This window comes from Notamacropus eugenii, chromosome 1, assembly GCF_028372415.1.
Source record: "Notamacropus eugenii isolate mMacEug1 chromosome 1, mMacEug1.pri_v2, whole genome shotgun sequence".
NCBI classification, from domain to species: Eukaryota; Metazoa; Chordata; class Mammalia; order Diprotodontia; family Macropodidae; genus Notamacropus; species Notamacropus eugenii.
This window is the reverse complement of record NC_092872.1, coordinates 279,043,618-279,114,859: the sequence shown is the minus strand read 5'-3', so window position 1 is coordinate 279,114,859 and position 71,242 is coordinate 279,043,618. Positions and strand designations below refer to the sequence as shown.

Sequence of the window (71,242 nt, the reverse complement as noted above, 5' to 3'; positions counted from 1 at the left end):
TTTTTTTTTTTTTTAACTCTTTTTGGGTATAGACCTAGTAGTGGTGTTACTAGGTCAAAGGGTATGCGTGGTTTCATAGGTCTTTGGGAATAGTTCCAAATTGCTCTACAGAATGGTTGCATCAGTTCACAATTCCACCAACAGTGCATTAATGTCTCATTTTCACCACAACCCCTTCTACATTTGTCATTTTCCTTTTCTGTCCTACTAGCTAGTCCAATAGGTATAGGGTAGTATCTCAGAATTGTTTCGATTTGCATTTTTCCAATCAATAGTAAGTTAGAGCCTTTTTTCATATGGCTTATAGATAGCTTTGTTTACTTCATATGTAAACTTCATAACTTTTGATTATTTATCAAGTGGGGAATGGCTTTCACTTTTATAAATCTGACTCAGTTCTCTACATATTTGAGAAATGAGGCCTTTATCAGTGAAACTTGCTTCAAAAGTTTTTTCACAGTTACTATTGCTAATTGAATTTTCCTCTATCCAATCCCCCCCATTTATTCTATTCTCTCTCTCCTTTCACCCTGTCCCTCCTCAAAAGTTTTTGCTTCTAACTAGCCCCTCCCCTAAACTGCCCTCAATTCTATCACTATCCCCCTTCTCTTATCCTTTTCCCCTACTCTCCTGTAGGGTATGATAGATTTCTGTACCCAATTGAGTGTATATGTAATTTTTCAGGTAATTTTGATGAGAGTAAGGTCCATCACTCCTCCTTTTCTCTCCCCTTTTTCCCTCCACTGTAAAAGCTTTTCCTTGTCTCTTTTATGTGAGATAATTTACCCAATCTACTTCTCTATTTCCCTTTCTCCTAGTACATTCCTCTTTCATACTTTAATTTCATTTTTTTGAATATCATCCCTTCATATTCAACTTACACTTGTGCCCTCTGTCTATACATATTTCTTCAAACTGACTTAACAATAAGGAAAATTTTATGAATTACAAGTATCATCTTACCATATAGGAATGTAAACAGTTTAACCTCACTAAGTCCTTTATGATTTACCTTTCCTGTTTGCCTTTTTGTGCTTCTCTTGAGTGTTGTGTTTGAAAGTCAAATTTTCTATTCAGCTCTGGTCTTTTCATCAAGAATGCTTGAGGTCCTCTATCTCATTGAATATCCATTTTTTCCACTGAAGGATTTTACTTAGTTTTGCTGGGTAAGTGATTCTTGGTTGTAATCCTAACTCCTTTGCCCTCCAGAATATCATATCCCAAGCCCTCTGATCCTTTAAAGTAGAAACAGATAAATCTTGTGTTATCCCTACTGTGGCTCCATAATATTTGAATTGTTTCTTTCTAGTTGCATGCAATATTTTTACCTTGATCTGGGAGTTCTGGAATTTGGCTATAATATTTCTGGGAGTTTTTATTTTGGGATCTCTTTCAGGAAGTGATCTGTGAGTTCTTTCAATTTCTGTTTTACCCTCTGGTTCTAGAATATCAGGGCAGTTTTCCTTGATAATTTCTTGAAAGATGGTGTCTAGGCTCTTTTTTTAAATCATAACTTTCAAGTAGTCCAATAACTCTTAAATTTTCTCTCCTGGACCTATCTTCCAGGTCAGTTGCTTTTTCCAATGAGATATTTCACATTATTTTCTATTTTTTCATTCTTTTGATTTTGTTTTGTGCTTTCTTGGTTTCTCATAAAGTCATTAGCTTCCATTTGCTTAATTCTAATTTTTAAGGAATTATTTCCTTCAGCAAGCTTTTGTAGATCCTTTTCCATTTGGTCAATTCTACTTTTTAAGGAGTTTTTTTGTTCAGTGAATTTTTTGTGCCTCTTTTTATATTTGGCCAATTCTGCTTTTTAAGGCATTCTTCTCCTCAATGGCTTTTTGTACTTCTTTTACCATTTGGCCTAGTCTGTTTTTTAATGTATTTTTTTAATCTCCTTTACCAAGTTGTTGACTTGTTTTTCATGATTATCTTGAATCATTGACTTTCAAAATCATTTTTGAGCTTTTCTGTAGCCTGAGACCAATTCATATTTTTCTTGGAGGTTTTGGGTATAGGAGCTTTGATTTCATTATCTTCTTCTAAGTGTGTGTTTTGATCTTCCTTGTCATTATAGTAACTTTCTATGGTCAGAATTTTTTCTGTTGTTTGCTCACTCTCCCAACCTATTTCTTGATGTTTAACTCTTTAATAAAGTAGGATTCTGCTTCCAGGGTGGAGGGGACACTGTCCCAAGCTTCAGAGATTTTGTGCCCCTGTTTTCAGAAATGCTTCTAGGGACCTGTAAGTTTTGAATTCTTCCAAGGTGATATGATCTAAAGAGAGGTATGCTTACTGTTCTTCTGACCTGTGCTCCATTCTATGAGTGACCACAAGCACTCTTTTCTGCCCTGGAACTATGAGGAGGGTCTCCACTCCATTGCAGCCAAAAGCTCTGGGTGCTAGTGCTCCTCCTCACCCTGTGACTGCCGCTGAAAATTGGGACCCCAGATCTAAGTATAGGCAAAGCAACAGAGTCCTGCCTCAGTGCTAGCAAAGCACTGTAATCTCCTCCTGACTAGTTATTTTATCCCCTTACCATTTACCATGCTACTGTTGCTGCTGCAGTGATTCAATGGCTCCCAAAGCCTGCTCCTACTTTGCTGGGGCACAGTCCGTGTTCCACTCTTACCCAGGTGCTACAGACCTTTCTTGTTGACCTTCTAAGTTGTCTCTGACTGGAAAATTATTTCACCCCATCCTTTTGTGGGTTCTGCTTCTCCAGGAATTGTTTTATGGTATTATTTAAAGGTGTTCAGAGGGGTTTGGGGGAGAGCTCATGAAAGACACTGCCTTTTCTCCACCACCTTGGCTCTGCCCATAATTTTATAGCCCTTTGGGCATAGATCTAAATTGCTCTCCAGAATGGTTGGATCAGTTCACAACTCCACCAACAGCCTGCACCTTCATTTTAAAGATGAGGCAACTGTCTCTGAGCCTTTTAATATTTTTCAGATACTAGAAACACTTGAATGGTCAATCTTTGATTCTTCACTCTTGCTACATGTCTGAACCACATCCATTTCTGGTCAGACTGATGATGTCTTATGTACCACTTCTTATAGACAAGTTATTGCTGAAAATATGCTACAGGCTATTTGCAACCTTGTCCCCAAGTGTCTCTTCATTTGAAATATAATTCTTCAAAAGGTAGGACATTCCATCAATCACATGATCCACAACTATGTGGCATCATGGAAAAATACTGGTGCTAAAAAGATGAACTTTGGTAGCAGGGAATTTGGGAATCATTGAAATCATTGTACAATTTCCCAAGAGACACCAGACATGTCAATTCTAGGACCAACTCACTGCCAACCTGAAGTGTCTGTGCCAGTATAGATACCAGTGGACTATACTTCAAGGAGCTGCCCATCTGACATTCTTCCTCCACTTAGTCTTTTTTGTAGGGATTAGTATGTCAGTTACTTCATTGAGAAGGTACTGATGTTATATTATCTATACAAAATCCCTCTTCACTTGGTCTTTTGGTAGGACATCCTGCATGACAGTGGCCAACACTTCAGGCAATGCTGCCTCACGCTTCATGGCATTGACACTCACGGAATCTTTGAACAAAAGTATATCTGGGGATATATCTACAGAATAACCTTACATGATATTAACCCATTATAGGACGTGATTTCTTGGAAGACAGCCTTAAGGTAGTGTTTGACTCAACTGAGGTGTGTGTGTGTGTGTGTGTGTGTGTGTGTGTGTGTGTGGTCAAAGAACAATCAAGACAGCATGATATTGTATTCTCTATACCTCTTGGTCGATTGTGTGACTATGAAGATGTGACCTGATATAGAGTATTGCCAGAAAAAGCCTGTCAGTTCCTTCTTCATATCCTTGCATAGGGCATTCTCAAAGATTTATAGAGTTGTGAGCACACAGATCAGTAGTTGCTAATGTTTTCTCAGTGATCTTTTTCAGTATTAACATCCTCCATTTTTTTCTGGATTTTTTCTTTAGTATTTTAACCTCTTTGAGATATTTTGAAAATGAATGCCCAAATTCCTTTATTATTGTGTTATATACATATATAACACAGATGATGAAGATGATCGTATATTATAGTACATGACCAAAGGCACTTGCTCTATAATGTCATAGGGAGTTTCTATTCAGGTATAGTTTAGACTAGGTAAGCATTGACATCCCTTCCAACTTAAAGATTCTGAAATAAAACACTTTCTTCAGGAACACAATAACTATGAATATATAATAGGAAAAATGTAAAGGAATGAATGGACAAAGCTGAAGGAGACTCAGAGGGAGTTACCAGTATAGAGTGCCACTCCCAGGTCTTGGCACATAGCCTTTGGGAGTTGCTGTGACTGAAAAAACTTGCCCAAACTGTAGCCATCCAAGTGGTAAGGTCTAAGGTCTGGTTAGGCCACTTTTCATATGCCAAATGCTGCCTCATACACGGCCCCAGGACCAACTCCCTTTCAGCTCAGTGGATCTGCCAGAGCTTGCTTTCCACTGACAGAGTCTTCAGGAAGGTAAGGTCACTGCCATGTGGTGATGATGAAACGGAGGAAGAATTTAATTATGATAATAATTAACAACCACCCAAATGTAGGTAGTTCTTTCAAGTTTACAAAGTGAAGGTTTACACAGGTCTTTACCATTATCCATTTCTATATTCCACCCACCGCCATGCCTAGAGGAAGATGACACAGGGCTCTTCTAGCCCAAGGAATCTTGGTTTCTGTAGAATCTAGTGGTTGGGCCAGAGAATCTTGCACGTTATCTTGTATTTTGTTCTGTGCTTCTGAAACCACACCAGAAGTTCCTTTGCCCAGTTTTTTAGCCATAATCAAATTGGAAAAGAATTCCCAAAATGCAGTGACTTCCTGTATGATGTAAACATGTCAGAGCCTCCAAAATCCTTTCAAAAACATTCTTTATTGAAAAACAAAATAAAACAAAACCTATCCATAAATGTATTTTAAAATAAAAAGGAAACATTCTTAAGTTGACACCAGAGGCATTAGTTTGATAATTCTGACAATTCCATGCTTAGGATCATCAATCTAATTCTACTTTTATCCTATATTTAAATTGTATGAGTCTTTCATCCAGAAATTTGTATGATTGCCTTCAGCCAAAAGCATTAGCAATCTAATCTGGCTGGTGCTCTTAAAGAGCTAAGGATGATGGGTAGGTTCTATATGGTCCTTATTTTTTTTTTATATTACACATTAACCACAACACACTTATCAGAACCACACAGTTTCATACCTAGTCACACCCATCCAATTTGCTTCCCACATAACCAAGAAAATACCCTATAGGACTATGCCAAAAATCTCTATTGGGCTCACAAGTGTCTGTGGAAACCTTACCAAAATGTGAATATCAGAGAATGGCAGAATTTCAGAGCTGAGAGGGAATTCTGGTCATTATAAACAAGTTTATGTCAGAAAGGAAGTCACTGTGTTTCTGAAATTGTTCTCCAATATTATGCTGGCCAGGAAACTTCTCAGAGATGGCTCCAGAGGATTTCAGCATCTGAAGGATGAGCCATTTTCACAGCATCATGGGGAGAACTCCAATCTGCCAAAGATACTATAACATGCCTGATAAATGATGTCATGCTTGAACCCCTGTAGTGTGTATGGGGGGGGAGGGGGATGACTTCCTCCTTTTGGCAACTTTCTCCCAACTGCTCCTAGTTCTGCCTTCTGGGGCCAAGCAGGCCAAGATGATTCATATTCTTATTATCATCAATGTAAGAACGCATCGTTTTAAGACAAATATCTGCTAGGGATGGTGGATGGTTGAAGATCTTGGAAAATCAAACTCTCCAACGTACCATGGCAAGATACGTGGTGGACTCAAGTAGCTATAGCACATTTCCAATGATGACCTACGCTCAAGAAGTGATATGAGTGATATTGGTGAGAAAATGTTTGATCTGAAAATATGAGGTGCCTGTCACAAGGCAGGAAGGATGAGATGGGCGTTCCAAATACTCCACAGGCAACCACAAAATGACAAAAGGTCTACAGGAAGACCTTCAGCATCTTGGGTAAATCTCCTGTGCTGGATCAGATTGATGGAACGTGGACAGGAACCACAGAGGATGAGAACCATGGATAGGTTGTGATCTGAACAGGAATTGGAATGTCCACATAAGTGAGGTATTAGATTCACTGAAGGAATGTATTTACATTCAGGAGGAGATCTAAGTTAAATCATGTGTTTTCTTGACTGCTTTCTTCCCTTCATCTGAGAGATGATGGAGACCAGGTTTAAAGCAGCAGGCTTTGCTCTATTTTATTGATGCTATCCTCTGTGCTGGGTTGGCAAAAGGATATTGATACACTACACAGAAAGGAGCTGACATTATGCTCAGCCTTTGCAAGCGAGTGGGGATGACCAGGATGACCAGGCCTATTCTATCTCTAAATTCTGAGGCTCAGTGGGAAAAAAATAGCTGAACACCCTTTCAGCATGGGAATGAGACAAATCTCTATGTATCTGTCTGTCTGTCTCTGTGTATGTCTGTGTCTCTGTGTGTGTGTGTGTGTGTGTGTGTTCCCGTACTGCCTCCAACCCCACTCCATCACCAATATGTCCTTGGTTCACTTTAATTCAACAACACCTCAAGGTTTTATGCCCACAGTGGCTAATCTGAGATTAGGATGAGGACAGATATCTTCAAATCCTGTCCCCATTTTATGATTCAAGCTCTCGATTCTCCCAAGCAGACACAATTTCTCAGTCTCGTGCAGCCTCATTCTGATGTAAAGCACTGACATCCATTGGCAGACAAAGGATATAATAGTCACATCATGGTGCCTTTACACTTTAGGGAGCCTATTTTGGGAAGGTTCAATTTCAGAAGCATCACATTGAGGTCTATTCTTTGGGCTGTCCAGTGTTTAACAGGTGAAATCACAAGGTGCACTACTTGCCTCCCCTCTAAATCAGTGCCTCAGACTCTTCTGGAGCATCATGCAGGACTATGGAGAAGGATCCACTTAGCCCATGGCTGGCCTCCCAAGTTTATCATACATGGCTGACATAGGGGGCCTATTTAAATGAGCATCTTTATGGGCATCCACAAAATATAAAAATGTAAAAAAAAAGTCTAAAGGAAGGTCTTTACTATTACTTCAGGGAGGTTGCTCACAAAGCTCAGGAATTTGACAGGTAATCAAAAAATAATTAAATGGAAAAGTAGACACATTTTATTTTGATCTAGAAGTGTGATTTCATCAATGTGACAAATTCTCAATGTGGAAATTCCCTCTAATGAGGGAGACAAGCAACTTGTGATCTTGGATCTTAGAGAGCTGACTGGGCCACGGGGTGATGTGCCCATAGTTACACAGACTGTGTCAAAGATGAGATCTGAACTCTGACTCCAAGGCCAGCCTTCTATTAATGATGCTATACTGTCATATATATAACTCCCCACATGTATATGTGTATACATGTGTGTACAGGTACATGATACATGATGATACCATTATATATACATGTGTGTCCTTGCATGCACACGTTTGTGCATGCACACCTGTGTGTTTATATAAGCACACACACATATTTGTGAGTATGTAAAGGTATATGTTCTACTAATCATTTTATCATAGAAATATCATACATGGGTATAGATAATAGGACAAATGTCTCGATCTTTACTTGAAATCCCCCACAGAGCATGCTCTCACCACCTCAGTAGAGAGCTACAGCCAATACTCACCACTCCAGCGGTCCTGTGACATCATTCATTCCGAAGTCCCCTCTAGCAATGAAGATCACAGCCCTTCCAGGCCTGTGTGTCTGCATCAGTCTTGTCCATCTCCCACCTGCAGGTCATCCTAGGGCTCCACCCCTTCATCCATGCCCATTGCTAAGGGCACCCTGGCTGCCCTTTGTTTCCCTCTACCAACTTATCTTCCCTTCACACATTTCCCTGATGCGTTTCTTCTCTCTTCTTCCTCTGAGCTCTTCCTTGGCTCTCTGTGGCAGCCTGCTCACACCCACCATGGGCCTCTCCATCATCTTCTGCATCCCCCTCATATTTAGTTCTCTGGAGGTTCCATCTCTCACTACCAGACGGCAATAGTGGTAAATGTTAGTGCTAAAAACTGGATCTTTGTCAATAAAAGAGTTTTGCTATTTCCTCCTGTTCAACTACAGTCCCAGTCACTGTTCATTTTACACTGCCTCACCCAAACTTACTTACTGATGAACAAACTCTGCAGAGAATCTATCCAAATGTGTGTGACTGGCCCTGTTTACCCACTTGATCTTTCCTTCATGTGGACAGGAAGCTCAGACTCCTTCAGGAAAGCACAGATCTCTTACAGGAGGCTCTGCCATGTTCTGGGGCTGGATACCACTAGCACACCTTATACAAACAGGAGCACCTGGAGGACCTCACCACACTCTGGATCTCCGCCATCATGGTGGCAAACTCCTTTAGGGGGCATACCTCTTCCTGTTTTATTCCTCACCTGGTTTTTATAATCAGAGGGTCATTGCTGTTGCTACATATTCTAAGGAATCTGGAACGATCTTCGACTACATGAGGATAGGAGACACACCTTGTTGAAATAAGCCTACAAGGCAGCATTTTACTTTACTGAATCAAGTAACTTTTCATAATCAGCAAAACAGAAGCACAATGGAATCTTATATTCTCTTTACCTTTCAATTAACTGTGAAATTGAGTGTCATTTGTGACAGCCCACATATTGCCACTAATACCTTCATTAAGAATGCCTTTAATTCATGGATAAATGATTCTCATATTGATTTTCTCTAAGTGGGAGAATTATTAGTATTTTCTTTCTCACCTTTTTCAGTATTAATAAGGTTCAAGTTTTTTTTTCCAAGCTTGAGTCTCTCCCCCTCCCAACTGTATCAGCTCTATCATCAGCAGGGCTACTGGCAGGTACAAGTCACAGATTCATCTCCTGTTACTTCTCCTGCATGGGTAGACAATGAAAAGGGGACCAGAGACTTTCCCCTGTGAGGAGCTGAGATTGGTGATCTTTTGACAATCACATCAAAATTCATCTGTCGTTTCTGGATCTAGGCTTCTCTCCTACCTCTCATCACACCACCTGCTCTTTGTAACCAAGAAAAACAATTAAGCAATCACCTGTACTAAGCAAACAGAAACTGCAACGTGACCACATCTGACAGTGTTTGTGATTTTCTGGACTTTGCCCCCATGCCTCAGTCCCTATGACTTTCTGGGACATCTGTCCCCCACACTACCCCCTTCTACCACTGGTGAGCGCTTCCTAGGTCTCCATTTGGGAGATGGCCCAAGCTGGCCAGCCTGCATTCTCTGCTTCTGACTCTCTGGTACTGGATCCCAGTGAGTCATCTCCCCTCCTTTCCAGGGATTTTCAGCTCTCTCTGGTGTGTACGCTCCTTGAGGGCAAGACCATCATTTGTTTTGTTTCTTCTTGTATTTGTATCAGCAGGGCTCAGGAAGGGTTTGTTGCCTGGTTTTGCCTCCATCAACCCATGGTCGAATCCAGCTGCTTTTCTTTGCTGTCTTTAGCAACATCACTATCAATATCACTCTATGAGCACATCCAGCACTACCCTATTAGTTTGGATCCAATTGTGGATGTCCCATTAACTTTGATGGAAAAGACATCTTGTTAAAATGGCTTTTCCATTTTCCTTCTGTAGTTGTCCTTTCCTTTTCATCCTTGACCACCCTTGGAATGACTTTGTTTGTTGGATCTCCTACCAAATGGTCTTTAACTTGGTTTTGTCCCCATTGCTTCTCTCTGGTTTGTTATATTACTCATAATGGTTCTGCATAAGATTTGATAAATTTGTTTAAATTCTCTATTCACTAAGGAAATGAATCAAATGTTTTCTGGCTAAGGCACTCTCTGGGCTCTTTTGGTCTCTTTGTATTAATTTACATTGGTTAAGATAGATGACTAGATAAAATTATTTTAGCTGGCAATGCTATAATCTTTTGCCATCCTTTTCTCATTTGGGGTTTTCAGTTATATACATAAATGCTTCAGACATCCTGATCTTGCCATGGGATCCGACCCAGATGGCTCGGGAGGACAGAGTGAGGCTGGTCACTTTGCACAGCCCTGCCTCACTTAAATCTGATTCACTTACAAGTCATGACATCACCTTCCCGATGTCATAGGTCCTCTTTGAGAATGAAGTATAAACAACAAACAAATGCTTCAGTGTTAACTTGTTTCCCATTTTTACCTTTTCTTTTTCTCATTACTATGCCTTCTGTTTTTTTAATAAAAAACTAATTCTTATCTTAGCTCAGACGAGTCAATAGTCTAACTGTACATGGACAGATGACTCAGGGAGAACTGTCATATCAATAACAAGTCTTCTCCTGTGTGATAAAATAGAATCCATTTTGTTCTTCATAAAGACATTCAGTACTTGCCATAACCAGAACTTGCCGTAACCAGAATGTACCAACTATTTTCTCAAAGAAAACGTTCATGATATAGAGACATGAAGTTTCTGTGCAAACCACATGCCTTTGGCTTCTGGTTTCTTCTTCCCAAACCATGCCTTTTCACATGTAACTCTCACTTAGGGTGGTCAGGCAGTTCTCAAAGACAGCTCTGTGATGATCAATGTACACTGAATACTCCAGGGGAAAAATGGCTTCGCACCTGGCTGAGAGATCCATGAATGGGATGCTGGGTGGTTGGGAAAAAGGGAGGAGAGAGAGTCAGGAGACAAAGTGAGGGGCAAAGTGTGGAATCAGAACAGAAGATGGGAGCCCTCCCTGGAGCCACAGGCATGTGGAGAAGGCAAGCCCTGCATCTAGCATGTGCCTCCAGGAAGGGTTACAAATGAGCTTCTTGGGTGAGAACATTCTTTCTCTCTTTAGCTGAGATTTCATCTCACTTTGAAATCTAAAAGCCTATTTACTCTTGGGTAACCTATCTATATATAATCTAATCTGTATATTTTCCCCAAATACTGTTTTACTAGTTACTTTACTCACTCTCAGTAAGTATCTTTTATGTCACAAACATTTAATACAGCGGTTCTTAATCTGGGGTCCAGGAATTTCAATGGGAAAAAAGATATCTTTATTTTTACTAACTTCTGACATTTAGTGTTTCCTTCAGTTGTTTCAAAATATGATTCTGAGGAGAAGTCCCTAGCCTCTCTGGACTGCCAAAGGAATCAGGACACCTCAAACTAAAAAAATTCCAACTTGAGGGAAAAGGAGCTCCCTTGGCTGAGCTCCAATAACTGCTAATCTCTCATTTTGGAGCAAGCAGGGAAAGTGACTTTTGTCCTGAGCCCTAAAAGAATTTTGTGCCCTAGACTACAAAGAGATGAAGTGGAATAGATAAATATAATTCTGCCCCAGAGGTTCCTAACCATTTTTTTCATGGGCCCTTATGGTAGTCTAGTGAAGCCTATGTTTTTAAATGCATAAAATAAAACACAGGATTGCAAAGAAAACCAATTGTACTGAAATATAATTATCAAAAAGTTTTAAAAAAAAGGAACTGGATCCCAGGCTAAAAACCCCTCAGGTACAATACTTGCCTTGGACGTAACCGAGTGGTCTTCCTTTGGCTCCTCCCAAAGGAAATTGCAATCTTACCTCAGACAGGGTGGGCCACATCCCAGGTCACAGTTCTCTAAATAAAGTTCCTTTATACAGGTTTCCCTGGGTCTTAAGTGAAAGCGTAGCTGAGAACTTGGCACCTGAAACTGGACTGCATGCCAAATGGATACATGGAAGTCTTGTTTCATTGAACCAAATTTCCTTGTCTCAGCTGTCTGTGGATGATTGACAGGAATCCCAAAAACCTTAAATCCCAGTCACCGGAAGGCACCTTCCCCCTGAGATGGTGGCATTAGTATGATGATTCTGACTGCACATCTTGACTGCGGAGCTACACGTGCTCTTGTACTTGTCTACAACATGAGCCCTCACATCTCCCTCTCCCCCAATGCTATATGTTTCAGGCCCAGAAACAGAATTCACCTGGAAGTCAACCATTCTCCAAATTACAAAAGTAAAACTTCAGTGGCCTAGGCAAAACCTAAGGAAGGCAGAGAGGTATTGGGGAGAAAGCGTTAACCTGGCATGTTTTAGTCTTCAGTGTGTTGTAAAACCACAGCCTTAGGCACTTCCCTCAAATCTAAGTCACCTGCCTTCTCTGATGCCCAGTTTGTTGATTTGTGGAATGAGAGAATAAACACAGCACGTATTTCACAGGGTTGTTGCAAGGGGCATTTGCACAAAGCATTTGTGAATGGGAAAGCATCATCCAGGCCGTAGTTATTTTTAAGGGGTGCTGCTCTACAAGTAGAAGAGACTGGAGGCTGAGAAGACAGCTTCTGGCCGAAGCTTTATCAAAGGAACCAATGATCTCAGAACAGGTTCTAAGGCCTTTTTAACTCTGTTCACATTTTCCTAGATGTTATCTATAATGAAGAGTGAGATGTTTTTTATACACATACATTCTTATTAACCACATTTCCACATTAGTCATGTTGCATAGAAGAATTAAAATGAATGGGAGAAACCATGAGGAAAAACTCGAACAAAACAAAACATAACACAAGGGAAAACAGTCTGCTTCATTCTGTGTTCCAATTCCATGGTTCTTTCTCTGGATGTGGATGGCGTTTTGCCTCAAGAGTCCTTTGGGAATGTTTTAGGTCCTTGAATTGCTGTGAAGGGCTAAGTCTATCAGAAACAGTCCTCACACACTGTGGCTGTTAGCGTGTATAATGTTCTCCTGGTTCTGCTCATTTCACTCAGTATCAGTTCATATAAGTCCTTCCAGGCCTCTCTGAAGTCTTCCTGTTCATCATTTCTTATATAGCACAATAGTATTCCATGACATTCATATACCACAACTTCTTCAGCCATTCCCCAATGGATCAGCATCCCCTTGATTTCCAGTTCTTGGACATCACAAAGAGAGCTGCTATAAATATTTTTGTACATGTGGGACCTCCTCCCATTTTTATGATCTCTTTGGGATACAGTCCTAGAAGCAGTATTGCTGGATCAAAAGGTTTGCATATTTTTATAGCCCTTTGGGCATAGTTCCAAATTGCTCTCCAGAATGGTTGAAGAGTGAAATTTTTCAAAGGGAGGGCAGAGCAAAGTGGCATAGGGAGGGGAGCAAGGGCCAAGAAAGTGACTAGGTTTCAAATGTGCCAGGATAACAGTCATCTAACAAAAGAGTGTATGAAGAGCTTTATGTGCATTATCTCATTATATTTATATAATATATTATACATTAAGATATATTATAATTTTATTATAGTATATTATTATGATAATATATTCTACTATATTATATCTCATAAGATATATTATATCTTATTAATATTACATGCATATACAATGGGCCTTGGTCATGACCATGGGCTTTGTTTCAAGTATTTGGAAAAATCCATTTGTTACGTCAACAGCAATTTCTTAAGTGCCTACTATGTGCCTGGACACAGCATTGGGGATACAAAAGCAAAACATGAAACCATACCTTCCCCACATTTACATTCAGCTTCAGAGAACCAATGTTTACAGAGTGATGTGACTATAAGATATATTCAAGTATGCAGACAGTGTATACAAGGTTAATATAAAGAAATTTGGGGAGGATGCCAAAAGTACATCTCTGCCAATCTTACTGACCTTTATGGTTTGTTAATGTTCCCCCACCCCACCCACTTGCCTCCTCCACTCAGTTGGACTTTTGAATATCTTGTCTCCCTCATAGCCAACACAGCTCTGTGTATCCAAAGCTTGCAGCGGGGTTTGGGACTTTCCAACAATGAAACTGGGGGAAGCTCAGATGCCTCAATCACATTATCATAACCTGTTTGGTCACAGCTGGGTAATGTGCATTCTGTCACAGGACTTCACAACCATGAAGTCTGTGGAAATAAGGAAACATTACATTTGAGATTTTAAGGATTCTTAGCAAATCTGTGTTTATGTAGCTTGGGAAGAATTACTTTTCTATAGATGTTAAATTTTAACCTTGAACCTAGAGAAACCTTGCACCAGCAGTTGATTCACAATTTCACTGGTGTGGGTGTTATTGGTTGGCACACATGGAAATGCATCCCTGCCTTTTCAACCCAAGTGAATCTAGTTCATGACTCTGTAGCCTTCTTCATGCCAGGCTCCCTCCCTACCACTCTAGTTTGGGACCTTGGCTCCTGGGTGCCCAATTGGTGAGAATCCTCTATATCTGATACAATGTGCCACCCTGTTTCTAATAAGCTCCTGGAGGTGAGGGATTGTCTCACTTGGTGCTTAGCACATAGGAAGCTTTAAGTGCTTTCTAAAAATATTATTATTCATTCCTTTAGTAAGTTTTCCACAGAGGATCCACCTACTGTAACAAAAGGTGCTCTCTTTTTCTAATATCTTAGGAATGGCCAGTTTGTGAATTTGGTAAGTCTTTCTTAAAGCTTGCTGGGTACAGTCATTTGGGTGATTCAATCTGTTATCTCCAATTCTTCTGCTATAACCAAGTAAACCCCATAATTTACTCCAATCTTCAACCACAGCTCTTCATCTGTAATATTCTCCATCACACTTACTCCTACTAAGCCACTTTCCTTTGTCCTCTGGGATACTCATAATTTTGATCCCATGATTCATGGCCATATAACATTACTGTGTTTAAGGCTTTCATGGGGTCATTTGAGGGAGAGGTGGCATATTGTTGTCAGCGCTGGATCACTAAAAGCATGGAACAATTTCTCCAGTGGGACCCAGCCCATGGTCTTCCTCCAGCTCCCATCCACCCAAAGAAGTAAAAAGACAGATGGACTGCCTGGAGGTACTGTCTGCTCAGCAGCTGTCTCAATGTGGACAGAGACTTATTTATCTTTTACTCCGCCAGGCAAAAACCTGGTTTATTTTTTATGATCTGCATTCCTTTGTAAACTTTAAGACAGCAGTAACTTGGCTTATTGCATAATTACGTTGAATGGTATGTTTCAGAATTGACATCCATAAATAGCTGGAGAAGAAAGAGGGAAAAGGCTCTTCTTTCAATTCTCACTCTTCTACCCTTAGGACTGTTTCCAAAATTCAAACCATCGACAGAACAAATTTGTAGCTGGAACACTAAGAAAGATTAGCTGCAAAAGATGCTGCTCTGGGGGACACCTCAGTGGAGAGTCTGAGGCACATGCTGAAAATTTCACAGTTAAATGAGAACTCTCCAGTGTTTAAAGATGCTCTGCTGTACTTTCCTCATCTTAGAAACATATTAAATAGAAATATGGTGCTGTTGAACTTTGGCGACCCTGCTCCACCCTGGTCTGAAATTAAGTTTTAGCCTTAGTCTCCCCGGGGCTATCCTGGAACACATGGAGGTCTGGCCCCTGAAGGATGCCTGTTTGCCCTGAGGTGCACTGAAGCAGCTGGATGTCCTGCTGCTGGACGATGCCTGCCTGGCCAAAGCCACACTTCACTCATGGAAGTCCAGCAGCCATTGGACACCCACCAGGGCAGCTGAAGCACTCGGAGGTCTGGCTGCCGCAGGACACCTGACTGCTAGGGACTGCACCAAGGTGGAGTCTGCCAGTTCCCCTGACTATGCTATGAATTGTGGGGGTCCTGGTGTTGGCTCTTGCCTGCTCCACCACCCTGGGGCTCAGGATATCCCACTGGTTTGCTGAAGTGGGGCTTGCTGCTGGCTTGCTGGGATGGTTCCTTTCCTGGGTTGTGCTCTCCTTTTACCCGAGTGAGACAGACCTTTCTTGCCAACTCTCCAAGTCTCCCAGGCTAAAAGATCACACCAACCCATCTTTCTGCTGATTCTACTGTTCAAGGATTTGCCATTTTATGTTTGCTTGGTTGTTTGGAGGGGAATATGAGAGAGCCACAGTGATTTACTGCTGACTGCCATTTTATAAGCACATCTTTTCAATAAACAAGGGTTCATTCTAGAAGCCACTGTCACCCATGTGAATCCCCAGACGAGCTACTGGCATTGTCTGGATGTCTGGGCAGGTTCCGTTACATCTCAGGCACTCACAGGCCCCAGGCAACCTTGGTACAGCTATCAGGTGGGCAGAGAGCTTCCTTGGCATCTCTTGAGTGAGGAGTTGCCAGCCCCTAGAACTCTGTCCCTGGATGGATGAGGCTCCAGCAACTCCAAGAGGTCACTCTCCAGAGGACAGGCAGCTTCTTGCTCTTCAGAGTACATGGCCCCTTCTTCTTCTGGAGGCCCCTCAAATCTGTTTCCAAGCTCCTTCCCTTCTCCCTCAGTGTTATATCCTCCCATTCTCGACCACCCTCACAAGGGCCAGTTGTCCCTTTCCTGCCCTTAGATTTCATCTGTGACCACTGAAGCCTCACTTAGGTTTCCTTTGGGAACACTGCCTTCTCCCGAACAACCTGGGCGTCCTTTCAAATCCCTTTACCTTCTCCACCAGAAGGAAGATTAGTGTATGCTTGGAAAACAGATGAGTCATCTAGCTAGAGCAGAAACACTAACATTACACAATACATGCAAATCAATACTCACCCTAATGGCAGAGATTTTTAGCTTCTCCTCGCTTCTGCCTACCAACACCTCAACTGTAAGCACTCCTTAGAACTTTTAAAGCAAATTTTCATCTCTTATTCATTTGGCAACCCTATTCAAATTCCTGTTCTTTGTATCAAAAGCTCCCAAAATGTTGCCTTTCAGCACCAGTCTCCCTCATTTCCCTTCTTTCGGATTGTTTAATGACATTTGTTCCACTTACCTTTTCTTCCTTACCTTGCCTTGTCTGGCCAAGCACCCTCCCTTTGGCAAGTCTCCTTAGGTTCTTCTCCCTAATCCCGTCAATCTTCCAAATTGTCCTTTTCTCTGCCCCTCCTTCAACATGGCAGCAGATTTCTTCTTGCACCAGGGGTCTATATCCAACCCTTCTTCAAAATTTTCTCAATCTATGCCAAATTTTGTCAAATATCTTCTCTCTAAATTCAACCTTCACCTACTCTGTTAGGCCTAACCTCTTCAAGTTACCACCTGTGTGACTTTGTTCTCTTTCCTCTTTGGCTTATGTCCTTCTCCCACAAAAGCCAGAAGGAGATCTTAACCCTATGGTTAGGTAGTTTAGTTACACACTATCAGCTCCCTGTGGACCCCTTACCCTTTATGTCAATGCCAACATCTTGCCAAACCCCTAGCCTGGGTTATCCCCACAATCTAACTTTATCATTCCTGCTCATCTCTGGGGGAATATTGCTAGAGAATGTGATTCAGATGCACTGAATGAGCTCACTATAAATCTCAGTGAGCCCTCTTCACTTCAGAACTCTGCCGTAAATGACTGTCCAAAGCAGCTATTCTAAAACTTCTCAATCTTCAAACCTCCTATACCACCTCTTGCTCCCTACCTTTCCTTTATTTCCAGCATGTATCTTTTTAAAAATGTTTTTCCCTCCCTTTCTCTCCTCCTTCTCCTGATATGATAAGCAATGATATGGTTATACATGTGCAATCATGTAAAACATATTTCCATATCAGTCATTTTGTGGAAGAAAGGAAAAAGATAAAAAAGGAAGATAGGAAAGAAGGAAGGAAGGAAGGAAGGAAGGAAGGAAGGAAGGAAGGAAGGAAGAAAGAAAGGAAAGAAGAAGGAAGGAAGGAAGGAAGGAAGGAAGGAAGGAAGGAAGGAAGGAAGGAAGGAAGGAAAGAAGAAGGAAGGAAGGAAGAAGGAAGGAAGGAAGAAGGAAGGGAGGAAGGAAGAAGGAAGGAAGGAAGGAAGAAGGAAGGAAGAAGGAAGGAAGGAAGGAAGGAAGGAAGGAAGGAAGGAAGGAAGGAAGGAAGGAAGGGTGGTGGTTTGTCCTTCGTTTTTGTAGAGGACCATGACATCAGGGTGATGATGACATGATTTGCAAATGACTTTGATTTGAGGGAGAGAGGGCTGTGCAAGGTCACCAGTCGCACTTTCTCCTCCAGAGCCATCTGGATCCAGTGGCTAGATATCAATCAGGACAACTGGAGATGGCCCAGGATACTGTAGGATTCCCTGGCCCTTTTAAACTAAGGCCTTTTCAGGTACTCACTTAGAGTGAGGTAATGCCCATTCAGTGAATAGCCCTCTTTAAGAAGTGAATTGAGGGATGGCCCCTTTAATTAAAAAAAAAAAACAACTAGGAGGGGAAGACCCTCAGGATTGCTGGACAAAAGAGAAACAGTTACTATTTACATTCTCTCTAAGTTGGGAGGACCCCCAAAAATCACCATTAAAGCAGTGCTTGGGCAGGGACCAACTGTTGTCCAATCCCTGAGATCTAGAGAGAATTGGGTTTAAGGCAGCAGTCTTTGAGAAAGAAATCTAGCCTCTAAACCCCACGTCGGAGAGGTATGCTTCAGTCTGCATTCAGACTCCCTCAGTTCTTTCTCTGGATATAAGTTGCATTTTTTCATCATGAGTCCTTTGATTATCTTGGATCTTTGTATTGCTGAGAATCGCTAAGTCACTCACAACTGATCGTTGTACAGTGTTGCTTTTAATGTGAATAATGTTCTCCTGGTTGTGCTCACTTCACTCTGCATCAGTTCATGTAAGTCTTTCCAGGTTTTTTCTGATATCATCCCACTCATCATATCTTATAGCATAACAATCACACACAACTTGTTCAGCCATTCCCCAATCGATAGGCATCCCCTCAATTCCAATTCTTTGTCACCAAAAAAAAAGCTGCTATAAATACCCTTGAATATATAGGTCCTTTTCCCATTTTTCCCCCTTTATCTCTTTGAGATACAGATCTAGCACTGGGTCAAAGGGTATGCACAATTTACAACCTTTTGGGCATAGGTCCAAATTGCTCCCCAGAATGATTGGATCAGCTCACAACTCCATCAACTAAATGCTTTAGTGTCCCAATTTTCCCACATCCCCTCCAATATTTATTGTTTCCCTTTTCTATCATATCACCTAATCTGGTGGGTGTGAAGTGGCACCTCGGAGTTGTTTTAATTTGCATTTCTCTAATCAAAAGTGACTTAGAACATTTTTTCATGACTATAGATAGCTTTGATTTGTCTGAAAAATGTCCATATCCTTTGACCATTTATCAGTTGGGGAATGATTTGTAGTCTTGTAAATGACTTCGTTCTCTATATAGTTGAGAAATGAACCCTTTATCAGAGATCCTTGCTATAAGTTTCCCCAGTTTTCTGCTTTCCTTCTGATCTTGGTCATACTGGGGTTTTTTTCATACAAAAACTTTTGAATATAATCAAAATTATCCATTTTTTGGCCCATAAAGCTCTCTGTCTCGTTTCGTGCTAAATTCTTTTCTCCATTGCTCTGACAGTCAAACTATTACATGTCTAAATCATGGACCTATTTTGACCTTATCTTGGTGGACAGTGTGTGTAAGATGCTGGTCTATACCTAATAGCTGCCAAACTGCTTTCCAGTTTTTCCAGCACTTTTTGTCAAATAGTGAATTCTTGTCTCAAAAGCTTTGATCTTTGGGTTTATCAAACACCAGATTATTATGGTAATATACTGCTGTGTCTTCTATAGCTACTCTGTTCTACCGATCCACCCCTCTATATCTTAGCCAGAAGTAATCTGATGATTACTTCTTTATAATACAATTTGAGATCTGGTATGATTGGCTACCTTCCTTCACATTTTTGTCATTAATTTCCTTGATATTCTTGACCTTTTGTTCTGTTATTATTTTTTCCAGCTCTATAAAATAATTTTTGGTAGTGTGACTGGTATGGCACTAAAGAAGTAGATTAATTTCGGTAGAATTGTCATTTGTATTATACTGGTTCTAACCTACCCATAAGCACCCCCTCTTTTTGAACAGAACTGATTTCCTAATTTACTGGAAAAAAAGAGAGGCCATGCTGCTTCTTCCCTACTCCTTAAAAATTCTAATTTCTCCACTTTTCCTCTGATCTCAAAGTGTTTACAGGAGGATAAGTAGGATCCCATGGACCAAAATTCTACAGGGAAAGTCTACCCAGGAGAACTGAGGGATGCTCAAGGATGAAACTCTGAAGACACAGAAGGAAACAATTCCAATGAGGAAAAAAATTTTTTTCTCTAGAGACCAACATGGATACACAGGGAATGAACTAATCAACCTAGATTTTAAAAATAAATGTACAGAGGATGGGAGCGAGGCTGGGTAACAGAGTGTGGCCAGGAAGACGTGACAGAGCCTTGTAAAAAGCGTCAGGAGTCTGAAAGCTCAGGAGTTGAAGGAGGTGGGAGGGTAACAGCAAAAAGCTGTTTGGTTTTGAGAGTGAATATTGAATAGATGGAGAGACAGAAGCCAACAAACAGAAGGGAGAGCAGCCAGCTTATTTCTGTTTTGGTTTTCTCTATGAAGGGCAGTCCTTATGCTAGGGAAAAACAGAACAAAAAGTTACCACTAGGCAGCCCATCCTCATGATAAGTAAAGAGAAAGTAAGAGGGCACCTGGCTAGCTTTCCCTTGTCACTTCAAGTCACTTAAGTCATGCAAGTACTTCACCCTGGGCCAGAGGGGTTTTGTAAATGTGAACTTCCATCATGGAAGGAACCATTGGCTGAGCCATCTTCATCCATGGTCAAGACATGAAAATGGGTGAGATCTCACAAGGCTGGATGGAGAAGGGCAAATGTTCCAATTTTCAAAAAAAGGTCAGGATTCTCCTAACTATAGGACAGTGTGCCTAACTTCAATTGCGGGGAGATTTCTAGAATTTATCATTAGAAAGATGGTCATACACATATACTTACATACGTGTGCATACCTATATCTCTCTACCTAGGTATCAAGGGAATCTATTTGGCTTATCTTGTTACAAGAATTTTTTTCTTTCCTTTTTGTCCTAATGGGATGGGGGAATGAAAGGGGAAGAATGCATGGATTTCTTCTCATTTTTTAAAACAGAGATGGGGGGAGGGGTGCTACAGATGTGAAATGTGTGTGCTTTCAGATATGATCACTATATTATTAGTTTTACCTGATGGTTACAAGAAGCCTCTCACAAAGTAGGAGTAACCTGTAAATGTAATGTTAAGAAAAAAAATCTATAAAACTTAAAAAAAAAGAAACAAGTAAAGATGGTGGGCAAACCGTTTTACAAAGAGCAGGTCATGCCAAATTAACACCATTTCCCTAGATGAGGGATGTCAAGCTCAACTAGAAACAGGAGCCACTGAAACACTTAAGGATCCCTGCGGGTCAAATATCGAGTTAGGATACCATGTATTACCTATATTTTATTGTATTTTAATTACTTTATTATTGTTTTAAAAATTCCCAGTTATATTTTAATCAGGTTCAAGGTGCACTTGAAAGTGTTGTGGGCCACATGCTGCCCATGGGCTGTATGTCTCATACCTCTGGACTTAATAACAATAACATTTATGTGCTTACTATGGGCCAGGCACTGTGCTTAACAATGATCTTATTTGATCCTCACAACAATTCTGGAAGGTCTATGCTATTATTATCCCCATTATACAGATGGAAGAAACTAGGACAGAGGTTAAGTGACTTGGCCAGGGCCATGTGGCTGGAATTGTCTGAGGTCACATTTCTCACTCGAGGCCTCACTCTCTATCTACTGCGCCACTGAGCTGACTTGATCTTCATCATTAAAAAAAGAAAAAGATCTTGTACAGGTATAACCTATATCAAATTACTTACCATTTTAGGAGAGAGGAGTTAGAAAAGGGAGAAAAATTTGGAACTCAGAATCTTGCAAAACTGAAATTGTCTTTACGTAAAATCGGAAGTAATACTATAAATAAATAAAACCAAGAGAAAAAAAAGATCTACCAAAGAGAACAATCGCTTTGAAGCATCAGCGAGGCAAAGATGTCATACTTTTGGAAGTCTTTTTGTCCCCACTCAGGTCTATTCCAATAGCTCATGTCTGTCTCTGTCAGCAGCCTTCAACTTTGGGTCTAGATCCAAATCTAGCTTTTTTCGTCCCTGAACTGTGGCATCTGCTCCTAAACCCCAGGTCCTCCCTGTGGGCCAAGGAGCCACATTCTTCTTTCCGTCACCTGGCAGTTTTGCTGAGGCTAGACTTAATAACCCCAAGTTAAAAGCAGAGAAAATTTGCTGATTTTCACCCCTCACCTTTCCCTGTCTTATACCATTCCAGAAATGTCATAAAAACCACATTTACAAAAACTCTCTGGCCCAGGGTGAAGCACATTCACTGGAATGCATGTTTTCTAAATTCCCCGTTTCACAACATGACAATAGCAGCATAGAACCAGACTTAAAATGTCCAAAAACACGACTATAGCAATTATCTCTCTTCTACATGTGTCCAAGGAAGTAGCCATCTTTTCCTCCCTTCAACTTTGTTTTTGTAAAGGGAAGGACCAGTGTATGCCCTTGTAAGCAGACCCTCTCCCCACATCCAGACATCCACAGATGCACACTCACAAATTAGATCTGTGTGATCAAGTAGAATGTACATGTTCAAAAGCAGATATTGAGAGATTGTTGGGAGTGCTTGTCCTGGTGTGTGAAATGCAGAAGAATATATGGGGTAAGGGGCAAAATGCTGGCAAGTAACAGATATATTCCATGCTCCCCTAATTTGTTTATGAGGTCACCTTTTATACCGAAATTCTATACCCGTTTTGGCCTTATCTTGGTGGATGGGGTGGGTGTACCTACTGCATAATAAACAGGACGTAATCTGATCCCCCACTCTTATTTTCTTCACAAGGACCAGATTGTTTTGGTGATTAACTGCCTTATAATACAGTTGGAGGTCAGGTATGGTTAGGCCACCTTCCTTCACAATATTTTTTCATTAATTTCCGTGATATTCTTGACCAGATGAATGATTACTATTTCTAGATCTATAAAATACTTTTTGATAGTATGATTGGTATGGCACTGAATAAATAGATTAATTTAGGTAAAACTGTTATTTGTATCATACTGGTTCAGCCCACCCATGAACACTCCCTCCCACTGAACAGAGGAACTGATTTCCTAATTTACTGAAAAAAGAGAGGACATGCTGCTTCTTCCCTACTCCTCAAAAATTCCCATTTTTCCACTTTTCCTGATTTCAAAGTGTTCACAGGAAGATAGGTAGGATCCCATGGACCAAAATTCTAGAAGGAAAGTCTGCCCAGGAGAACTGGGAGATGTGCAAGGATGAAATTCTGAAGACACAAAGGGAAACAATTCCAATGAGGAAAAAAAACCAGTCCAACATGAAACATTTATTTTCAAGCTTACACAATATAAAAGGCTTTAAATCTCAACCACCACAAATCACATATAAATAACAGCAAGTGCTCTAGACTTTCCAGGTCTGTAAAGTTTGGGCCTGTGCGAAGTCCCACATACTAAACTGATCTAAAAATACATACTTCCATTTTATTTTGAAAGCTAAACTTAAAGCTTTAAATACAAAGTAAACATCAAACTATTATTATCTGCACAACAAATTCAAAGTATAAAACATGGAAAAAAAACCCAAGCTTTGCTTTTTTTGGTAAACAGTACACTGTACTCACTGTACAATACTCCAGCTCATTTCCAAGTCTCATATTAGACAGAGATGAAGACAAATGACCAAAAGGCATGGAGAGGACCAATGTCATTTCCAAAAACACAATGGTGAGTTCCCACTATCCTACTCGGTTCACTCTGATGCAGCGAGGCAATGGAATGCCTTCTTACAACCCCAGAGATCATTCTTATTTATCACCATTAATTTTCATCACAAAATTTTTTAGTTTCAGTCATTTCCAACAGGAGGGAAAATTAGCACCACAGCCAAGAATCTCCCAAGTTTCCTAGAATGAGGTGGCTTCAATAACAATTACCATCTCACTGACCGCCCCCCCCCCCCAATATCTCAAGTGCTGATGAATGCAAGCATGCTAACTAGGCTGTCCCCCTAGACCCCCAGGTCAAACAACTTGTACAAAAATTTTACATTTTTTTAAACCCATTCTCTAAAGTAAGCACTTCTAAGTTCACTTTAAAGGGACTAGGTCAATCCAACACTCCCATCTAGTCAAAGATGGTGTAAAGCCCCAACTTCAGACTTGGTCCAAGGATTTTACAAAAAATCTGAAGATCTAGAAAAGTTCCATCAGATAAAATCCCATTGGATCCAAAGTTGTCCATGTTATTTTAAAACAAAATTCTGTTTATATCCCCTTTCATCATTTCTCCACTTGATTAAATTTACTGGCAAATACAAAATTCATCTGGATTTTCAATTGTTTCTCCTGATTACAAAGCAGGCACATCAGATGAAGCAGATTATTTTCATGAAGATTCTGGATAATCATCATCCTTCACAAAAATCTCAGATCATACCTGAAAATGTCATCCTCAAGACCTATTTCTTGATAGGTCTTGGAAATGCTGTGCCTTCAAGCCCTGGCAGCCTGGAAGCATTTAAGATTAGGGTACCAGCAACCCTGAAAGGTTGCACAGGGTTTCCCAGTAACGACTATGCGAGGAGGTAGGTGGTAGAATGCCCCCCAACACATGAGCACAACGAAGCTCAAAGAAGGGCTGTGACCTGTCCAGGGTCACACAGGCAAGGGTCAGAGCCAGCACCCAGACCTAGGGCCTCCTGACTTGAGGTGCAGGGCTCTTTACACCACTTAGCTGAGTATTTCTATAAATTGTTTACTTTGGAAACTTTGAAAATACATTATTTTCTTCTGAAACTAATTTTAAAAAAAAAAAGCAGTTAGCACCCAAATAAATAAAAACCCACTTCTCATCAGGACATGTTTTAAGAGGTGCTGTTAACCACAAGGACATAAAAGTCAATGCAAGAGCGGGTGCAGAAAGCACTTTTAATTCTTTAACTTCACTTACTCCCCAAGCCAATATTCAACATAATGTTTAGTTAATGAGAATATCAGAAAACATTTTTGCTTCGGCCCTTGCTACTAAAAACATTCCTGCTTCACCAAATAATAGGCTTTCTCGATGACCAAGGCTGCTCCCCTGCCCCAAATCCTGAGCATCCATCCACTATCCCTGAACACTCTGAAAGACACACAGCTCTAAGAGACAGAGATGGAAGTACCCTGAGCCAGGATGTGTGTGGGGAGCAGAGCTCAGAGATCTCATAGGCACATATAGCACACCACACTTCATGAAGTTCCACATGCAAGTCTGGTAGTATTCTCCCACAGGTAAACTGAGCTAATGCATGGAAAGGAAAACTGCACAGAGGAGTTATCAAATGGATGTGGAATTGACCTGAAGTGGTCCTTCAAAATGTGCATGGTCTGAATGTAGCACAAGATATTTTATTTCATTAGATTAGGGAAGACTCAGTGGGAAAATACCCTCTGTGAAGGCAAGTCTACAATCCTCTTTTAACATGCTCCCTCATCAGAATGCAAGTTCATTCTAAGGAGGGATGTTTCCCTCTCTACTGGCATTTAGAGTCTGGCTTCATGGAGACTTGATTGACAGCTGCCTAGAGCACTGACAGGTCAGGTGACTTGCCCTGGGTCAGGCATCAGAGCCAGGCCTCTAAACCTCACAGACATGACTTCTCCTCTAGAAAGATGCCAGACACCAGGGAGAGAAGGTAGAGACATGAATGGGTGTGCACAGGTGTGTACTCACATGTCTTCCAGACGGATTTCTTTTGATTTGTTCCGTCATTAAAAACTGAAAACTTTAATGAATGGTTTAAATTAATCATGGGTTTCTGCACCCAAACCAACAATGTTAACAAAATATTCACAGAATGCTGTTTCTCACTTAAGAATTCATCTCTAATGTGATTAAAATTTTTTTAATATGTAAGATCTAATATCTCTCTTACTTTGCCATTTCCCCAGTATCTTCCTCTTTGCATCCCTTCACCAGAGGAGACAAACACTGGCACACAAACAGCTGAAAATCACAGAATTCAGGGACTTGGGAATTCTGCACTTGATGTGAGTCATGATTGGCACGATTACTATCAAAATCATCATTGTTATTCTTAGAGAAACACTTCTGTGGCACTTAGCACAGAGCTGTAATTCCAATGCTAGTTCAAATGGCAGAAGCCAGGCTAAGCAGAAGAAAGCCTGGATTTCAAATAAATTTAATGATGAGGATAACAATGATAAATACTTTTGTGAGAGGTGCAAAATAGAGAATAGATGCAAGAAGCTAATCAAAGGATTGAGGACACTGATCCTGACTTGATTCTGACCATCCTCTTCCTCTATTATTATTAATGAAAACTAGCATCACATTTTAAAGGCCACAAAGCAATTCATTTCCAAGCATCAACACACCCTAGGATACTAATAACAAATAACACTTCTTTCTAATTTTGTGTCAGTCAAGAATGTCCTCTTAAATCAGATGTAAAATAAAAGTTTAACATTTTAACAGCTCTTAATTAGAGAAAAGAAAGGTATCTTCCATACAAAGTTAGAATTCCAGTTGACTGGTTTTTTCTGATTAAAGCCTACTTACAGCAGGATGATTCTCCCTGCTTAAAGCATGAGAGGACGTCCGCAAAGTCAGAGGAATCGAGTTCCTAGAATGAATTGGATCCAATTCTAGGGAGACAATTTGATTACTCTGGTGTTTTCAAGTATTATTCTGAAGTCAAATTTATAAGCCAGTACTTATTACTAATAAAATTTAAAGCAATTTCTGTAAAAATTTTCAGCATCAAATCATGATTTTTTAAAAACATTTTCCTTGAGCTACCTGGGTACAAAATTATTTTCCTCACACCCAAATTCCAGGTCCACAACAAAATTCTCTGTGAAGTCAGAAATACTTGGGCTTTTTGTCACCAGGGCAGTGCCTGGCGGCCATGTCACACCAACAGAGAATCCTGGACAGTCACTCATAGCTCATCAGATGCGATGGTGATATTTGGCAAGGAGCACTCTTGGTCCGAGTGGCAGCTCTGCAGGACGTCCCTGTAGTGATCCTTCAGCTCCTGATACACGGCGACAGTTTCTGGCGAGTGAACAAATGGCAGCGGCTCTTCATTAAGGAGAAGCTGCACCTGGTACTCTCGAGCGGGCGTCTCAGCATGCTCACAGTGATAAAGCACAAATATGAGATTGGACGCATAGGGGACGATGTGGCCGCTCCGGAACTGACGGTTCACTTGCTCCTTGTAATTGTAAGCAGTGAGGGGCTCCTTGTCCTTAAAATAGCCCATGAGAGAAAGCAGTGGCAGCAGCGTCTCTGCGTGTCCAAAGTGGAAGATGACTGGAGAAGAGATGGGCTGAGACCTGGGAAAAACAACGTGAGAAATGATCAAGAACCCTAAGGCCAGGAGCAGGAGTCAGCAGTTCTCAATGTTTTCTCTCTCAACCCTATTCCAGGTTCTCTGACCACCAACACTCAACTAGAAGCAGAATGTGGCAGTGACCGAATCCAAGCTGGCCAGGAGAACAAGAATTTCTCCAATGCCATGCCAATACATGGCCAAACAGTCTCCCATCGCCTTGGAGATGGTTCTCTCTCTAACTTCCAGCCACCATACTTCTTTCTTTTCTCTGGAGCCACAGAAGAGGGGAGCTCCAGCTGGGAGGCAGTGAGCTTGTGCTGGACTCTCACCTCACACAAATACTACCCGGGTGACCCTGAGTCTCAGTTTCTTCATCTATGAAAAGACGAGATGGAGTTGATGTGCTACAGAGGTGCTTCCCAGCTCTAAAGTCATGAATCCTATATCCCCAAGCCTTCTAGTCTGAGTCCCCAGCACCTTCAATCAATCCTTGGCCTCAGCAGTCTCAGATCCCTCCCTTGGTTCACTCTCTAGCTTGGCAATAGCTCTCCTAAAATGCCTCAAATTAAACCCAATATGGCCAGCCTAGTAATCATGGCCCAAATAAAAATGTTTCTTATGGCATGTTCTTCATGAAAACATGATGCTCACTCACATACCTTAAATCATTAATTCTATAATCTTATTAGAAATTGCTCCCTTTGACCCAGCAATATCGCTACTAGGACTATATCCCCAAGAGATCATAAAAATGGGAAAGGGTCCCACATGTACAAAAATATTTATAGCAGCACTCTATGTAGTTGCCAAAAACTGGAAGTCAAGGGGATGTCCATCAATTGGGGAATGGCTGAATAAATTATGGTATATGAATGTAATGGAGTACTATTGTGCCATAAGAAATGATGAACAAGAAGACTTCAGAGAGGCCTGGAAGGACTTATATGACCTGATGCTGAGTGAAAGGAGCAGAACCAGGAGAACTTTATGCACAGCAACGACCACAGTGTGTGAGAGTTTTTTCTGGTAGACTTAGATTTTTGTAATAACACAAGAACTTCTTACAAAAAAAAAAAAATCCCAATGGTGGATCTCAAGGCAAAATGCCTTCCACACTCAGAGAGAGAAATATGGAAGTCACTCACATAATGTAGCAGATCATGTTTGTGTACGTGTATGTGTTTGTGTATCATGTTCTGATTTGTTATACGATTTCTTTCATTTATTTTAGTCTGACTACATAGCATGACTATAGTGAAAATGTACTCAATAGGAAAGTATGTGTAGAATCTATACAGAATTGTATGCAGTCGTGGGGAGGGAGGGGGGTAGTGGGGGGTAGGTGGGGGGGGATAAAATCTCAATTGTATGGCAGTGATTGTTAAACATTAAAAAATAAAAAAAATAAAAAATTTAAAAAAATTAAAAAAAAGAAATTGCCCACTGACCTTAGCAGGTAGACTCAGTTCTCTTTCCTTTTCTAAAAATTAGGGGCACCGCTGGCCACTCCGCCGTAGCGTACAGCACCTCCTCCTGTCTTTCAAGGCCTTTCAACAAGTGCTGAGGGGGGGAGCAGCAATCACACCTCCCAGCCCTTCCAGTACCCATGGAAGTCCTTCATCGGGGCCTGGTGACACACTGGGATGTCACCACATGTTCTACTATTTCTTTCCTTTTTTTCAGTTATAGCTCCCCCTCTTGGTCATTTTTGTTCTAGCCTCTTTAATCCAAATTCCACAACTTTGCATTGGCTTTTGTCTACGCCCAGCATGCCCTCCCTCCCTGGTTGTCCTCAGAGTCCCTCTCTTCCTTTCAAAAGTGGCTTACAGTCTTTCCACATACTCCAATTGCTAATGCCGTTCCCTCCAAATTAGCTGGTATTTTAACTACTGTATGTGTATATTAGGTTTATTTTCATCTTGTCTCCCCCATCAGAATCTAAGTTCCATGTAAACAGAGGTTTTCATTCTTTGTAACTATCTCCAAAATGTTTTCCTCACCAGCCTGGGTTCATTCCGTGCCTGACACAATACTCCAAATAAATCAATATGTATCTTGATACTCGAGTGGTCACTCCAACGCAAACATGGAAATAAAAGCAAGATGGTGAAAACGTTGGGAAATGTGGTCAGGGACCAAGAAAGGGAAAAGTCCATGAGTTTCTAGACTGAGTGGATACCAGATACTACTGAACCTATACACCAATGCTACTTCTATTTCAAATGCTTCTAAAGCTCCTTGAATCCCTGTGCCCCAGAAACATCTCTGTGAGGCACATTCTTCAAGGAGATCAGACATAAAACAAAGTCTCACAAAACACCAAAAGGTTCCTCGCAGCTTCATTTGATAGTCAAGACTAGAAACAAAGTAGATGCCCATTGGCTGGAAGAAAGCTTAACAAATCAGGGTATGAGTGTGATGGAACATTACTGCAATATAAGAAGCAATGACTATGAAGAATTCAGGGAAACAAAGGAAGGTGGATCTGCCCTAGGGATGTACACTAATGATGGCTGACCCCCTTTCTTTTTTATGTTCTGTTACAAAAATAGCATGCAGAGTGATGGAGAGGGGAGAAGGATATATTTGGGAATGAAGGTGATATAAAAGCAAGATATCAATTTCCTACAGAATAAAGGCCACATTCTTTGGCCACATATTTGAAGCATTCTGCCCCTCTACAGAATTAAGAATGGTTGTGGCACACATCAATGGGTGGCTGTGCCTTTGAAAAGAAGTGTAGAGTCCAGCTTTTCTACAGCAGATCTCACCTGCCAAGTTACACCTTCCTGACTCCAAAGCTGGACTCACAGTCCACTACAGCACACAGACTGCTAATCCATCCACCCCCCAGTAACTGGTATCCAGACAGTACCCAAACTGGAAGGGGTCTCCCACACCCTCATGGAATAGAGGAAGATACCGACAGTCAAAAAGTCCAGTGGGCACAGTAGCATCAGACCCTGGGAAGGTAGGAACCTTGCTCTTTCCACTAGGCTGTGCCACGACTCACACACTAGGACCCCATTTGATTCTCACAACAGATGAGAAAACTGAGGCCATGGAGCTCTTTCCCTGTTGACTCCCTTGATGCTTGCTTACCTTCCCGCAGAGTCCGGCTTCCCACTCATCTCACAGGCCTCACATCTGCCTGGCACTCAGCCCTTCAGACCCCCACACTGCCATCTGACTGCTGCAACCTCCTCAGGACTCAGAGGGCCTTTTTAGTCCATCCTTCAGTCATCCTTACATCTCCTATGTAAGTCATCTCTAATAAGAAATGTAAGCAGAAATGGGCTTGCTTTTTCCTTCACATCCCTTGCATTTTCCTTTCTATCATCATGCTGGGTACATAGTGGGGCTTTTTATTCACCTGAAGGGCATCTTTGGCTGGCATTCCTAAGTCTAATCAGCTATGCATATATATTTCATTTACTCTTGGTCTTTGTGCCCCAGAGAACTCTAACTAAACAGAATGTCAAACATTCAGGTATTGCTAAAATATGATGGCATTTGATTGACCTCACAGTCCTGAAAGGAGGAGACTACAGGCTTCATAATGAAAAATGTACTTGACTACAAATCATAGGAAAGTAGCAAGTGATCTAGCTGAAAGAAGTCCAGTCCTTGATTCAAAATTGAGAAAGTGTAAATTTAAACACAGAAATAAGGAAGTATACGAATATGTGCAGTCAAACAGAGGACAGGTTGGCAAATACACTTTTTTCCTTAGAGAAAAGTGAAATCTACCCCAATTGATAAAAGGTCAAAGGATATGAACAGGCAGTTTTCAGAGGAAAAAATTAAAGATATCTATAGTCATATGAAAAAATGCTCTAAATCACTACTGATTAGAGATGCAAATCAAAACAACTCTGAGGTACCACATCACACCTATCAGACTGGTTAACATGATAAAACAGGAAGATGATAAATGTTGGAGAAGATGTGGGAGAGTTGGAACACTACCTCATTGTTGGTGGAGCTGTGAGCTGATCCAACCATTCTGGAGAGCAATTTGGAACTATGCCCAAAGGGCCACAAAAATATGCATACCCTTTGACCCAGCAATACCCCTTCTAGAACTCTATCCCCAAGAGATCATAAAAATGAGAAAGAGTCCCACATGTACAAAAATATTTATAGCAGCACTCTTTGTGGTGATCAAAAACTGGAAATCAAGGGGATGCCCATCAACTGGGGAATGGCTGAATAAATTGTGGTATATGAATGTAATGGAATACTATTGTGCTATAAGAAATGATAAACAGGAAGACTTCAGAGAGGCTTGGAAAGATTTATATGAACTGATGCTGAGTGAAAGGAGCAGAACCAGGAGAACTTTGTACACAGCAACAACCACAGTATGTGAAAAATTTTTCTGGCAGACTTAGTACTTCATTGCAATGCAAGGACTTAAAAAATTCCCAGTGGGCTCTTGAGGCAAAATACCTTTCACATCCAGATGGAATTTGATCGCAGAATGAAGCAGATCGTTTTCTTTTGAATTATGTTTTGTTTTATTAGGTCTCCCATTCATTTTAATTCTTCTGTGCAACATGACTAAGGTGAAAATGTAGTTAACAGGAATGTATGTGTACAACCTATGTAAAATTGTATGCTGTCTCAGGGAGGAAGTAGTGAGGAAGAGAAAAAAAATCTAAGATACATGGAAGTGATTGTACACTGAAAACAAAGTAATTTTTTAAAATATGCTCAAAATTCATATAAATAAAATTGGAATATTCTTTTTACACAAATAAAGGAACATAGTCCTATACAACACAACTAGTATGGAAATCATTTGCAAAACTAAACAGATATGGCCTATATTGAACTGCCTGTCTTCCAAGGGGAAGGGGTAGAGAGGGAGGGAGCCAAAGAAGTTGGAACTCAAAGTGTTAGGACCAAATGTAATGTTATTACCACTGGGTAACAAGAAATACAGGTTAAGGGGTCAAGAAAGCTATCCGGCCCTACAGGACAAAAGAGAAGACGGAGACAAGGGCAGGGAGGGAGGATAGAGGAGAGAGAAGATAGGTCACAGGGGCAATTAGAAAGCTTGGGTCTGGGGGGGGAGGGGAAAAAAGGGGAGAAAATTTGTAACCCAAAAATGTGTGAAAATAAATGTTAAAAGTTTAATAATAAAATAAAATAAAAAGACAAATAAAGGAACATATTTAATTGGAAAAAAAGTGAAATCTAATTTGCAATATACATTTATGCTGCTCTATATAATTATGGAAAAGTTAAAAAAACCATTCCCACAATCCATGGCCTACATGAGGTTTCCAATCCTCATTCCATAAACTCAGTAAAAACAAATATTAGCACCTCAACCAAGAAACCATCCCGTGCCCAGATGATTCCTGAGCTAGGAGAGTCAGGTTTCATGCTTAACTGATATTATATAAAGTATTTTTTACAAGTATGACCCACAATGATTAAATAGCCTTTTAGAGCCCAAAATTACATAAATTATTTGAAAAATTGTATGAGCTAATCAACTACTGTTGAAACAACAAAACCAAGAACCAGGACAGGCAAGTCTTTCTATAGATAATACGCATTTTAAAGTGCTACTAATTCCACTAAGAGCTCTGATGGAGAAGACTGACAAATCTCAAAACTGAACAAAATCTAGAACTGAGATGACTAGGAAGAAGCCCTATTCCCAAGGAAGCCCTCATCTCCAAGGAATGGAGCCAGTCAGTTTCCTGGGTGGACTTAGGATCATAAAAGCCCTACAGGGAAAAGTATCATTTCTTTAATGGCCTCCCAACTCTTGTGCCCACTCATGTCTCTCTGACACTACTACAGCTGAAGTAAAGATGTCAGGTATGGCAATGGTTAGGACTTATCCTGGCTATGGAGGGCAGCACAAGGAGCCACAGGGAGAAAGAGGCCAAGAAGCAAATGAAGGGCTGACCTAAAGACAGCCCATGTTCAGATCAATCTCCAAGTAGAAGAGACGACATTGAAAAAACGTCCTCCTTCACTGAGGGTCTTCAATAAAAAGCCAAGAGGATCTTCTTCATGGCCAGATACGAATAGGACTATATGGCCTCAGAAGTAAACATCATTGCATCCAGAGTCAGAGGATCTGGGTTCAAATCCCACCCATCTCTTTACGATATTCAACTACCTCCCTAGATCTAAGCTTCTTCATCTGCACAATGAGAACACTGGATGAGCGGCATTCTGAGGGCCTTTCCAGCTCCACATCCCATGATCCAATGTGGAAATTCCCCCAGCACCAGGTGTCTGAAGCTAGCAAATGACACCTGGTGACACAAAGTCGATTCAAAAAGCATTCATTCAGCACTGCACTAGGTGCCTAGGAGATCAAGATAAAGCCAAAGAAGCCCATGCCCTCAAAAGGCTTCTACTCAGTTGCAGGGAAATAACCAGAACCCCATTAAGTAAGCATCCACTACATGGTACAAAGGAAAATAGGGCATTTTCAGGGGATGGCCTGAGGAACTGAGAGGCTCAGGAAAGGTTACCCTTGAGTGGCAGCCTGAAGGCCACAGACAGGGAGGCCCAGGGTGGCCTGTGCAGAGGAACAGAATGGGGTCAAGTTGTGCTCAGACTGCACAGTTCCAGAACAAGAACAAGATCCATCAGCATGGACAGCAAGGCAGGTGCTCCTGAGCAAACACAGGGCTTTATTTCTTACTGGAGTCAAAGACCACAACTACTGAGGCTGACTAGCATTTGTATGGCACTTTTAGACCAATGGTAACTGAGCCAGTCCTAGATGTCCACAGGCAGGCAGCTGCTGATATGGGAACGGAGTTAAGGAGCCCAGGACTGCCCAGACACACCCAGCACAAAGTGAGAGTTACAGCTGGACCCAGGAGCTCAGGAAACAAAAGGGTGAATACAATTGTGGAGGCTACAATTATCTTCCTTGAACTTAAAAAGTAAAATCGTTTGCTTCCTTAAGAATAAAACCAAACCTACCACGGCATTTCAGCAGGAGCACAAGTGGTAGACATGTCCACTGCAATGATCAAACTTAGATCTTCAACTTTCCAGGCTGAAGACCATCTTTGGTGATAAACAGCACTACCCAGACTACAAGCCAGACAGCCCAACCTTCTTTCAATGATCACATCTAGAAATTTCAGGATAATGACACCCAGGCAGGACAATGGCTTTGGCAGAAATGAGATAGAATAGCAACCTGATTTGGATTGAGACCCCATAAGGGAGAAGTGATTGGGGGAGGGGGGAGTGCCTCTATCTCCCTTTCCCCTCCCCCAGGAGACCAAAGGCTCATCATGGGGGAGCAGAAGGTTATACCAAGCCTAAGGAGACCTGCGCAAGGTTCACAATAATAACAGCAGCACTTACAGAGCAGTTCAAGGTTTGCAAAGTGCTTTCCATGTTACCTCTTTTGACAGAGGACTCGACAAAGGGAAGGGCTTCCTTCCAGCAACCAGGTGCCAGTAGTTATTACTACAACAGATACCCTCTTTACACATAAGCCTACCCTTCCCTGGACTCTCCATGCCCTCATGGGAAAGCAGTTTTTTCTTTTTTCAAGTTTACTGATGTGTCTGTACCACACAAACATGGAGAGATCACTCCCACTTTCTGAGGTCTCTTCTAACAAAGTGAAAGAGTTAAGTAAAACACCTCATCTGGAAGTGCAGCAGCATTTCACATCAGCAGCTGTCCCCTCTTTATTTTGTTGATTAACAGAATCAATTTTCTCTCCCTTTCACCCCATACCCCAGTGAAAAGAAAAATAAAAACTTTTCTTGCCAAAAATATGCAGAGCCGAGCAAAACAAATTTGGCACCTGGGGACATCACAATGCTCAGTTTCCTCACCTGTACAATGGTGATAATAACAGCACCTACCTCCCAGGATCCTCATAAGGATAAAAAGAGTTATCAGTAAAGCACTTAGTACAATACCAAGTCCATAGTAAGTAATTCCCCTCCCACATCAATGGGGTCTCCACCTGCACCCTAAGTCCATCACCCTCTCTATAACAGACGTTACCCAAGGACAACATGGATACCATCAGTCCTCTGGAACCACGGTCATTATGTTGATTTTTATACCTCTACTACAGCTCTCAAGGTTTTTTGTTTTTAAAATGTTGCTGTTACTGCATGAACTATTCTGCTGGTTCTGCTCATTTCATTCTTCACTAGTTTATAATAAAGTTCACAGGACTGTTTGTTTTTTAGAAATAATGAGGTTGCAATATGAATTGGTTTTCTGGTTCTACTGACTTGCTGGGGTGGTCACCACACAGAGAATGCTACTTAATTGTGGTAGAAACCATTCCCTTAAATAAAACTGGGCCCTAGAATGTGGTTTGGGATATAAACTGTGAAATCTCAGACTTAAAATCTTAACATAACTTCAAAGGAAAGGATGATTTCATCACTTTTTATTTTAAGGGAGTGGTACAGAAACTCTCAACCAGATTATTAAAAATTGGACTGAACGCTCTCCTAACCCTCCCAGGTCTCACCACACCAGGTGATTCCAGTGCCTCTAAGTTGGTCATGTGTCCCCCTTCTCCCCAAGAAGGATCCAGCCTGTTTTCAAGCCCACCTTGGACAAGTCACCTCAACTGGTTCCTCTCTCCAGGTCCCCATTTTCACCACCAGTGAAGAGGAAGGCTCAGGCCAAAATCTCTGAGCAGTCAAAATGTGCCTTTGCTGACCTCCCCTCCCTGTCTAGATAGATGCCTCTCCCACTTCCTGGGACTCTAATAAATGTTTGCACTTCATCATTAGCCCCATTTTATCAGTCCATCTCCTAAAAGTGCCACGCCCTGCCCCTGCTCCATACCAACTGCCTCTAGCATCCATCCCAGAGGGCCTCATTCTCAGTGCTCTGTGTTCCAGAGTTATCTCTTATTCACCTGAATCAAACCTCTTGCCCTATTAATTCTATAATGCCCTATATTCTATAATGAAAAAACAGCTGTTTTGAACCTTCCTGTTCACATCTGCCCCACTCCCTCATCATAATCCTATCTGCTTGCATCTTAATATTGCAGAGTCTTTATAAATTAAACATATTAGAAGTGACAATGCAGGCAGGCTTATCTATTGCTATAGAAAAAGAAATCACTGATCACCTTAACATGGTAGAAAAAAGTGCTGGGTTTGGAACCAGAGGGGCTGGGTTCCGATCCTGGCTCTTAGTGTGACCTTAGGCAAACCTGGCCTCGCTGGGACTGCGTTTGCTCATCTGTAAAAGGAGACCCTTGGAGGAGATGAGCTCTGAAGCCCGCCCCAGGATGAGACTTATTCCATGGACTGGGAGCTGCCTCTGGCTTCCTTCACATCTCAAATGAAATCCCGCTTTCCCAATACTCCTTCATGCAAGTGTCTTCTCAGGTTCTCTGATACATGGAAGTTAGCTGCAAGACTTGGGAGAAGGTCCTAGAAGCTCTCAGGGCAACCTATCTAGAACTCTAAACCGTAGAGCACAGTAGCTTCTGATATGCACTGACAAAGGAGTTACCTAGACCAAGGAAATCTGTCAGTCAATTGATAAATATTTTTAAAGCCCCTACTACGTACCAGGCACAGTGAATACCTCATAAAGCCTAATCCTATACCTAAATCATGGCACAACAGATTTGGGACTGCGTTTGATCATCTGTAAAAGGAGGGACTTAACATTTTACGGATGATGAAACTAAGACCTGGGTAGGCTAACTATATGGTACTTCTAACAATTTCAAAATATTTTTCCAAGGAGCATTTTTATTGAACTAAAACGTTCCTTTTAATTTTTCACAGATGTAGATATTTTCTACATTTTTAAATATTAATGTTGAAACATCATCTTAGATTTTGGAAGCCATTATCTACATTAAAAACTTAGCTCACAAAACATGCTAACAGAATTTCATGCCCCGAACTTCCCTATACAACTTCAATTCTTATCTTTATTTCAACAATCTACACACACACACACACACACACACACACACACACACACACACACACACGTCAAATGCTCACACACTATTTACAAATCAAATTGTTGCTTCTTTGAGTAATTCAATGAGGCCATATTTATTTATTCATTGCTCAAACACACAGGGCTTCATTTCTAGGTCACCAACAAATACAGATTTTGTGCCAAACCCTGATTACACGCAGTCTCTGGATTTAATTAGTTGATTCCCCATCAAACAACAAAGAATCCAGAAGCCAGAGCTGGGCCTAGAGAGGAGCACTGGCACAAGGGCAAAGAGGTCAACGTGGAGGCAGAGATGGGAAGGATCTTGTCCACCAGCAGACATGACTGGGGGAGGGGGGGAAGGAGAGAGAGAAATGGCAAGGAAAGACTTTTCCACCCATTTCAAGGGCCTTTCCTAAGAAGGTGACAAAGGAGCAGGGACCCTCATCCACCAAAGCCTGGGAAAGTCATGTTACTTAGTTTGCAAAATCTCTAATCTGCTTAACACAAGGTCATTATCTAAAAACATAATGGGGGGATGGGGAAATTTTTTTTTCCCTCTTTCTATAGGGCCAGAGGTTGTTTAAGAAAAATAATTTTAAAAGACCAAAAGGTGAGTCAGAACTGAATCTTCCCTTGGCTGCTCACTCTCTTATGCAATCTTGGGTCACATTACTTAATCTCTCCAGGACCTGATGACCTCTTGGAGTCCCTTCCCAGCTCTAGGCCTGTGAGTTTGGCATCTCTCTTGTCTCTCCTTCTCTCCCCAGTCCTGCTGTCTCTTTGTGTCTCTGGCTTCGGAGTCTGAACTTGCTTCCCACTGCTGTCAATATGTGAGCACATCATAACTCTTAGGGTCAGAGCACACGTTTCATTTACACTGACTGATCCCAGGGGACTAAGAAAGTTCAAAGGGATCTAAATTTAAAATAAGAGGTCACAAATGCACACGGTTAAGGCTTGTTGTGATGGGCACCTAAAAAAATGCCAAACATGAAACAAAATAATCTCATCATAAGGCTAGAGGAAGACTGACAATGACTGAGGCATTCCTTGTCTTCCAAATGGACTTACCTTTGTCTCTGCTCAACAGCTCTGTCCAAATGATGAAATATGTCCTGGAATAGGCCGCAGCTGGAGCGACTATTGATTGCATAGCCATGCCCTCTTTTCCAATACTGCTTCAGGTCATTCAAGTATTCCAGCACCTGAAAGTGCACATTTAAAAGCCCTGTTCTATTTCTCAAGGTCATAGTAACTCCCGCCCAAAGCACGACCACTGGCACAGGCATGTGACCAAGTGAACACGTGAATCAAGTGGCCACAGAGGTGTGCCTAGAATAGGAGCTGCTGCTGTCCCAAGAGGGGACGAGGCTCTCCTCAAGACCCTCCTAGAAAGGGGCAGCTCCATCTGCTTCCCCTGAGAAATGACTGCCAACCACACCTTAAATTACAATTCTGGAATCAAACTGGACTTGGGATCAAAAGAATATGAAAAATAACTAAGTAACTACCACTAAGCTGTGCCTGTCCAATTCGAGGTGCAGCGTATAGCAAACCCCACCCTGAAGCGCCCTCCCTCCCCCCAGTAAATGAGGTCGGCAGCTCCTCAGGAGGCTACTTCAAGGCTGTACAATTCCCTCTGGTACAGCTGTGTATGCAGAGAAGCAACACCCATCTGCAAAGCCAGACTGACAAACACCAGCACAAACATTACTACACCTCACTAGCTCGGGAAGGGATGCCAGAAAGATCTATTTATTTTGCAGTTAGAAAACTCTCCATATGCTGAAGAATAGAGGTGATTTGGGGAGAATGAGTTTGTCTTCCTGGTTTAGCCCTAGTCACCTCCTTCTGTGCCAGTGACTTCCCTTCCCTACACCTGAGGCAGGTATAACTTTCATTAAAAGCTGTCCTATCTATAGCCAAGATCTAAATGCAAAGTCGTTACCTTATTTTCCTTGAGAAGGGAACCTGTGATTTCATCAGTATGAAGTTCTTCTAAATGAGTAAACTCTCCCCACGGATGCAGGTCAGCAGATTGTCTGCATTCTCATCTCAGGACTCCCTGGCCACTACCCCATGCTGCCTCTTACTTCTACAGTCTCTTAATACAATTCAGCTATATTTGTTTGTGATGTTTCAAGGCTCCCTACCACTCACAGAAACAAAAATCCCTCAAACCCCCTAACAACACTATCTGCCAAAAATAATGCGCCGCCTGGTAGTGAACCAGGAAAGTTATGTTATAGGTTGTATGGGCTTTCATGGGCTGCCTTGAAAAACCTAACATCCCTTACTTACACATGGTTTCTGTGGAAAACTAAGTTTTGAGTCCCAAATAACCATTTTACAAATGAACAAAAGAAAAGGATCTATATGCACAAAAACATTTATAGTAGCTTTCTCTGTGGTGGTAACTAAGAAGGAGGGGGAAGGAAGTGTTTGCCCATCAACTGGGGACTAGCTGAACAAATAATGGTACATGAATGTGATAGAATACTCCTGTATTGTAAGAAATGATGAAAGGGGCAGTTTCCGGGTAACTTAAGGAGACTTATATAAGCTAATACTGAAAAATGTGAGCAAAACCAGCAGTATAATTTATACAATAACTACATTGTAATGATTAAAAAAAACTTGGAAAAACTTAAGAATGCTGCTCAACACAATGACCAAAGTGACTGCAGAAGACAGACGGTGGAGGCTGACACTCACCACTTGACACAGAGGTAAAGGGCTCACAGGAAAATGGGACACATTTTAGAAACATGGCAGATGTGGTATGTTTTGCCTGACCATGCAGGTTTGTTACAAGGGATTCGATGTTCTTTAGTGGAGAGATGGAAAAGAAAAGCAATTTCTATTAATTTAAAAAAAATGAACTCAAAGTTTTATTTAAGAATTCGTTCAGTTGTCAAGAGTAAGTCCCATACCACTGTTCACTCCAATCCCTATTTAGGAGACCCATTCACTAATTCACAGAAAAGAAGCAGAAACACATCGGTCTCTTTATCATATTCTGGGCTCCAAGTTCACTAGCAGCACTTAGTCACACTTTCCCACAATGCATCTTGTGTTAGAAGTTGGGTCTGATTAAACACTGAGCAGCTAACACAACTGCAAAATGAACACTTACCTTAGCATCTTCTGTGTCAAAGACATCGCACCACGGAGACTGAATGTCTCTAATAGCCAGGTCGAATGAGCAGGAAAAAAAAGCAACTTGGATTAAATCTGGTGAGAGAAAGCAAAATGTTCTGAGTTATGATTTCTGACTACTGAAAAAGTAGTGGAATATCAATAATCCTCTGTAAAAGAAAAGGGTCGGACTCGATCGCTAGGGCTCCTTCCAGCTCTGAAATTCTGACTCTGTAAGCTGCATTAAAGCAAGACTTTTTTTCTACTATGGTCAGTAAAAAATGAAAAGTTATATTACGGGTCAAATTCAAGGCTATAAACAAAAACATCACAGCTTAATGTGGCTGATACTTAGTTTTTTTGTCTTTAATTCTAATCATACACACACACACACATACATACACACACACACACACACACACACACACACACACACACACACACACACACACACACACACACGGAGCAGGCGGGGAGGCCAGCTAAGAGACTTTTACAATAGGCTGTTTAGGTGAGAACTTGAATCAAGACGGTATCTGCAAAAACTATTTCAAAAATGGATCTGCCAGTCCTCTAGAAGTGGGAAGGACGAGGGAGAAGAAGGAATCCAATACGACAACCAAGGTGAAGAGCGAGAAAATGATAAAACAGCCAGGAATTCAAGTTAAGCAATTCAATGACTTAGTATTCTACTACTAAGGCAGTCATAAAATCAGCACAGTTCAGAAGCTCAGCACCTCCCACCTGGATGACTTCAAAAGTTTCTTAATTGATATGTCTGCCTCTAGGCTCTTCCCACATCAATCTCCCCAACACACCACAGTAAGACCAAACTGCTTAATGTGGCCCTCACAGTCTTCCAATCTTTTCTCCCACAACTACCCCAGACACACTCTCACTGGATCACTTCCCATCCCCCCAACCATCCCACCCTCTCCTGTCTCCACAGCCATAATCAGGCTCTTCTTCCCCCTTCCCTGATGACTCAGCCCATTTTACATCCCACTTGCCCATTCGTAACATCCTGACCCTCTGTGCTGCATTTAGATTTATCCACATCTCCCTGACAAAATCTATCCACCTTGAGGGCAGGAGTTATCTTCATTATTTCCATACCTTCCTGGGCACCCACAACAGGTAAGGGCTCAATAGATGTTTGTTAACTGAATGGAAAAATGCTCTTTCCTGTCAAAAAGTATCTTCCATAAATATAAATGTGTACAAAAATTAAGATCTAAGATTCTCAATATGAGGTACACAACTGAATCTTCAAGGCACAAAATGTAGTTACTTTCAGCTTCTTTAGTAGGATCAATCCTGAATCTCACCAATAATGCCAGGTACAAAAAAAGCTCAGGCTAAAGGATCTCTTGACCTTGGGAATTCTGAGCCAGAGTGGGTCACAGCAATGGAACCAGCACAAAGTTCAGCAGCTTAACATTAATACAGTGAGGGGCTGGGGGAAAGGGGTAGGTGCTCAAGGTGGAAATGAACAAATCCTGTGACAATGTCTCTGGTGAGTAGCTCCTCAACTTCCAGCCTAGGAAAGATCTGGAAATCCAGTCTGAATGAATGAATGAAAAACAGGATTAACCCAGCAGGTTGCCTTGCTCACTGCAGGGAAGTAACATTATTTGCATTTTAAAATACAAATAAACATAAAAACGTACCTTACCTGCATTTAAATCACTTGTTGGCACCTGCAAAATAGCTGCAACTTTTTTAATAATTTTCTGCATTTCTGGTCCATTTTTGAAGGCTTCTACATGATAAAGAGCTGAATCATTCTTTTCCACCTCGGTTAGGAACTTTTCACAATGATCAAAGAACCTCATAAGTTTATCATTTATCTCAGGTGGCCCAAATTCCATATCTGAAAGAGAAAATAAGAAAGGCAGGTCTTATAGTAAGGTACTAACACTTACCATAATAATCTGGGAAGCATCAGTCAAATAATATTTCATTTCAGTGTAGACAGTAAAAGACGATAACTTACTCATTTGAATACCTGGGTTAAGGATTCACTGATGATGGAAGAGCTCAACTAGGATAGGAAACTTAATTATCCATCCCTCCATTTGTAATTGCTGTGATTTATTTATCTGTTTCTGGAGTGCACTGAGATCCCATAAAATATGTACTCTCAACATACACACGGTCTCACACAAATCTTATCTCGGTGTCAGCACAGCAGGGAGATGAAGCTCTGAAGGGTATGACAGTCTCTCTGAGCAGGGAAAGGCCTTCTGTTCTAGTTCCTGGGGGCTGCAGCCCCAAGGATGGTGTGACACTCCAGATGAAGCACCATAACCAGAGATGATTCACCAGCTTTCCCTTTTCCAGTTGTCAGGGATTCTAAGGCAGTGACCGGCTATTACTGATAGTCTCAAAGACAAAGGGGATATAAAAATATTAATTCACTGCAGTTAAGATTAACATCATCTTCATTTCTGGCAGCAAGGAAAGAGCTCAAACCTTTAATTGCCACAAGGATGTTGAGGAGTTTTCAAAAAATAACAAATTTCTTTCAATAAAGATAACCAAGTTTCCTTAAAATGATTTCCTTTTCTGTCAAGGTTAAGAGAAAAAAAAAAGTGAAGGAAGGTGGCCTAGCCATCCAGATCTCAAAATGTATTATAAAGTGGTAATCACCAAAACAATCTGGTCCTGGCTAAGAAATAAAAGTATTCAATATATAGTGGGTGATGGCCATAGTAATAAAGTGTTTGATAAACCCAAAGATCAAAGCTTTGGAAATAAGAACTAAATATGTGACAAAAACTGCTAGGAAAACTGAAAAATATGACAGAAACTAGGTAGAGATCAACATCTCACACACACCATCCACCAAGATAAGGTCAAAATGGGTACATGATTTAGACATAAAGGGTGATACCATAGACAAATTAGGGGAGCATGGAATAGTTTATCTGTCAGATCTATAAATAAGGGAAGGACTTAGGACCAAGAAAGAGAGAGCATTACAGAGTGTAAAATGGATAATTCTGATTACATTAAATTACAAAAGCCTTGCACAAACAAAACCAATACCTCCAAGATTAGAAGGAAAGCAGAAAACTAGGGGAAAAATTTTTGCACCAAGTTTCTCTGATAAAAGGTATCATTTCTCAAATATATAATGGAGTCAAATTTATAACAATACAATTCATTCCCCAACTGATAAAAGATCAAAGGACATAAGCAGGCAGTTTTCAGATGAAGAAATCAAAACTACCATAGTCATATGAAAAAATGTTCTATATCACTGTCAATTAGAAAAATGAAAAAAAACCCCAACCACTTCACACTTATCAGATTGACTAATACGGCAGGAAATGGAAAATGACAAATGTTGGAGGGGATGTGGGAAAATTGGGATACTAATGCACTGTCAGTAGAGTTGTGAACTGATCCAACTGTTCTAGAGAACAATTTGGAACTATGTCCAAAGGGTTATAAAACCCTTTCACTCACAAATACCACTACTAGATCTGTATCCCAAAGAGATTAAAAATAAAGAAGAAGGAAAAGGACCTATTTGTACAAGGGTATTTATAGTAGCTCTTTTTGTGGTAGCAAAGAACTGGAAATGAAGGGATACCTATCAATCGGGGAATGGCTGAAAAAATTATGGCATATGATTGTGATGGAATACTACTGTGCTATAAGAAATGATGAGCAGGACTGGTTCCAGAAAAATCCAGAACGACTTACATGAACTGATACAAAGTGAAGTGAACAGAACCAGAACACTGTACACAGTAACAGCAATACTGTACAATGATCAATTGTGAATGACTTAGCTCTTCTCAGTAATACAAAGATCCAAGACAATGCTGAAGGGCCTGTGATGAAAAACGCTATCCATCTCCAGAGAAAGAACTAATGGAATCTGAATACAGACTGAAGCATATTAGATTTTTTTTACGTTATTTTTCTTGCAGTTTTTTTGGTGTTTTCTTTTGCAACATGAGTAATATAGAAATATGTTTTCCATGACTGCACGTGTATAACTTTTACCATGTCTTGCCTTCTGAATGATGGGGGAAGAAAAGATGTGAGAGAATCTGGAACTCAAAATTTTTAAAAATAAATGTTAAAAATAGTTTTTACATGTAATTGGAAAAAAAATTTTTTAAAGAAATCTGAAGAAAGCATGAGGTGATAAGAGCCTGAATTAGTGTGGTAGCTCTGAGTGGAGAGAAGGGATGTCATAAGAGGGAGGTGATGAAAGAAGAAAGAAGGTACCCTGGCTTCAGAGTCCATCAGTCTATTGAGCCAGCCAGATGAAATCATCACCCACCCTTTCTCCTGGAAAAACTAGTTTTTCAAGCAATTGTTGTTGTTGTGTTTGTCCTTTTGTTTCTAAAGAGGACCATGACATCAGAGAAACACGACTTTGTTTTGAGTGAAGGAGGGCTGTGCAAGGTAACCAGCCTCCCTTTCTCCTCCAGAGACATCTGGATCCAGAGACCAGATACTCATCAGGATGACTGGAGATGGCCCAGGATGCAATGGGAGACCCTGGCCCTTTTAGGCTAAGGCCTTTTCAGGTACTCACTTAGAGTAGGGTAATGCCCATTCAGTGAATAGGTCTCTTTAAGAAGTAGGAGTGGCCCCTTTAATTAGAAAAAGAAAAAAAAATCAGGGTGGGAGGGCAACACCCTCAGGGTTGCTGTTCCAAAAAGAAACAGTTACCATTGACATTCAAGGCAATAGCACCACAGGGTGGAGGACCAAACATTGGAACAGTGTGATAAGACACAGTATCCTACATTCAGACTTCTTCCAGCCAATAAAACTTGCAAAGCATAAAGGTGGGATGTGGCAGATAAGGTAAAGAGGTGAATTGTAGAAACTGCTGAAGTGTGGGGAAAACACCAAAACAATACTACAGTCAGGAGTACGAATTAATAGGTATCCAGGAAAGATGAGGAAGGTGCTATAAGCACTAAGCACAAAATGAGTTAGAGTTCAAGTAAAATGACAAATGCACTGAATATGGGAACCAGGAGTCCTGGGCTTCCATCCCAGCTGAGGCAAGTGACTTCGCACTTAGAGAGTTAGTTCCTACATCTGTAAAATGAGGTTAACACTAGCGTAAAATTCTTCAGCTTTACAAGAAATCTCTCCAGTCCGGCTCCAATATTCGTTCTCACAGTTATTTATATCACCCTTGTCAGGCTCCTCAGGACCGAAAGCATTTGGTAAGCCACTTGTACACTTGGTAAACCCTCAAGGATAATGTAACCATCCCCTGGTTACATTTGTAACCTAAGAGCACAGACAATTTCTTTGTGTAATAAGTGATATTAAAAGACACGGAGGAAACGTGTAATGCTAAAGATGGGGTGACCCAATCACTGCGTAAGACTGTTAGTCACAAGTCCAAGATCCTCTGTGGAAAATTTATGGGACACTGACAAAATGTGAGAAGATGAAGATCCGTGGTCTGGGTGTAAGCGACGTACGTATGATAGAGGCCCCAGATGGATGGGATCACAGATTCAAACTTAAATATTATTACTGTTAATGATAAGTCTTCCCAAGCTTCAGTTTGCTCCTCTGTAAAATGGAGATGACCGTATCAATTAACTAGGACCCAGGGGATGAGATCATAGATCCAAAGCCTACAATTAGCCTACTAACAACCTCACTACTAATACTAACCTTCCTCCGCCCCGAGTTTCCCTCATCTGTAAAATGGGGTGATCACGTTATTAACTACTTATGGCAGGGTTTTCTCAAAACAAGTTTATGAATCAGGGAGCATAGTATCAAAGCATCATATCAGCGAATTACCCCAATTTTGCAGATGATGAGGAAAGCCAAGGTGACACAGTGACTGTAAGAGCCTGAACTGAATGCACCGCCCCCCCCCATCCCCGGCTCTTCCCACGCCTACACGGAGGTGGCTCCTGGGCTGAGGTTTTACTACCCCTATTCCCCCCGGCCGGGCTGCTCCCCTCCACCCCCCGTACGTTTCAGTCACTCCGATCCATCGGAGCGGTCCCAGGGGCGGCCGAGCCCCAGCCCAGTCCTCGCTCGGAGCCGGCCCGTGACCCCCTCGCCCCGCCCCTACTCACCCGCGGGCCCGGGCTCCGGCCGGCCCGGGTGCCAGTGCGCCCAGAGGCCCCGCGCGAAGGCCACAGCGCTGTCCACGCAGCGCGGCTTGGAGCTGGACACGAGGCGCACGCGGGCCAGACCGGCGCGGCCCAGCAGCGGCGGGAAGCGCGCGGCCAGGCGGGCGGCCAGCTGGCGCATGTCGCGCCGGCCCTTGTCCACCAGCTGCCCGTCCATCCAGTCCTCGTAGGCCAGCGGCCAGCGCGCCAGCGCGCCCGCCAGCCCCGGCCCCGGCGGCCCCGCGCGCAGCAGCAGCCCGCTCAGCGCCCGCAGGCGGCCCACCTGCTTGGCAGTGGGGTAGCGGGTGCCGTGGCGCACCAGGGCCACGAGCTGCAGCGGCGCGCACGGCCCCGCGGGCCCCCCTCCGGCCCGCGGCCTCGCCACATCCTCGTAGCGGCTCTTGGTGCCGAAGTACGCGCTCAGCGCCGACGCGCGGCTCGCGGGCGCCCGCTCCGCCAGGGCGCAGGCCGCCGCGCAGGAGAGCAGCAGGGCGGCGCCCGGACCCCCGAGCCCCCAGCGCAGCCGCCGCCGCTGGCGCCGCCTCAGGGGGAGCATCGCGACCGACTGCGCTCCGCTGCACCGAGGCTTCCGCGGGGGCGGGGCGGGCCTTCCGGGCCCGGGGCCAACCGGCTCCTGCCTGGGGCTACGCAGGTAGGGCGTGGGCGCATGCGCAGGGGCAAGCACATGCGCAGGGGCGGACGCGGGCGGCCTCTCGGGAACTGGCCCGCCTGGCTCCCCTGCCCTCTGCCCCGCCCCGCCCCCGCCCCGGCCTCGCGCGGGCTGCTCTTCGTGGAACGGGAGACTGGGGCTCCCAGACCCGCCGCTCCAGGCCCCGATAGGAGGTTGTTCGAGGGCCGCCCCGTTTAACAGATGTGGAAATTGAGGCAGCTAGCCTTCCATCTCCCGCCTCCGCGCCTTTGTCCCTACTGTTCCCTGTGTTTACAAGCCGTTCTCTGCTCACTTCTGTCCTTTGGACTCCCCCATTCTCACCCCCTGGCCGACGTTCCTCGTGCAAACGTCTTTCTAAGGTTCCTGCATGAAACCTGGGGGGCCCTGGCCCAGTGCTGCCCCACCCCCCAAATATGCCGACCTTGTGTTCCATCAGTCACTTTGAACGAGCCCCAGACTCAGAAGCCCCTGCCGCGCAGCTGCCGGTCTAATACCACACCCTCATGCACTTGTGTGCGTGCACACCGGCAGAAATACCCAGAGCACTTGTAGAAGGGGAAAAGCAAGCTTAGAACTCCTGCAGCTGGCAGGGGCAGGGAGGGGCTGTATTCTGTCTACCGCCCCTTCCCTGCTACCCCATAAGCTCCTGAAGCCGAAGGCGGCCCTCTTGTCTTGGTAGCTCGCCACCTGGAGCCTGGCACACAGCAAATGCTTAATCAGCGTTTGCAGAATGAATGAACTTGAGGCCAGACCTGGGATGTAGAGCAGCAGGAATCCTAGGGGGCCGGGCAAAGCAGCTAGTGTTCCGTGCCTTTTGAAGGTGTGCCAAGGACTTGAGCTGCTCTGTCTGCTGTGATCCTCATAATTCAGGGATGTCGATGCCTTGTTTATATTTTGTTGTGGATGACGATGACAATGACACTGATGAGCCTGAATTAGCAGTGCCCAAGGAGGAACACCCCTAACCCGTGACGACTGGCAGCTACCCTGCAATTTCATCTCAGGATGGCAGGTGCCATTATTATCACCAATTTACAGATAAGGAAACTGAGGTTCAAAGAAGTGACCCTACCAGCTCCTTCTAGCTTTGTCTGTGGCAGATTTAAGCTCAGATTTTCCTAACTCAAGGTTATCACTGAACATTTTGCCTTCCTGACTTACCTAGTACAGGTACACTTGGCCTCATTTTACCAGTGAGTTCAACATACAGCACTTTGGAATTGGGAGTCAGGGAACCTGGGTTCAAATTCTGGCTCTGCCACTTGGGTGACCTCCTCTTCATCTCACTGGGCCTCAGTTTGTGGCTGTATAAAATGAAGAGGTTGGATTGGATACCTTCTGAGGTCCTTTGAGGATCTAATATCTGTGAACTCAGCAAAGATTGAATCAAAAATTGAATCAAAAATCCAAAAAAGAATCAAAAATCTCAAACTGAATCTAAGTCTCCTGGCCTCAAATCCCTGTGGGATCTAGATTAGGAAGGGAGGTTAGAAATCACTTAGTCTAACCCACCAACCCCCACCCCAGTCATTTCAGAGATGAGGAAGCATGTGCCACACAGAGTGCTAAGTCTTGGAAATACAAACTAAAACAGAAAGAAAGAATCCTTGCTCTGGAAAAGCTTACATTCCAGTGGAGGAAAATAACACACAAAAAAAATGAAAATGGGGTTATCCACACAGGGTCATGGTAGAAAAAGTCTGGGCACTTAGGAGGGTAAGCTGCGTTGAAATGAAGAACTGGCTGGTCTGGATGTCTTCCTTAAAGGAAAGATCTGGGAAGTGCCAGCCAGTCAGAGCTTGGAAGAGGCCACAAGGCCAAGGCTGCCCTTCCAGGCTGAGAAGTCCAGGCTGAAGAAGGTTCTGTGGCCTAGGAGAGAAAGTCTGCACAGTCAGGAGTGCAACCTGCAGTGTCCAGAACCCACACTGTTGAACCAGAGACATTTGTTCAGATCTTGACTGCCACCTCCTGACTATATCCACCACCAGCTCACCTTTCCTCTCTGTGACTCAGTTTCCTCATCTGTAAAATGTGTAGGTTGGATTTAGTGATCTTTAAGTTCCCTTTCAGCTGTAAAGCTCTGGTCCTCTGGACTGTGCAGGGTATCCTGCGAGCAAGTGACAGGATTCAAACCCAAGTCTCCTCGCTCTACTCTGCCTCTTATAATACAAATCATATGACAGAGACTTGACTATAGATGAAAATATAATTGGAAATATTCAGCAAAGTAGATAAAAATACAACAAAACACAGATCGTGTTACCATGTGGTTTTCCAAGTTATTATACACCTTCAGGGATCCTTTAATGGCTCGTTTTGACACCACACCATTGATCTAGAGCCCTATTTTAAGACTATTAAACAAGCTGTCACTAGTGAGGTCTAGAATTTATCCTATCTTTGGCTTTTAGCACAAAACAAATGTCTGAATATTCCCACAGTGTGAAGCCCGATGAGACACATGAATCTACATGTCATGGGGACAAAGCAGGGAGGCAGATGTTGGGGGCAAACCCCTTCATTGGCACCTAGGCCATGGAGCAATGGAGTACTGTGGGGAGAGCCCTGCTTCTTTCTTTCCTTCTCAGAGTCTTCATGGAACAAGCTGAAGTGAGATAGTACATTCCTTATTATGGTGACGCTCTGGTAACAACGTTGGTTGGACGTTGGTTACTCTGACACCAATGTCTTCACTATTCCAGAATGTTAGGTTGGAAGGAATAAAGGGAAGTGAGGGAAGGGACAGACCCAGGAACAATCTCAGGCTTTTAAGAGGAGGCTATTTAAAAGATACTGTTTCATATATTAAAAATCTCAGGGGTTTTTTTTCATTGTCTGCTCATGCATACTGTGAGTACGTTTTTATCTTATCACAGATTAAAGGAGTAAAAGATTTTGAGCTGAAAGTGGATCCCAGAGAGCACCTGGTCCTACAGAAGATCCTAGAGAGATAATTGGCTGTCATTTCATGCAACCCTGTCATTTTATGGAGGCAGAAACTGAGTGAGACTCAGGGAGAGGAAATGAACTATCCAAGGTTGTGTCCAACTTTTCATGACCCCTTTTGGGGTTTTCTTGACAAGAATACTAAAGTGGCTTGCCATTTCCTTCTCCAGCTCATTTCACAGATGAGGAAACTGAGGCAAATAGGGGTAAATGACTTGCCCAGGGTCACACCACTACTAAGTGTCTGAGGCTGAATTTGAAGTCGTCTTCCTGACTCCAGGCCCAGAGCTCCATTCACTGAGCCACTTAGCTGCCCAAAGTTACATATCTAATAATGACACAGATCAGAACCCAGGCCTTCTGAGTATAAAACTTCTATTCTTTCCAAAGCATCGCCCTGAGCTGTCATGGTTTTTTGTGACTCCTAAACTAAAACTAATAGCTTTGTCTCACAGACCAGCCCCTCACTTCCATGCCATCAGTGAAAGGCACAAAACCACTTAAATAATGAGTAATGATGTTTCCTCAATTTAAACATGGCTTATATAACAAGGGAGGGTTTGATTTGGTTTAAACTGGAAACAAAGACTTGAATTGATATCTTAACTCAGATTCAAATATGGGGACTGAGTTTGAAGAGGTACATTCTAGTGTGCCAATCCTGCATCCCACTACATCATTGTTAGTATCTGTTTATCTTTTCCTCTAGCATCTAATCTAACCTCCTGCTTTCTTCATTAACTGCCCACCACTTTGTTCTAGACAGGGACATTTCCAAGCTAAAGCAGTGTTCCAGTGGTCGAAAATCATTTCAAATCGGGCTACAAACAAATAGGCCCTTTAGGGCCCGTTATGTCGAGCACTGCTGTTGTTCATGTATTCACAGTCATTTCCTTTTCCAAATTCATCCTTACTCATTAGCTGCCCATTCCTCACCTTCACCCTGTGTAGACTAACTTCCACAATAGGACTGGGAATCCCTAAGAGATGCTGAGCACTCCCAGATGCTCACATAATCACTAACTGCCCTCAGACACAACCATACTCTGCTTCCTGGTCACAAAAAAGGTGACAGAGTGACCAGATGAGGTCATGGACATGGAGACTTTATGGAGGTGAGTTCTCCACTCATTTCTGAGGGCATTCTCCAGTGGGGATCGAGAGTTATAAGTCTCATAGGCAAGATTACATGGTAAAGCTTTCTATATAGGGCCTCATTTTCTCTATAGATTGCCTCACTTGATGAACTCATCAGCCCCCATGGGTTCAAGGACCACCTCTGTGCAGATGTTTCCCAGCTGTACATCTGCATCTAGCTATTATCTCCCTCCTGAACATCAGTCCCACATTACCAGAGGCCTTTTGGACATTGTGATCTGGTCCCATGGGTATCTTAAACCGAACATGGCCAGAGCAGAGCTCCTTCACTTTCCCACAAAACCCTTCCCTCTCTCTGGCTTTTTCCCATTACTGTCAAGGGCCCCAGTGTTTCTACAGTCCCCAGATCTCACCACCCTGGGGTCACTGATGCAAAGCTCTTCACTCAAGCTCACCCCACCAATTCCTTTCATTAGCCAGTCATGTTTGTACCCTCACAACATCTCTGATACACATCGCCCTCTCTCCTTCAACATTGCCACCCCTCTAGGGCAGGCCATTATCACCTCAGACCTGGCCCACTGCAGCAGCCTTAGACTTGGTCTCCTTGTCAGTCCAAGCCAAAATGATTGACCTAAAGCCCAGGTCTGACCATGCTACCTCCCTTACTCAGTAAATTCCAGTGACCTCCTATCACCAATCCATCAATATAAAGTCATCTAGAATTTGGATCAATCCATCAGTAAGCATATACTGAATGCTAATTGCTGGGGATACAAAAAGAGGCAAAAAAATAGTGCCAGCCCTCAAGAAGCTTACAGTCTTCACTCCACAGCCCTTCCCCCCATTTTTTTTAGCCTTTTCTTCTCTCTAAATCGTGCTGTTTCTTGAAAACCACACCTGTCATATACTGGCTGATTATCATGCCTAGAATGCCCTTTACCTCCACCTTCACCTCCCACACCAAGCCTCCCTGGCTTCCTTCTGCCACTGGCCTTTCCCTCCCCCTTGGCATGTTGTCTGCCTCATTCAAAGGTGAGCTCCTTCTCTGAGGGCACACTTGGTATGTTGGCCTTTTGTGGTGGGGGGGGGGGGGGGAGAAGGGGTGTTCCCAGCACTTAGCACAGGATCAGGTACATACTCTTGACCTGAAAGTTTGGTTAAAAAAGGCAAACAGACTGAATACATATTGTTTATTCCCTTAAAAACTAGTGGTTACATGGCCATGGAGCCAGAAGGAAATCTCTGACTGTTACAGGAATGACCAGGCTTAAATCTGTTATAGGACAATCCCAGGATGTCTGTGTCCCTCAGATTTATGGTCTCCATATGTGTTTAACTGTACCATGAGAGAAGAATTTCTTAATTGGATAGGTTTTAAATATAATAAGATAACAGAGTTGACAGGAAATTACAACCCAGGATATCTGTGTTTTCTTTACTATTAACATGCCATAACATAGCATATGTCCATAAAATATTAAGATATGGGACAAAGTCCCACTATTCAAGATAGTGTCTCAGGTTAAGGGTCTTATCAAGTATGCAGAGTCAGCCCCATCTGGCCTTGTTGACATAGGAAGAGGGATTCTGAAGTTTACTTCAGAGAACAAAGAGATTGTTAAGTCCAATCTTTTCTTCTGATTGTTTAAGTCAAGCTCTGGCCCTTATTAAAGTCTAAAAATTACATGAAATGTTTTCAATAGTAAGCACTTCATAAATACTCCTTCACTGACTAACCTTCCTATTTGGGATCCCTTTGTCTCATTAAGGATGCCCCGGGTGCCCTAAGGCTGCTGTTTTCCATTTTGATATACAGCCTGCCCCATTCAATGTTTATTACGCACCTGTGTGTATAAAGATGAGAGGTGGGATAATGTGATGAGTGAAGGCCTCACCTTCTAGTGGGCAAGATCTGTTTTTACTTCTTGTCTCTTTCCTGTTAGCTTCATGGCCCTGGCCAATCTCTTGGTGCTCCCAGAACTCTCCTGGAAACGTTCTGAGTTTTACCGGGGAAGTAAGGAGGAGGAAGTTTCCTAAACCATTAAAATCACAGGTCTAGGCCATAATGTTGGTATGAGTGTGTGTATGTGTGTTTATATGTGTGTGTGTATATATGTATATGTGTGTATATATATATATATGTATGTGTGTATATGTATGTATACACATGAATAATACAAAGACAGAAACCCAAATGATCCCTGCCCTCAAGGAGCTTACATCGGACCTTTTTTGTGCATTTCCTATCTCTTCAGCATCAAGACTGGGGAAGGTTCTTCAGCCCTACCACTGTGTCTGAAAGCGGGTGGTAGTCAAATGATACACTCCTTATGTACTGACCTAACCCATGTACTGGCATCACCTATCACTCTACTGCCTCAGTCCATGGCATGTCAATGCAGATTTGGCTAACTAATGGCTTTCTAGGGTCCAGTGGTGAACTATCAGGAGCATTTAATATAGTCTACATACTCACAGCATCTAGTCCTGAAAGACCTAGCCTAGATAATAGGCAAAGTCTAGTGCACTCCAGAGAGCAGATCCCTGAATGGAGCAATAGAACGCTCTCTCTTTTGGTCCCAACACACAGGATGAGGTGGATTTTGGCCTGACTAAGGCTAATTATGTGACACATGACTTTGGTCCCATTCATGCCTATCTCCCTTGGGCCGTTGCTTCATCCACAGCATCCTCCCTCCTTATAGACTGGTATTTTTATTTTCAACTTCTCATTACATAGTTAAGAGTTTAGGGGAAATTGCTCACAAAAAAAGATCAGGAGAACAAAGGGCAGGAAGCAATGAGCTCAGTGCTATATGTCTACCTCAGGTTTTTTGTTATCCCACTCCCTGTTCAGGTTGCAAATGGGCAGTAAATTGAATGACTCACATATGATGCAGATTTTTGCATAGCTATCTTAATATCCCAAACCAGAAGCCTCTTTCACAATTTCTCTGGCATGCCAAATTTGAAATCTTGGACTTCAATGTGTTTACGTTTTTCTGCATGTGTATTTTTAAATAGGTTCAGAGTTTGAGAAGCAGGAAATGGGGCCATGGGCCCCTCCTCAGAATACATTTCTGTTTCTGCTTTCAAAACTAGAAACATGAACTCATGCTAGAAAAACATATGAATTGGTCTGTATCATAGGAAATTTGGCATAGAACCTTCTTCATTATCTCACTGCAACCACATGAAGCAATCAGCTGTGCCAGCACCAAGGAGCAATGACGCTCTCTCTCTGCCTGCCCCATTAGTCTCCTGGGATTTCCAGTTGGGAAGGAGCTCCATTCAAGCATCAGTTTGGGTCATTAGACAATAAGCCAAGATGTTGTTAGCTCCTGGCTCATGAGATCTAGAAGGAATCTGTGTCAAGTTCAAATTTCATATGTAACAGATGAGGAAATTGAGGTCCAGGGATAGGTAGATTTATCCTCCAGATGCTGATATGTTGTGAGAGCCCTGTGTCTAGGCATGGATGAGACAGATCCCTACCTGTCCAGAAGCCCTTTCCATGATATTTGTATGAATAAGCTCTCTACAGTCTGTGGGGCTCCTCCATGTTAGTATTTCTTGCCAGAGTGGCTGATGGAATCCCAGTGGCACACAGATCTCTGGTAGACTAGGAAATGATGCTTCAGTGGGTCCTCAGGATGTTGTTTCTGAGCTGTCCTGATCCCAGGCATTCTTCAGCTAGGTCTTGCCAGGGGTGGAGTGTGGTAAGTGGCATGCAGCAAGAAGAGCCCTGGGTATCAGGTCGAGAGGGCCCTGGCTTCAGATCTCACCCTGGAAATTTACTACCTTTCCAGCCAACGGGATTGAGCAAGGACTTCTTCAGTACCTACTGTCCTCCAGGCACTGGACAAGTCCTTCATCCCAGGAAGAAGAGTTGGAAGAGGCCTGAATAGCTAGGCCAACTCTGTCCACCAAAGGATCAATCCCCTCTGTAACCGACCTGATAAAAAGAGAACCAGCTGTTCCTTGGAGACTTCTCTGGCCTCTCAAGGCAGCAGATTCACTTCAGGCAACTTAATTAGAAGATGGTAACTGCCTTCAAACCTGAGTTTTCCTTTTTATAACTGCTACCCATGGCTTTCTTGGTTCTGCCTTCTGGAGTCAAACAGAACATAGCTGATCCCTCCCCCTTCAGATATTTGAAAACAGAAGCCTTCTTGCCTCCAAGATAACCATGGGCACTCCCAGCCTTCTTTTGGACTGCCATTCTCTTCCTCTTCTGCTGTGTCTGGTAGGTCCATCACCAGACTGGGTCATTCAGCAAGCCTCAGACAAGCTTCTCCCAAGTGACAGGCACTGGGAGTATCGAGACAAAAATAAAATAGTTCCTGCTCTCCTGAAGCTCTCACATTTTACAATTTTGTAACACCACATAGTGAACCTAGGACACGCACTGGACACCCATGCGTTCAGAAACCTCTACTATTGCTAACCAGGGTCACTGCTTCTTTAGCCATTCTTATCCTATAAGAAGTTCAGTTCACAATCAAATAAATCAGCTCATCATGCCGCCACAGGGTCATTTCCCCAGGTTTCCACACCTTCTTCCTCTCCTGTTCCATGCCCTACACTGCCTTGTCTTATTCCAAGAGATGAGACATCTGCAAATAAGTTATACAAATCTAGGAGCTTATGAATTTCTGGAGGGTAGGTAGAGAGGCTGTTTTGTACAAGGTTGTATGCCCTATAGTACTCAATACAATGCTTTGCTCATATTAAGTGTTTAAAAATGTGTTGGAAGGAAGCAATCAAAACTGGTTTGTAGGCAGGTGGTTTATCTTCATAACAATCTTTACATTCAAAGTTCTTTGCTATTAATTATCTCATCTTTTCCTTCCTAGCATCCTATGAAGTATGTAGGGCAAGTATCATTGGCCTAATTTACATAGGCAGAAATTGGGTGTTAGAGACATTCACTGTCTTGCACAAAGTAACACAGCAAGTCACTGGAGGAACCAGATTAAAGGGGAAGAGCCATCTCAGGAGGATACTCAGGTTCAGTTCCGAGAATCGCAGAATCAGAAGGAACCTCAGAAAGTTCAACCTTAGAAGATACAACTGACCCCAAATGATAATCACACCTATGTATTTGGTTCTTTAAATGCAAAATGCCTTTGTATAGATCACCTCATTTCTGCCTCTCAGCCAACTTCAGTTGTTATCATAAGATTATAGATTTTAGAGCTGAAAGACCTTTAGAACCCATAGTTCAACCTACTCATCTTAAAACTGAGGAAACTGAACCTCAGAGAGGCCAAGTGACTCAACCAAAGCTATTAAGCAGAAGATTTTGAACCTGGTCCTCAGACCCCAAATCCAATTCTCTTTCCATTGTACTGTGTTGCCTTTTGTTAAAGTAGGTACAATGGACCTAGAATCCCACCACATCGGTTATAGTCCAACCTTTCCCTGAAGACCTCTAATGAGAGCCCACTATCTCCTGAGACAGCCATTTCCACTTCTCAGGAAGTTTTTCCTAATCCTAATTCTGTTTCTAAATAGAAATTTTCCTCTCAGCAACTTCTATTCCTGACCCCTAGTTCAGCCCTCTGAGGTTAGGCAGAACACGTCAATCAATCAACAACTGCCTACTATATGCTGGGCACCATACCACATGTTGTAGATACAAATACAAAGAATGCAACAAATCCTACTCTCAAGGAGGTTATATTCTAATGGAGGAAAAAGCAAGACCTATATGCAGCCCAAATATAAATGGGATAGACAAATATGTGTGAAGTGATAAATAAAAGTTAGTTGGTCTAATCTTCCTTCCATATGACAGTCTTTCACATACTTGAACCAGCTATCATGGTCAAACACACTTCTCCCCCACACCCCCAAATACACATATCCCGATTCTCCATTATCTCTCCCAGTTTCTAACACTAAGGCCTAGTGAGTGAGATGATCTTTCTACAATTCTACACACTCTCAGTCTCCATCTCATACACCCTTTTATGACTTATTTACCCTCCACTATGAGCTGTTCATTTTTACCCTTATTTCCCCATTGTGGAAATGATGGAGAAAAGAAATACACTGTATTATGCTTAACCAGCACTCTTGGTGATGACTAAATGGAAGAGGCCTGGGCAGAAAAAGAATTTCTGGTAGGAATCCAGAATCCAGAACTGTAGATCTGTCAGCATCAATCAAACTGGCAAAATGAGAGTTTTAGGTTGGTTAGTTTGGGAATGGAGAATGGAATGGGAAAGGGAACAGAGATGAGGGAGAACAGAATCTACTTAGATCATTTTTCCCATTGAAACATTGTTATATTATACAATGATCATCAGCTTCCCAATCCACATAATCCATTACATAGCTAAAATATTTATTCAATAGAAAATATTAGCTAAGGGGGAATCATGGGGGTGGGATGAGCTAGGGAATGCTATACAAGTGACATTTAGACACAAGTCATGCATTTTGAGAGAGGTGTGGAACCAGTGGGGTAATATAGATTAAAAAACACACCCTTTTCTGATGAGGGAAAATTGCTGTATATTTACTAGAGAGTCAACTTAACTTTGTTGTTCAGTTGTGCCTGACTTCATAATCCCTTTTGGAATTTTCTTGGCAAAGATACTAGAGGGGTTTGCCATTTCCTTCTCCAGATCATTTTACAGATGGGGAAAATAAGGCACACAGGGTTAAGTGACTTGCTGGGTCACAAAGCTAGTAAGTGTCTGAGGCACGATTTGAACTCAAAAAAATCAGTCTTCCTGACTCCAGGCTCGGCTCTCTATTGAAATAACCACCTACCTTCAGAACACAGCTAATAAGAATCAAATACTGTTATGGTTCAGATCAGATATAAGGATGGAGAAATTGTTTTCTACCTTTCATATGGATAAATTTATCCTTTATTGTATTATAACATTTATATATCTCTGACCAAGAAATCCTCAAATGGGGCAGAATAACAGGGAGGAGTAAAACATTAAACTGTGGCATTTTTTTCCAAAATTCCCTCACTGACTCTTTTGCACACCTCCCTAATAAACACGATAGTCTTCTCAAAGTGCTCTGAATTTGTCTCCTCCAGCCACAATAATTGCCAGGAAAAATACTGGACGAGTGAAAGGAAAGAGCCTCTCACAGAACTTCAGAGTGGCACAGAAACCCAGGGGAAAGAGAAAGAAATAAACATTTACATAGCACCTACTACAGGCTAAGCACTTTACAAATACTATCTCATTTGATCTACATACACCTACCCTGGGAGGTGGGTGCTATTGATATCCCCATTTTACAGTTAGGGAAACTAAAGCAAATGGAGGTTAAATGACTTGCCCAAGGTCTCAGTAAGTGTCTGAGGCTGAATTTGAGTACAGGTTTTCCTTACTTCAGACCCAGCGTTCTATTTATACTGGAAAAAGGAACCCCCCACCCATTACAAATGTCACTCAGCCTTTTCTTGAAAATATCCAGTGAGGGGGAGATCTTTAATCCCCCTCCCCAGGAATAATAATGATGATGATAATAACGATGGCTCGTATTTATATCGGGCTTTAATGTTTGCAAAGTGCTGTCATTCCACTTCCAGAGAGCTCTAATTCTTGGGAAGTCTTTCCTGACATCAAGCCTGAATTTGTTTGCAACCTGGACCCCCAGGCCCTAGTTCAGCCCCCAGAGGGCAATCGGAGCAGATACGATCCCTCTTCCAGGGTTTGACCACAGCAGTGCTGTTTTCTCCTTCAGGTCCTTTCATGGATGCTCTTCAGGCACACACCCCAGGCCCTTCACTGTCCTGGTTTCTCTTTCCTGAACACTGCCGAGCTCATCAATGTCCTTCCTAAACTGTGGCTGCCGGACCTGAACCTAACTCTGCAGGTGGGGTCTGACCAAGTCCAGGAGAACGGTCCTGCTGCCTTCTCCTTCTTCCCGGGAGCTACGTCCCTCTCCCAGCTTCCCCCCATCACATCGGCTTTGTCCACTGTCAGCTCCTTCTGCTGACTCACCTGGGCCTCACAGCCCTCCTCAACCCCGGGTCTTTTCAGATAATACAGTGCCAGGCAGGGGTAGATGCTTAACCCATGCTTGCTGACTGTGACTCTATTTCTTGGAAAGCAGTTTTCATTTTTTTCACTAAACTTCATCTCGCTATATTCAGCCCAAGGCTGCGGCCTGCGAACCCCACTGGATTCGGCCTGTCCTCCTGGGTGCTAGCTAGCCTCTCCCGTGGCAGGATCTCCAGCAATCCGCGTTAAACGTCGCATCAGGGACGGCGCAGAAGGAGTAACCTAGGCAACAGAGGCGGAGCCCGCGGGGCGGGGCGTGTAATAGATCAGGCTCCCAGCCTTGGGCTTCGGCTTGCTTGTCCTCTCCGGATTGGACAAAGACCAGGCTCGGGACAACTCGTCCCGTCTCCATGGCGACCGAGCCCGCCCCCTGCAGGACGGCGGTTGCCGAGGGTCAGCCCCTAGCAGCTCAAAGAAAGTCGATTACGGCGACAGACTAGGACTGTCCCTTTAAGAGGTCACATGACGCGCCCCGCCCGCTTCCATTGCAGTCTTTTTCTCCGCAGCCTCCGCCCCGAGCCAGAGCCACCGCCATCGCCGTCTGAGTCGGCCGCCGCCCGAGCTCCGGGCTTCGGCCCGGGGCGCTACCGGGGCGGCGGCCGGCCTTCCCCGGCCCAGCCGCGCCCGGTGGCCAGCCCCGCCCAGCTAGAGGTCCACGCCGGTGTCCAGCCGCTGCTCCGGACCGGACAGGACCGAGCCCGAGGATTCCTGCGTCCCCTCCTGCTCCTCTTCCCTCCCCTCCTCCACTGTCCCGGGGCTGCTGCAGCCCGGGCCTGGGGCACCGCCGTGCCCTTGACCGCCCCTACCCCCGCGGCAGCGCCCCCAGGCCTGACCTGGGGCTGAGTTTGTGGGATGCAGAAGAAGCCTCGCTAAGACTACGTTCTGGTGGGGCGGCCCGGGATGGGGGTCTAAGGCCCAGGGAGTCAGAAGGGGCGCTGCAGAGATGCGGGGCCCCGCCCCCCATTGTCTGCGAACGCCGACGGCCGGAATCCAAGTCCCCCTTCCCCTGCAGCGCCGCACCCCGCCTTACAGCTCCCCTCCTCTGCAGTGCCACCGAAGCTGCAGCCCCCCTCCCCCTGCAGCGCAGTCCAAGCTGCAGCACCCCCTCCCCCCACAGCGCCCCAGCTGCAATGACCCTGGGGCCCCAAGTCCCATGCCGGGGCCCCTCGCTGGCCGGTCAGTGGCTTGTGACCGCGGTCCGCCGAGGTGGGTCTGCCCTGGATGGCCCCGAAGATCTCACCTGTCTTCTCCAGCGCCAGCTTCCGCTGCCGGTCCGGAGCAGGGAACCCACCCGGGGGCCTTCCGACGCCTCGCCCTGGCCCTGAACGCTCCAGGATTTCCAGACCCAGGCCGACCACCCGCCTGGTGGAAGCCGCCCCGGTGCCGAAACTAACGGACTGTACGGCCGCCTTTCTCTCCTGTCCTCGGGGCGGGGCAGGTCTCTTCTCTCTTCCTCTTCTTCTCTTTACCTTTCGTCTGCTCAGAGTCCTCCGCTTTAGGACAATGGATTCTCAGAATGGACGGGGGGAGCATCCTCTTTGTGCCCCCTAGGGAGTGACCCTGCCGACGGTGTAGATCTCTTTAGGTTTCTCTCTTTCCCTCCCGCCCTCCTCTGGGGGCTGCCAGGAGGTTCTCCTGTCTCTAGCCTTCCTTAGTATTTAGAGTTCCCAACGTGTGTTATCTCCTCCCCCCTTTCCATTCAATTCAATTCAATAGGCATCTGTTAAGTGTTTCTCTTATGTGCCCAGTGCTGGGGATACAAAAAAAAGACCCCAATCCTTCCCAGATTCTTTGGTCCTCTTCCTCCCCCCACTCCGAGGTGTGGAGAAAAACTAGGCAGAGATCTCAACATGGAGCTGGAGCAGTCCTCTAGCCTCACCAATAAAACCCCTTTCCACCTAGACCCATAAAATACAGATGAGGAAACTGAGGCCCAAGGCGGTTAAGGGATTTACCCAAAGTGATAAAGATTTGACAGTGAGTGACAGGTGAGATTGGAATCCATCAACTAACTGTTCTTCACCACAATCGCTGCCCAAGATGTTTCCTGCTAAGAAGTCAGGGAGGTTTCCTGAGAACTTGAGAGTTTAGGATACCCTGGGACTTACTGAGAGAAAGAGGGTCTGGCCCAGGGAAAGAGGGTCAGCCCCTGAGCCTTTGCAAGTGGGGTGGGCCCCTCCTGAGAATGTTTTTCTTTAATTCAGGATTGAAAAAATTGCATGATTTCAGAGGTTTGTGAAAGAAATGTGTAACTTTGTTTCCATCTAAATTAACTGTCACCTTATGGGTGTGACATTAAGAACAGCTGATACATAGAAACCCCTCACATGGTGGGGGCTCTCCAAACGCCTCCCCCTCTCACCACAGCTGCCTGCCCTTCTTTATTCCTTCCATGATGAACCCCACCCTAGAGCAGGAGCTGCCTTCTCCCTGAAGTTCACCCAAGGCTGGATTGCCACTTGCCAGTCCGCCATATTTGGAATTCTTGTTCATCAAATGGTTGTGCCTGGAGCCTTTGGTGTCAGTCAGCTCAAAGATGGAGTAATTCTGCGCTTAGTAGTTATCAGTAATCCAATAATTTTGGAGCAGGCAGGAATTCTGTTTGTGAACCGCATTTGGCCAAATGGGAGACCTCAGTGAGGGGCTCCCCACATAGGTGGATCCCTCCCCCAACCCTGTTGTCTATATTTGTATGAATTAGTGTTTTTGTTGTTATTTTTCCTTTTTTTGTATTCCCAGCATTGGGCACAGTACCTGGCACATAGTAAGCACTTAGTAAATGCCTGTTGATTGAAGAAAGATTCCCCCCTACTGGGCCATGAGAGCACAGTAGATGTCAAAAGCAAGGGCTTTCTACCTCCCCAGTTGGGAATCACATAGACTGGTTCCAGCTGGTCCCCAGTGTTGGGTGAGAGGTGGGCTACACCCCACCTCCCACCCAGCCCCCATGCAGCCATTGGAATGGCTGTCCCTGTCTGTGTGTGTGTTTGGTTTGTGATCTTAGGTGAATGTTCGTAGTTTTAGATGATAAGTATCCCGTGGTGCATGTACCAGGACTAGGAGAGGCCTTGGGGATTCCCAGTGGTCTGAAGATGGCAGCAGCCTGCCAGGAGCATGGCTGCAGTGGTCCCGGCCACCACCCAAGGGCCGAGCCCACGGTGCCAGCACAGGAGTGCCAGAGGTGCTTGGACAGTGTAGGCTGAGAGGAAGTGGAAAACCCCAGAGGGCAGGTGGGCAAAGTGGCATTCTGTTCTGTTGAGTTAACGATATCACCTTCCGCATTGATTGTAACAGTAGTGGTTCCCGAAGCCTGTTAACTGCTTGTTTTCCTGTGTGCTCCAATTCTATTTTGAGCATTTCTGTGTGTGTCCCTGACAAAGAACGGCCACATCCAACTGCCCTGCAGGACGCTTCCTCGGCTTCCTGACTGTGGAAGGAGAATGGGGTTGTGCTTTTGTGGTTTCCTTTTTATTCTTGTGATATGTGTTTGAACATTTAGATTATTAAAGTCATGTGAAGTGGATTTGGGGGGCTCCTGAGTGCTTATTATCAATTACAAAACCTCGAAACTTCCAAACAAAGCCAAATTGCAGTTAGCCTGCAGGAATTCTAGATTTTTTTCTCTTTAATCATAATTGTTTATTCGGGATCAAAAGGAAACTTTTAGAACACAACACAAGGGAAGAAAAATGCTTAGATTTAAAATGCAAAATCTTTAAAAAAAAAAAAAAGTCATGTAAAAAATCTAAGAGGTGTTTCAGTACCTGGAAGTGACATCTTTTATGGAACTCTATAAATATTTTTGACAATATCATCATAGACAAAGTCTACAAAGCAGCCAAAACTAAAGAACAGAAAGATTAGAATTGTATTTTCTAAATATTTGCTACTGAGTCTGGAATTTCCTAAACAAGATAGCTACAATAAATATCAGATTACAAGTGATCTTAAGGCTGGAATTCCCAAAGATAACTGGAGAGAAATTGGTTAGCAAATGCAACTACTTCAAAAAGTCCCCAATTCATAAATGACTTTTTGAAAGGAAATAAATGTAAGAACTTTAAAAAAAAACTTTCAGTTAATAAAAATTTCTGTTCCCTCCCCCAAATAATTTTAAATTGATATTATGTAGAACACTTGAAATACTGAAAAGCAGAATTCATGAATTATGCCTTTTATGTCATACTTGGTCATACTAATAACATTTTAGTATGTTCTTAGGCTCAACTCAAGGACCACCTTAGGAATTCTAGATTCTAGAGGCTTTAGATTAAACTCCCAGCATAATGGGCTACTTGGAATCAGATTCCTTTTTTCCAGTGACCAGCACCCCCCAACCTTGTTTAGAAGATAGAATATTTTGGAAAAAGAAGCTCCTGCTGATGCAGTGAGATTTTCCAAACAGGAGACTGATGCTGGAAGCACTGTTTGCTTCCTTCTGTCATTTAGAGAAAAGCTGTATTGCCAAATCAAGAAGAAAGGCATCAGTTGGTACTGTAGCTGGAATCAAAGACCTGGATTCAAATGTTGCCTTAGTGGTGTGACTGGATGAGGCATTTAACCTCTGCCTCGCCTCACTGGTAAAATGGGGATAATAACAGCACCTTTGGCCCAGGGCTGTTGAACATCAAATGAGATATTTGTAAAATCACTTTGTGCTAGTTATATAAACCTTACCTACTTTGTCTTTAAAGATGGAGCAATTAGAAGCAGATGTAAATGAGCTCTTCATTTTTAAAGCCCAGGCATTGAAACCAGATGGGCTTCAGCCTAATGGGTTTGTTGATTCTCGTGTTAAGAAGTCCCTCTGGATTTAGGGAGAGACTGAGCCCAAAAGAGAAAAGGATGCTTTCTGCTCAAGATCAGGCACTTTGGAATCAGAGGGAATGAACCAGGACAGTCTGGAGCTAGGTGTCTGAGCTAGCTCTAACTAGAAGCTGCTTATTAAATGTTCAGCGCGAGCATTTACACCTCCGAAATTGGCAATCTCTCCAAATGAAGGATTGATTATTTTAATGATTGTGTAGACTTACGTGTTAATGATTAGAAGTATGTGCAGACAGCCCCCAAATGTGAAATATTTCCCAGCACACCCTGTATTTTTCTAGAAATGTTGCTTGAGTTCAGCAAGAGGAAAGTAGAAAATTCAGGGAATGAAATCATAATCAACTAAAAGCCAGGGAAATGAAGGCATTTATAGTAGGAATTTATATTTGAAGTTTGGCAAAGGACTTACATTCATTAACTTAGATGGAGCCTCATCACTGACTCAAGAGTATCTCCTTACCCCCCATGGGAAGACTTCAAATAGGGGAGGGGGAAAGTGGGTAAGCCTTTGATGTGAAAGAAATTGTAAGATTGCAAGTGAAGTTTAAACAAGTTAATGATACATTACGATAATGGTTGATCTGGGTAGGGTTTGATTGGAGGTAGGGTGCAATGAAGTGTTCCAGGCCTGGAGTCAGGAAAACTCATCTTACTGAATTCAAATCTGGCCTCAGACACTCACTAGCTATGTGACCCTGTGCTAGTTGTGTCACCCTGTTTGCCTCAGTTTCCTCATCTGTCAAGTGGGCTGGAGAAGGAAATGACCAACCATTCCAGTATCTCTGCCAAGAAAACCCCAAGTGAGGTCAGATATGACTGAATAACAACTGATTGGAGGCGATTTGGTACCTGTCAACTTGTCAAATTAGCATTTGTTGGCTGCGGAAATCCATTCATCTCCAGTAAGGAGAGCTTATAAATGATTTGCTCTTGCCTGTTGAATCAATTGGAGGCCCCGATGAGGTTCCCCCTTTATCCCTTCTCAGGTAGATAAAGTGGTAGGGGGTTATTAGCCTCATAAAGATGAATTCCCTCCATACCCAATTATGTGATGGGGGAGTTTCAAAGTTTTTAAAGAGATTAATACCTCCCCACAACCCCTATCAGTCCACTTGGGGTCCAAGTAGATCATGCCTTTTGGGTAGAGCAACTAGCTATGACTCTTCTCTGCCAGACCACCATTCAAGCCTCAGCAGGCCACTTGGTAAAATTTAAGTGGATAATTAGGGCAGCTTTAGTAACAGTTCAGATCAACAGAATTGTTCACACATTCAGGTACCCTGGAGACATGATGCCTGTTGATGTGTTAGGTGAGTAGAAGGTAATGATACCCTCCCCCATAATAAACTTTGGCAATAACAGAGAAGTAGGATAGCCTACAAACCAGTAAGGTTTAATGGGATATAGGGGACCAGGGTAATAAGGGTTCTTCAGCAGCAGCCGTATTTTGGTGAATCCCTGAAACCTTCCATCCAAACTGTTCAATCCCCTGCTCCAAGCTGAGACCTGAGGAACCATTAAAATGATTCCCCCTATGATGAAAGCAAAGGTTCCCCCAGAATTTTCACTGTTTTAATATACCTGAGTTACTGGTATGAAAAAAGGATAGGGGAGGGGATGCTGGATTCTGGCATCCATTGGACCCTGAATGACTTGTTAGAGATACCTCCATTTCTATTCAGGTTGGGGTGGGGATGGCAGACCACTAAGGGAAAGATTAGTTTGGGGGTGAAGGTAGGGAGGGGGAATATACCTTTTCTGGCGCTCAGTTGTGGGATTGATGGGGAGGAAGAGGGTGCTAAGGACACTGATGTTGCAAATTCTTAGGAGTCAGGAGCTGTCTGGGCACTTAGTGTAGCTTGTCTGCTCATTACTGTGAGCAGGAGTAAATAGGAGTCAGCAGAACTGTCCTATGTAGTAAATATTACCAATGGGGGTGGAGTGGGGTGGGGAAGTGTCCTTCCTAGTCATGGAAAGAGGCAGATGGTACCAGCTGATTAACAGTTGATTACCAGGGAGTTGAGTAAAGTAATGATGAAAATTGCTACAGCTGTCCTTGGTTTTGCCAGCAAGGAAGCTCAGACATAGTTCAGGCCCTAGGTGAGTAACATGGGGTGGTTGTTCTCACCAAAGCTGCTTTTCCCACCCCTTTGGCTGAGACAGTCAGGATGGGTTTGCTTTTATTTGAGAAGGAATTCAGTCTTTGTTTACCATCATTCCCCAGGCTTAACCCTTCATATTTCCACATTTTAGTGAGAAGAGGTTGAAAGAGGTTTCATTCCAGGGAATCCTGTCTGCCTTCATATTAATGCTGTAATGCTGGCTGGACCAGACAAGACTGCAGTGGCAGATTTCTTAGATCAGATGGTAACTCAGAAAAGACAAGGGATGGGAGATCAAACCAGAGAGAAGGGGGATGGGGAACAATGTCAGACAGATCATCTGGCAGACAGTGATTTTAGTCCCCTGACCTCAATTTTAAGAGCTCCACAGATAACATTCACCTCATCATTTTAAACTGATTATTCATGTAATTTTATAGTTTTATTTGTTTTAAGTGCCTTCCCTAGTTTTTAGGGTTGTCTGAAGATTGGTGAAAGTTTCTTCAGAAAAAATTTTAAGATCTTGTCACTGAGGAGTAGATTGTAATAAGAGGTTGGGTGAGCTAGTGGAGCTTTTATAGTTGTTTGTAACCACAACCAGTGGTCCTCCCCGAACCTTAACTCAGTCCTATATTATGCTTTCAAGCCTGGTGATTTCTGGAGCTTTGCTCTGTGCCTTTGAGCGAGATGAGGAGATTGTGAAGACTTTTTATAATAATAATATGGGGAATATTGGATTTTCTAAATAAAGTTTCTCTTCCATAAGGCTTCCCTCCCTGGATACCTAAGTTTCAGGTATCCAGGGCTTGTGGATGGTCAGTTGCCACCACCCCCCTTTACCAGCTACCAGCTTTCTTTGTGCAAGTGCTGTGGGCTGTAGCCGAAACTTGGAAGTTACTCAGATCTCCCCTTTGTTTGTTGTACTGTTGCAACATCAACACTACCAGCTCCCGCTTCTCTCCCTCCTCTCTTTTCTAAAGCCACATCAGCAGTTAAGTTAGATATTAGATGAGGTAATTGTGTTGGGATAGGTGAAGATTTCCTGGGGTTTGTCTAGTTTTTCGAGCTTAGATTGTGAACCCCCCTGTCAGTCAATAAAGAGGTAGGATAGTAGAGAGGTGGGATTCTCTGCCTTAGGGTATAAAAATTGTGCTTCAATTTCTGTAAGTTGCCTCCTTCCATCAGATTCCCTGACCTGGTGGAAGGATGTCCCTTTCTCAAGAATTGTAGTAAATCTTTTTCTTTCTGTTCTTATTGAGAAGCCTCTTCATTTATGTAAAATTTTGAGTAAGGGTCTTTTTATCCCACACACCTGGAACCTTCGTACCCTGGACCCTCTGCCACTGGAGAGTTCCTTCCAGATTCTCCATTTTGGGTCTGATCCCAGGTTGGTTACGTTTCCTTTCTCCCCTAGCCATGCTTTGGTCCCTCAGAACTTCACCACCATGCCCAGGATGTCCCCTTTCCTTCACCTTTCAGCAGCCTGAGGGCAGGGAGGGACTCTTTCTCTGTGCTAGTAATTTGTATCCCCAGTGTTCAACACAATAACTAGCACATAGTAAATGCTTATTTTCCCCCCCAATTATAAAAGTATCAGCCTGGTGTAGAGAAAGGTCTTCAGATACTTTTTCTGGAGCTCAAACTGCCTGTGGGGTGTCAGTTCTTGACTGTGAAAGGAAAGTGACATTTTATATCCTTTTCCTTCTTGGCTTATATGTTTTTAAACTTCAAGTATTAAAACAGTTTTAATTGGATTTTTAGGATTCATTGGTGTCTATTGCATTTTAATAATCACAATAAAAATGGTTTAGGCTTAGCCCACAACAACCTGGATATGCCACTTATTACCCATGTGAACTTGGGCCAGTTATTTATTCTTCCTAGGCCTCAGTTTTCACATGTGAAATAAGGGATGTACAAATGAATACGTAAATGAATATACTAACTGCCTCAACTTATTTGAGTTCCCCAGTTATCCAGATAACTGAGAAGTGCTGTATAAAGACTGGCTGTATTAACTAAGACACAGAGTAGTTTGACTTACCAATAATCCTCTTCCGTGACTGATAATAAACCCAGCTGGACATGCAGAAAATCAGCAACTCTGAAGCTAATGAAGCTCATTATGAAGGCTCATACGAGCCTTAAAATAGACCCTGAGTCATTTGATGGCTTATGGATCTTTAGAGACTCCTCTACCTGTTGTTTATGAGATGCTCAGACACATCCTGCTTTATGGTTTGGGGAGACATTTCCTTATCTTATTGGTTATCCTCAGGCCTTGAACTATCAGAATTGCTGATTACAAAGAATGTCTTCTGATTTGGATATCAAAAGCCACTGCTCTGACCACCTGGAATTCCTCACTCCTCAGTTTTCCTGGATCTCCCTCTTCCCTTGGAAATGGGGCTGTGCCCCATTCCTTCATAGAACCAGCCTAATCCCCCACCTATTTCCCCCATTCCCTGCCTCCTTTTGTTCAAAAAGTATATATACTACCCTCAGGCACTACTTAATTGAGCTATTCAACATTCAGCTAACTGGGCAAGTCTTGTTTCCCTGTTTAAAAAGAATTTAATTTCACAGGCATCATCTTCCTTTGGTTTGCTTCCCTTTACGGAAAAGATGAATTTGGATCTTGAAGTGACCTTTGCATTCTGTGGGTTTCTTCACCCTTTGGGAGAAGCTCCTGCCTCAGTTTACCGAGGATTGGATTAGATGACCTCTAAGATCCACCCCAGTCTATTCACAATAGAGCACAACAGTACATCAAGGAATTACTTGTGGGACGGCTACCTACTTGGGAAGCAGGCAGTTCCACCCCTCTCTACCAACTCCATCAATACCCTAAGTTTGTGCTAGACTGAATATTGATGAAGAATTCTAATAAAAAGGGGAAGGAAGGAAGGGCCTACTATGTGACATGATCTGTGCCAAGTGCTGTTTTACAAATATGACCTCATAGGATCCTCACAACATCGTTTGTTGTTTTCCCTTCATTTGCTAAGAGGACCATGACATCAGAAAGGTGATGCTATGACATGCAAGTGAATTGCATTGAAGTGAGGCAGGGCTGTGCAAAGTTACCAGTCTCACTTTCTCCTCTGGAGCCATCTGGGTCCCATGGCAAGATATATACATCAGGACAACTGGAGATGACCCTGGATGCAGTGGGAGACCTTGACAATAGGTGCTACTATTATCCTCATTTTACAGTTGAAGAAAGAGGCAGAAAAAGGTTAAGAGATTTGCTCTAGGGTCCCAGAGCTAGCAAGTGTCTGAAGCTGCATTTGAACTCAGTCTTTCTAACTCCAGGCCCAGGGCTCTATCCACTATGCCATTTAGTTGCCACATCTACTAAAAAAACAAACAAACAAAAAAACAAAACAGCACATTACATATTCCATCCCAGAACTGCATAAAAAGTTAACTGGATGCCAACAGGCAAGAGGAAAAGGCCCTTCCCCTTATTGCATCCCCTCTGAAAAGTCAAAGCCAGGACCTCGCAGTGCAACTGGAACTGGGATACGTGTAGCCTGCAAGCTCAGTGTCCAGAGACAGAAAGAGGAAGGGGCTTCCCTGAAAAAGCCACAGTGTGAAGATCTTTGGGGCAGCAACAATCAGCAAGGTACTTCAATGCTACAGTGCTCAAACTGTGACTACCAGGGCCTAAGAGGCCCCAAGTTTCCTAACACTCTGTCCTGAGATGCCAGAGAGGGTCCATACATTCAGCTTTCTGAACCTCAGAAATCCAGAAGTAGAGGTAATCTCTCTTACCCAACCAGGAGGGTGGAGGTCAGTGCTAGAACCCAAGTGATACAGGGTAAAACCAGAGGTAGAGCTGGGCCCCTGGATTAAAGCCCCAATTCAGGAACTAAAGCTGGAGAGATGAGTAAATTAAAGTAGAACACTACTAACCAGTATAAATAATTATTGCAAATCTAACACTGTCCCAGCCTAATTGCCGTGGGCTGCCCGAGTCATCTTACCTTAGTCCAGGTCTTCGGTGGCCAGCCGGATAAATGTGTCAAGAGAAGAGACTTTCCAGAGTCAAACAAGGGTTAGGCTTTATAAATTTTGGTTACATGTCCATATGCAGGTGAGTTTTTCCCCAGGAGAAAGGAACCCCCCTCCTCTTTAAGGAGCAAGGATCACACAGAGAGAGGATGGGGGTGGAAGAGGGGAGGGACCCCCCTCAGGCTTTCCTGCCCCCACTTAAGCTCTCCCAGCCACATAGTCCGCATGTGGCTACTGTGCATGCTCTCAGCCCCTAGCTAATCAACAAAAAGGTATGCTCAGACCACAGACCAATCTCAAGGGTGGGATGCCCTCCCCAGCAAGTTTCCACTGAGAAGAGGTGGAGAAACAAGAAAGCTTGAGTCTCACTCCTCAATTCCCAGCTGTTCCCTGGGGGGCCTCATGAGACCTTGCAATCAAGAAGCCCTTATTTTTACCTACCCAAAACCATTCACGTGAGAACTGAGCTTACACCCCAACATAACACTATGACAACTGTGATCAGGAACTGAAATTAAAAAGTGGAGTTTTGAAAGGACTACTTGAATCCCTAGAATAGATGAAGCAAGAGATAAAAAAATGAAATAAAACCTCTGAAGTAAAAAATTAAAAAGAGAATGAATAGTTTACTAGAGAAGATGGTAATCCTTACCCAAGAAATGAAATGCTTGAAAACTAGAATGGATCAAACAGCTACCAATGACTCTATAAGATAGCAAGAAATATCAGAACAAAAGTTAAATATTTTAAATAAGAGAAAATTTCACTGATAAAAAAATAACCTGGAGAAAAAAAAAAAGGTCAAGGAAAGATAATTTGAGTCATTGGACTCCCTGAGCTGAATAGAAATTTTGAAATACAAACATAAGAATCTTTGTTGTGTTTGTCCTTTGTTCTCAGAGAGGACCATTACATCAAGATGATGACGTGACTTGCAGTTGACTTTGATTTGAGTGAGGGAGGGCTGTACACAGTCACCAACATCACTTTCTTCTCCTGAGTCATCTGGGTCCATTGGCCTGATATTCATCAGGATGACTGGAGGTGACCCAGGATGCAATGTGAGATCCTGGCCCTTTCAGGCTAAGGCCTTATCACATTCT

The 71,242-nt window shown here is 43.0% G+C and overlaps 1 protein-coding gene across 2 annotated transcripts; it reads right to left on the bottom strand.

Annotated features, from left to right (window-relative positions):
- Positions 1 to 23,192: 23,192 nt before the first annotated feature.
- On the bottom strand, positions 23,193 to 47,025 carry MINPP1 (multiple inositol-polyphosphate phosphatase 1). Of its 2 annotated transcripts, none has more exons than XM_072628941.1 (5): positions 46,399 to 47,025; positions 41,988 to 42,185; positions 40,311 to 40,408; positions 38,246 to 38,379; positions 23,193 to 27,224 (listed from the first exon to the last, which is right to left on the bottom strand). In XM_072628941.1, the coding sequence occupies exons 1-5, from the start codon at positions 46,988 to 46,990 to the stop codon at positions 26,828 to 26,830; spliced, it is 1,419 nt and encodes a 472-aa protein (XP_072485042.1). In that variant the 5' UTR covers positions 46,991 to 47,025; the 3' UTR covers positions 23,193 to 26,827. The 2 variants fall into 2 exon arrangements, with proteins under 2 accessions (XP_072485042.1, XP_072485043.1); XM_072628942.1 differs by lacking the exon at positions 46,399 to 47,025 and adding an exon at positions 42,309 to 46,182.
- Positions 47,026 to 71,242: the final 24,217 nt, after the last annotated feature.

Coding starts and splice junctions, on each gene's coding strand:
- MINPP1 (XM_072628941.1), bottom strand. CDS start 46,990: ATGCTCCCCCTGAGGCGGCGCCAGCGGCGGCGGCTGCGCTGGGGGCTC. Junction 42,186..46,398: donor GCCGGAGCCCGGGCCCGCGG/GTGAGTAGGGGC, acceptor TTTCTCTTTCAG/ATATGGAATTTGGGCCACCT. Junction 40,409..41,987: donor AACAAGTGATTTAAATGCAG/GTAAGGTACGTT, acceptor TTCTCTCACCAG/ATTTAATCCAAGTTGCTTTT.